The following is a 71,636-nucleotide window of genomic DNA, read 5'->3' on the forward strand; positions in this document are numbered from 1 at the left end:
AGCATGCCTCATCTGCTGCCCTGCCTTGTTCATGGTGGTCTTGGATTGGGTTGTCTAGAAGTAGAGCCCATGGTGGGATGCTTGCAAAAATGCTTTCCTGAAGGAGTGTTCCCAGGAGAGACTAGCGCAGGAGTGAGGAGGGAAGCAGGAAAGAACAGAGGAAGTAACCAAGCAGCGGTGGGTTTCAGGTGTGCTCCAGCCTCAGGGTGACCCCTGGGGTCCCTGGAATGAGTGACCCCTGGGGTGCCTGGAGTGAGTGACAGAAGTTGTGCCCCCTGGAGGAACAGGTTCCATATGCCAGTCACTGGCCAAGGTCCTCTAGTGAGTCAGTGAGCCCCCCCAAGCATGTCTGGGTGAAGCAGCTCCCCTTATCCAAGGAGTACCCCTTCAGAAAGGTCTAAGTGTGAACTCCTAGCAGCCAACATCACAAGAATAAAGAATAGGTGTGCCAGCCTCATGAGGGGCCTGGGCAGGGCACCAGCAGCATGTACTATCAAGCAGGAATCCTCTGCTTGATATAGAGAGGGGGCTGGCTGTAGCATTAAAGCCATGGCTCTGGAACCCATGTCCTTCGCTTTAACACGCACTCCCAGGCAGAGCCTGAAGGGAGTTAGTGTGGCTTCTAGGGTGAAGAGCATCATAAAGAAAATGCAAATGACAATCTCAAACAGAAGTAATGCCACAATAACACAAGTCCACTCTACCTGCAGATGCATTACTGAAGGCGTGCAGAGAAGGCACTATGCAAACCCATGTGGGATTCTCCCTGTGGCCTTCCCCTTGAGTTCAGACATGGGATCCACCCACCACAAAATACTTCGTTCCCCAAAAACCATGCAGTACACTCATTTCACAAGAAGAATCACTTCCCTCGGTGCTGAAGTGCAAGGACAATTTTGACTGTTTCTTGTCCATAATCTCTGTAGCCATCAACACAGAGTACAGGGAGCTCTGCCACCAGCACACACCCCCAGGAAACCACGGCTGCCTGAGGCTGGGCTGTCTCTACCCTTTTCTACAGATGACCTGAGCATTTAGGAGGGAATAAAAGGAAAAGGAAGGTGAGTTCCAGAAATGAAACACAGAAAAATAGTTTACTTTTGCTGCATGATTTCAAGAACCAGATTCAGTAACAGGGCTGTTGATGGGAAATGTTTAAAGTGCCCAGTTCAAACCACATTATACATAAGACAGGTCACACTTAGAAATGTAAATGAAATTGCAAACAAGAGACATGCGCACTCTTGACCTACACTTTTTGCTCTAGATTCCCAGTTTCCACTATTAGATTTTTCCCTCAATGATACTTTGCTGAGATGAAGAAAGAGGTGGGCCAGTGTCCATCATGTCCTGGCTCATCTGCCCACTCTTTTCATGACTGAGACACTCCCACATCCCAGCAAAATTGAAAGACCAGAGTTTTTTCAACCTCCTACCTCCCACCTCTACTTTTGCGCCTGGTGCTGTGTTCTTAACTCACCAAGGGGCTAAGCCACTCCTGGGGTCGGATTGGATGACAGGAATGAGGTAGTTCAGGGTTCAGGTGAATTCTCCGAGGCAGCAGGCTACACTGACCCAGAATTACAAGACCTTGTGACATCCATCCATCCAGCTCTTATTAGAGAAAAATCTCAAAACTTCCCTCATTTTCCTAAGCCCTACGTCATTCAGTTTCTTCACTCAGACGAACCAAGCTTGTCTAGGATGTCTGGAGCAATGTAGCAGATGGTGCCATGATGGCCCAAGCCTCAGATTCATGTTTCCATGCAGCACAGGTGGGAAGCCAGATGCCTGGGAGGCAAAGTGGACAGGCCATGTGGGAGAAGCCAGGTAAAATCCATACCTCCTGAATGAGTGACATACCTCCATGTCCTATACCGAGAAAGCCTAGCCATGCCAGCCTGTTATGAGAGGGTGTGTGTATGTGTGAGCGCGCACATGGGTGTGCATGTGTGTAACTTCTTGTAAATTTCATTCAGTGCCCAATCAGCATTTCCTAAACTACTCATTGAACCAGGGGTTTGGTAAGTTTCAGAAATTCCTTCAATTATCTTATCAAACATTGAGGAATTCAGTGTTGGATTCTGGCATTTAAAGGTGTTAGCTTCTTAATTTTTATTTTCACACAAGTAAGTTCCACTTAATAGTGATTAACTGTTCACCTTCATCAGTGGAGAAGTAACATGACACCCGTGATTCCATAGTTCTGATTTGAGGTGACCTTGTCTTGGATTTCTGCCTAAAATGTTGAAAGAGAGTGCATTTCTCATTGCCCTTGGAGGCACTATAGAGTAAACATGGAGGGTCCAAGCTTTAAAATGAAAGGTCTTCCCATTCTGGCCTCAGTTGCTGGTACTATTAATGCAACACTTGTATCAAGGTGAGGAGCTGGACATCGAAAACGTACAGTAAGTGCCAACATAATCTCTTCTCTCCTTTTGTCTGCAACCCTAAAACCCAGGGGCATTTGCATGGCATCTATTTGAGAATGTCAGTGAGCAGTGAAGTTTCGTCGAGGGTGATGGCTGATCACACATCAGAGAACATCATGATGATTTGATTTAACGTCACTGTGCCTGATACTGTCTGGCAATGGAATCCTGAGGAATGCCCAACAGCTTACTTGGGGAGATGTCTCACCTTCAATCAGTTGGTTAGGAAGTAGTCCAATGGAGGGAAATATCACTGTCACTGAAGATGCTGGTCTTTTCACTGCCACTGTCTTCAACTTAGTGCATCTGGGTCTCAAGCAGTTGGAGTAATGCCCTGCTGGAAGCACATCCTCCAGCAAATTAGCACATGGTAGTTGGACAAGATACTTATTAAATTATTTAACACACACAAATCATGCTCTAGGAATTACAACCAAATAGTTTGTAGTTGTGTTCTAATTATAGCTTATAATGGCTGTACTATCATTTTACTGAAAATTATCAGAAATCCCAGAAGTTCCTGAATCAGCAGTTAATGGTACAAAAAGTGAGGAAACTAATCAGTGTTCTCTTTTTTACCTATAGTGGGATTTTCTAACAGAAAGGAGCAGAGAGCCCCACAAGTAATTGAAACTAAGTCTAAATGGCTTAAGAGAAAAGGGATTTATTTGAAAGGAAATGAGGTGGTTCCTAAACTTAAGGGAAGCCTGGATAGACAGACTCAGAACATGAGCACAGACAGAGGGCATCAGGCAACCAGAACACAGCCAAGGTCACACCTCATGAAGCACCTGGTTAAGGCTGCAGCTCCTGCCACCTCTAGGACATGGACACACCCTTAGCATCATGATGCAATGGGTGGCAAGCAGGCCCACCAACACTGCACAACAGCTCCGGACACTGTGTCACCCCACTTCCTCTTAAAACATTCTTGTCCCTTTGTCTACCTGTTCCCAACTTAAAATCCATAATCAAAATGTCTGATTGGCCTATCCAAAGGCAGGTGTCTGTGTCCTACCTTCCAGGAGACAAGAAGAGGTGTCTGACTTGCTCAGCTTGCATAGCAGGGGATAGAACCCTGACTTCCTCCAGAACACACACAAGGGGGAACCCCAAAGAGGGAGCAGGTTCAGATGCTAGATAGCCTGAAAAAGTAAACACTAAGAATTCAAATATGCAGTATAGAACCATAATAAAATTTTAAGTTTGGCTAAGGATCTAAATAACTAAGATCGTTTCAGTAGTATAAGTTAGCAAAAAATTCACTAGGCTACTCTGGAAGAGTTTTTTGTTTGTTTTCCCTCAATGCGTTTCTGAGAAATAACTAGCATTGCTAGATTTACAGTAATTGGAGCTTTCAGATAATAATGACTAATTTAAAGTCATTGTTTTTATGATATTATATAAAATGTATGCACGCATTTTGTGTTGCATGGTGGTTGAACGAATTTCACTTGTGCTTGTTAAGGGCACTAACAACAATGCTAGTCCCTGCTCCTTTGATGCACTGGCACTTAGCCCTAGCCACACGGTCCTACTTACATGTACCTCTAAGTGCCAGGTTAGCCAAACAGGGAAACTAGCAAATCATCCAACAAGAAGCAGAGCACACCTCCCAGACCGAAGCCAAGGATCAACTCAACATCACTAATATTGTGCTTGCTGTTCATGCCCTGTGTCGGCAGGATGCCACATTCACAGTCTGGCAGCATTGACTTCACCTGGGAACATGTCAGAAATGCAGATTCTTAGGTCCCCCACCCCAGAACTGCATTTTGACAAGCTCCACAGGCACTTCTTGTGCACATGCAAGTTTGAGAAGCCCCCTCTACAGCACTCAATTCCTGGACAGGGATAGACTTCAAGGGTACCCACTGTCCTGTCTGGGGTACTGCTCACCAGCTCTGTCCACCTTGTCACCAGAGTCCCATCACCATTTGTTAGCAGGGATGGACCCAGTGCTGAGATTGTTTTCTCACTGGGTTCCCTGTCTTGGCCTCATACCCCTGTGCTGTGGGCAGCCTCTGTGTTATGACATCTTTTTATCTGTCATCTTGTGATATGCAAGCCAATTTTCCCCAGTGAGATTATATCAGGGACTCTACACGGGGCTTGCTTTGTATCACACCATTTCCCCTCTTCCTCTCTTGGACCCCTCTCCAAAGAGGCACACGCAGGGAAGGATGGCCCAAAGGTAAGGGAAGTTCCAGCTTGGTTTCTGGACAGCTCCCAGCACCTCCCAGGGTAGGTCTTTCTGGTCAGTTGCAGACCCCACACTGCTGCCCTCCCTCTCCATCTGGAATGCAGGTCCACGAGGGGGAGAGTGGCCAACCCACCCTCAGGGTAGTCCTCAACCGGCGCTCAAGGCTGGGGAGTGGGAAGTGAAAGGGGAAAGAAGAAGGCTCCGACATCCTCTTAGTGCGACATTCTCCTAGTGCAGGGCCAGGCTTATTCTAGTCCCTAGGTGAGGAAGTGAAAGAGGAAGTGCCTGGTGCAGGAAGTGCTGGAGCTAAGGAAATCCCCATTCCTCAGTGAAGACCCTGCTCATGAGTGGACTTCCCTGGATCCTCTACAGGGTGGCCGTCAGGGCTCTCTGTTGAACGTGTGTGCAATGTGAAGCAGAGGAGAACGAAAACCTGTGTCTGGACACCACTTTACTGGAGGGATGTGTATTTAGTGGAATCTGCATGGATTCCCAGAACGAGAGCCATCTTCCGGCTTCTGCAATGCAGGGAAGGCCTTTTCCTGTACGTTCCAGACACTGCTTCTTCCCCATGCAGTAGAGTCAAGTAGCAATGCCAGCAAGCCTGGCATCATCTGGCAGAGATTTCTGCCACTCAGCCTTAAGTATAAGAGAGTTGGCTGACAATAAAATCCTTTATTCTACTCTCTTCTGTTCTCAAGAAGAGAAATTTAAATTCTGGAAGGGACAAAGCTTGCATTTATCCAGGCCAGTTAATAAGAATGCCTGACTAAATGTTGAGAATTCAGACTGCTTAATAACTCAGCTTTAGAATCCCCAAAGGATTCCACAACTGAAAAAGGCAAGAAGAGCCTTTTTCCCATCAGTTATTTGTGTTGTGTTAATAAATTCCTTCAGGTCAGGATCACTAAGCCCACCAATAATCGTATCATTTAAAAAATGTATTATCTACACTCCTTTTTTTTTTCTTGAAGAATCAACACCGAAAGCTTGGATGTATTTTCTAATTGATTTAGTCCTTCTAAATTTAGATCTTTGGGACTGGAATCACTGTTACTGAGAAGCCAGTGTAAGCTGAAGGTTACACGAGCAATTGTAAGACTAGCTGGGTGTTAACAGATAGTGATAAGCCCGATGATTTTCGTGCTATCTGAGCTGTGGCTGGCAGAGCAAACACTGATGCCCCTTCCCAGCCCCCGCCCTGGCTGGATGTGCTCATGGCGTCCCCAGCTTCATACCCATCACTCCCTTCTCTGTCCCCTGTTGGGCCTCACCCACCGCTTTCTACTGCCTACTGCAGTCTCCACACTCAGCTCACTTCCCACTTCCACAGAAAAGGAACAGACTTGGTTTGCATCCCCTGACTGAACTCAACATCTACAAAAGAGGGGTAATGCCTCCCGGGATTGTCTGAGAATTAAATAAAGAAGCACATATAAAAGAACTTGGTACAAAGATTGGTAAGCAGTGGTTATCTTAGAAGTATTCACTTCCCTGTCTCATTCTCCATTCCTGCCTCCTGCCCTTTGTTCGCACCCTTGTCCTGTCAGGTCATCCCATATCCTTGTCCTGCTGCATCACCCTCTTCCCACTCATTCTCACAGCCTCAGGGTCAGATGTGTTAAATAACAAAAATTCAACTGAGTAAATTTTAAAGATCTAATTAGCTTTATTAATCAATTCATGAATCAGGAAGCATCCCATCTAGCAAGTAGAAGGGAGCCCAAAGGGCTACAGATAAGGAAAGACTTTTAAAAGGTAGAGACAGAGAGGAAAAAAAGAACTAGCAGCAAAGAACTGTTAGCAAAGAATACATTGTTTTAGGCAAGTTTGCCCTCCTATTTTTTTTTTTTTTAAGATTTTATTTATTTGTCAGAGAGAGAGAGAGAGCACAAGCCAGGGGAGTGGCAGGCAGAGGGAGAAGCAGACTCCCCGCTGAGCAAGGAGCCCTATGTGGGGCTCTATCCCAGGACCCTGGGATCATGACCTGATGACCTGAACTGAAGGCAGACGCTTAACCGACTGAGCCACCCAGGTGTCCGGAAAGCTTGTGCTCCTAAGGGGAGTGGAGGGGCCTATCAGTTACATTTCCTAGTGCTGACTAGGAAACTTGCCTGTGGACTGGTTAAAGGCTACATTTTGGGGGGTTGAAACTGAGGTTAGGTTAGGTATTAAGTTGTGGTTTACTGACATGGGCCCTTACTTAACCAAAGTGACATGTTGGGCCTGTGGTTTTTTGTTTTGGTTTTTTGCTTTTGTTTGTTTGTTTGTTTGTTAACACTCCCTCCCTTTGATCAGACTCTCAGCTTAGCTGAGAGATATGATCAACATTTAAGGCATTAACACAACTCCCAGCTACCGTTCTGTGGTTCTCAGAGCTTCTGTGGTTCTTTTGTGTGGCATCATGACATTTTTGCTTAATCTCTATGACTTTCACGGATTATGACTTGGTAATTTTTTGTTCCTCTCTTCATGTGCCCATCATAGGAGATCGTTTGATGATGGTTAGAGGCCGCAAGCACACACACTGAGAGGTTTTACGAGAATACAACACACCAGGGGGATTATTATGATTGCTATAAGCAGGATAATGCCCATCGTTTGGACTTCACTTCAGAGCCATGGTCCCTAAGACCAAAACCAATCAAAATCAAATAAATCAAAGTAAGACCCTGTGGAAGGAGTCACTCTTTTAAGCCAAGTGGCTTGCTCAGCAATCTTATGTAACTTCCCCAGAGGTGTTAATCCAGGTATAGCAGGTGCTGTTGGCTCCAGCAGACACCTGCTTGTTTAGCTAACAGATAATCAAAGTCCATTCTATTATCAAGAAGACTTTGGCCAGAGAGTCTAAGGATTTTTATTGGGCAGCTATTGTTTTTGCACTGGGTTTTGCAATAAGTTTAAGAATTAAGGAAAAGTTTCTTGGGGCGCCTGGGTGGCTCAGTCGTTAAGTGTCTGCCTTCAGCTCAGGTCATGATCCCAGGGTCCTGGGATCGAGCCCCGCATCGGGCTCCCTGCTCGGCGGGAAGCCTGCTTCTCCCTCTCCCACTCCCCCTGCTTGTGTTCCCTCTCTCGCTGTCTCTCTCTCTGTCAAATAAGTAAATAAAATCTTTAAAAAAAAAAAGAATTAAGGAAAAGTTTCTGAATATAGCCTCATTTACCTTATCCCTAACTGGGAAAGTAGAGACCTGCCAAAAGGAGGGAATCCTGAATCATGAAAGCCTCCTGGTGGGTCTTTCCTAACTTGATGATGTAAATTTAAGGGAGTTGGTCAAGAAGATGTCTTATTTTACTTGTGGAAAGTTAGGGCCACCATTAAATTTTCTCCTAGCCTGAAATAAAATGTTCTCTAAATTCCAGAGGTAGCCCCCTTAGTAACGGCTTGGGAGATACAGATGAGGCCATTATCTTTCCAAGGAAATGGCAGAGTAAAGAAACAGAGAAGGACAAAGGGTTTCATGCATAGTTAAAGTATGAAGTTTGATCCATCGTCTTGGGTGGAAACAATCTCCCTCAATGTCAGTTACTTTTCTTCCTCCTCAATTTGATTTGGAAGCCTCCATATCTGTACAGGACCAGGTGTCAGGTGATGTGTACCCAAGGGTCAATGCCTTCTAGTTTTGCAGCAGTGTTAGTCATCAAAAGCACTTGGTAAGGTCCTTTCCAATGGGGCTCGAGGGCTGTCTTCCTTTGATAACGTGTCCAGAATACGTAATCACTAGGCTCTAAGCTGTGACTCTAAGCTTATTTAACCTATGGATGACAGGCTTCAGCATAAACATCAGAGACTTACAGTAGCTGTCCATATAAGCATGAGATAGCACCCTTGCTATCTCATTGGGATTGGCAGAAGGTTATATACTGAGAGGGTTCCAAGAAGTCTGCAAGATTTTCATTAAGGCTCATGTGATTTGCCCGGTGAAGTGGGTGCCTCAATCACCAGAGATTATAGAAGGTATAACCCAAGTGGGAAACACATTTATTAACTTTTTTTTTTTCCACTCTGAGGGTATCAGCCTTACAGAAGGGAAAGGCTTTAACCCACCTGGGAAAACATACAAGCAACAACAAGAACATATTGATAAGCATACTAGCTGGCAGCTGAATGAAGTCCAGTTGCGGGTGTCCAGCATCCGGAGGGAGGAGGTCTGAGGCCTATGGAGACAATTTTTCTAGGATTATGGACCTGATGAGTCAGACGTTGCTGGTGGACTGTTGGTGCGATATTCTAGAAGTCTCTGCACCAATGTGTATTTATAATTTGAGTCATCTTAAATGCCCTATGGTGGGCAACGGAATGTAAAAACCAAAAAGTGGGTTTTGTCAGGTAGCCAGGAAAACAAGCCTCCATCTTGGTTTTCTCATAGGCCTGACTTTTTAAATTTACTGCCATCGTTTGACCACCTTACTTTCTCTGAGCCGGGAGAAGACTGTTGCCATGTTGCAAGGACATCAGGATGGAGAGTGTGGCAACGAGGGGCCATTTTTTGTAGAGGCAGAATGGACTTTAGGCATGTGTGCCACAATCTTACAACACAAAGAAAACTTAGATTTACCTCTTATTTGACTATGCTTTCCGTGCAATTGATTATGTCAAATAAGCCTAATTAGTTTAGCAAGTCTTTGGAATGTTCCAGGTCAAAAAGATTTAAGCAGACCAAAACTTTGTCCTTTTTACAGAGAGACAACCAAATTCTAATTTTGCACCAGCTTACTTTTGATATTAATACTTATTTATTTTAACTTTGGTCAGTCCTGACCATAAATAGATTTCTTTTCCCGAACATTCTTTTTCTAGAAACCTTCAACTTTTTTTTAACATTCAGATTTTGTCCTGAGTTTTCCGTCTTTAAATAACCAGCCTCACTTTAGAACAAAATTACTTTTTTTCCCCAACAAAAATGTGTTTCTATTTTTTATACTTTTTTTAACCAAAAATACACATCTTACTTTCCTTACATAGTGAATTGTGTTCCTTATTCATATTGTTAACTTTTAGAAACCTAATTTCTAGTGGGAGCTAAGAAGTAAGCAATTGTGAACTGTATGTTATACTGGCATTCTTGAGATTGGCAAACTGATGAATAAATTTCATAATTTTTGGAAATGTACTTTTTCATAGTGTAATCTTTTAATAAAGCACAAAAGATGTTTACTAGCAGACCCAAATTTATCTTTAGTTTCTCTGTAATAAGACAAAAGTAGATAAACCTCTGTCCCGTAATTAGTGTTTTAGTATTCTGTCTTATTTGGAAATGATCTAGATATTTAATGAATTTAACTTAATTTATTATTAAACCTAACTCAGCAGAGTGCCTGGCTGGCTCAGTTGGAGGAGTGTGCACTCTTGATTTCCAGGGCCATGAGTTTGAGGCTCCTGTTGGGGATAGAGTTTACTTTAAAAAAATAATAAAATGTAAATAAACCTAACTCAGCAAAACTTTAAGGTTTAGGTTAGGAAAAAGATCTGGGAGACTATTTAAAATTTTACCTCATCTTTTTTATTGTAATTGGGCCTATTTAATTTACTTGTTCTTAACAATTATGTGTAGATTACTCAAAATCTTCAAGAGACATTGAAGTCAGTCATTCTCCCAAGCTGTTTTTTTTTAAATATTTTGTAACAAAGATCACATCAACACATTCTACTTTTAGTAAACTCAAGCAGAATAAAAGTTTTAATGCTGATTATTCTAAAGACTTGTCTATTTTGATTAAATCAACAAATGGAATATTTTTCTATATCACATGAACTTGGAAAAAGAATTGGGTTTGTTCTATATTTTTGAGCATTTTAGAACACCCAGCCATTACAAGTGCTTGCCTTTAAACAACTAAATACAGCTCTTTGACAAATTAATTTTAGCAATACCATCAGAGCTAGAAAAATATCTCAAATTCACAACATATATATATATATATGGACACAGAGACAGATGTGAAGACTCTATAGTTACTAATATTTGTGGAGAAGACTTTTAAGATTTGTATTTGTCCCTAGAATTGATCTTAAGGTTGGAGGTGCTAGAGTTTGAGTACAAGAGAAGTTTTAGAAGTTTCTATTTTTTTAAAAAGGCTTCTTTCTTTCTTTCTTTCTTTCTTTCTTTCTTTCTTTCTTTCTTTCTTTTTCTTTCTTTCTTTCTTTCTTTTTCTTTCTTTCTTTCTTTCTTTCTTTCTTTCTTTCTTTCTTTCTTTCTTTCTTCTTCTTTCTTTTTCTTCTTCAGTCTCAGGTGTTTGTGGGCTATGTTCACATTTTAAAAACATAAGATGTATAACTTAGATGTATAAGGGACAGAGAAAAAAGGCAAGTCCTTCCAAGAAGGACTTTGGTTTTTCCTAAAGCCAGTAATTTACAAGCCATTTATTGGAATTGGTAAAGAATAGGTGACCTTTGAAGTGGATTTAGAAGTGCATTTCTAGTTTTGTGAAGATCTGTAAGATAAGAACAGTTGTTTTCAATTCCTCAAAGAACTGGGTTGTAACTTAAATGACATCATGATTTACCTATTCAACTGTATTATCTTTAATTTGATTTTTTTCCTTTGTGTACATAGTTCTAATTGTAAATATTCCTTGTAGTATTGAATAACCCCCCTTTGGTATAAGAGGGGACCCCAAAGAGGGGGCAAAGAATATTACCTGTTCAAAACCCAGAGTCACTCTCAACGAGAGCCAAAAGAAAGCCGACAACCTGTACAGCCCAGGCAGTTCGAAAGCCAAGCCCAGTTACAGAAACGAGACCAGCAAGAAGGCAGTAGGTATCTCTGGGACAGAGAGGATCAATAACCAATGCGTCTGGATTTGGAAAGGAAGAGATGATGAGAAATTTTATTTTCTTCTCTCAGCTGGGCACTACAAGCAGAGATTCAGAAGAGCCGATTGTGATGAGAATTTTCACCCTTCGCTGGCTTCTGCCAGTTTTTCCAGGATCCCCTCTGTGGGCTCTGCTGTTTAAAGGAAAGATGTAGCAGGTTACCAGAACATCCCTCAGTGTTATCAACTCTGGGAGGGATCCATCTGGGGGCTCTCCTTTGAAGGTAGATAAGGGGGGAGGTAAGGACATTGACTTTGTTTGCAGTTGTGTAGTCTCTTTCAGTGGAAAAAAACATTCAGGCGGAGGATTAGTAGAATGAGCACTCAGAGGAGGGCAGAGGGGAGCAGTAGGAGTTACGTAGGTACCTCTTGCATCTTCAATTCATTAGCCTTTTGCAATGAATCTTTCAATGAAACTATTTGGAATTTTGAAACCTTTTGGAGACTTCCACTTGTCTAAAAAATAATGTATGTACTTTAGTTAAAAAATACTTTGTTGCGAAAATCATTAATTGTCTTCTGAGCTTTCCATGAGTCTATCTTTTTGCTGGTGGAAGGTCTTGCCTCCATGTTGGTGGCTGCTGGCTGATGAGGATGATGGTGGCTGGAGGCTGGGGTGGCTCTGGCAATTTCATAAGGTAAGACAGCAATGAAGTTTGCTGCATCAATGTCAATCCTACTTTCACAGATGATTTCTCTGTAGCAGGCGATGCTGTTTGATTGCATTTTACCCACAGCAGAACTTTCAGAAGTGGAGTCAATTCTCTCAAACCCTGCCATTGCTTTATCAACTAAGTTGATGTCATATTCTAAGTCCTTTGTTGTCATTTCGGCAATCTTCACAGCATCTTCACCAGGAATAGATCCCATCTCAAGAAACCACTCTCCTGGCTCATCCGTAAGAAGCAACCCCTCATCTGTGAAAGTTTTATCATGGATTGCAGCAATTCAGCCACATATTCAGGTTCCAACAATAACATCAAAGATCACTGATTGAAGGTCATCATGATGAGTCTGATAATAATGAAAAAGTTTGAACTATTGCGAGAATCACCAAAATGTGACACAGAGACATAAGGGGAGCAAATGCTATGGGAAAATGGCTCCAACAGACTTGCTCCATGCAGAGCTGCCACAGACTTCCAGTGTGAAGAATGCAGTGACTGGAAAACTCAATAAAACAAGGTCTGCCTGATTTCCACAGGGAGCCTCCTCCAGAAGTCTTAGGAGGGTCCCAGGCATGGGATTGAGGCATGCCTGCCACACTGAGGAGGGCAGCCCCTGATTACTTGAAATGGCTGCTTCTGCTTCTCCTCCTTCTTCCTTTTTAACTTGGAGCAGCTTCCTCCCCTCCCTTCTCTCCCCTCCCCTGCCTTCCTCCTTTCCTCCCTGCCTCCTTCTCCTTCCTCCCCCCACTCCCCAAGCTATTTTTAATTTTTGGAAAAAAGTCAGCACCACGAGTAGAGGAAAAACCTGATTTTAAAAGACAAAGAGCAGATTTATCCAACTCTTCCCCATATTTGAAAATAAAAGCTCTTTATTTTTTAATCCAATGAGTACAACGTATTTAGTATAAAAACAAATGAGAAAATAAAGAAAAGTATAAAGAATACGAATTCTGTGCATGCGTGTCACTGGACCTGTGCGCACTGAATGCACGGATGACCGCACTGATCTCATGTGATGATTGCAATTCAATGCTGCTTTTCTGCATTGTCATCATGTCATGAACATTTTCATGTGTTAAATCATCTCTGAAAGCTCTGCTCTATCAACTAAGTTGCTAAAGTTAGCTATTAATAAATAAGTTATAAATAAATCAATAAATCATATCAATTAGTAACTATTCAACTAGTTATTCCATAGCTTAAATTTCTTTCTAATGCCAGACCTTTAGGCTGTTCACAGCTTTTTTTTTTTTTTTTTTTTTCCTAAAATGAGTAATAATGGGATACACACTATTATAGGAAAAAACAGCCTTGGTGCATATTTTGGATTATTTTCTTCCTAGAATTGAAATTACCATGTCAGGGTACAAGAATTCCCTGTCCCCTTCTAGATCTTTCTAGCTGAACTAAGAATCAAATTGACAAGACAGATTAACAGGAGAAAATCAAATTTAATTTTATATGAATGGGGAGTCCACACAGATAAGGAAATTCCAAAGACAGACAGGCATCCTGAGGTATCTATGTCATCTTGAACTAAGGAGAATGGTTAGGGTCTAGGACTTCAAAGGGAAGGAATATTATCCTCTGAAAGAATGAGAAAGAACAAAAGTTTGGTAACAAATGTTAGCTGGGCCCACAGAAACAATGGGACACAGAACACGTAAATCAAACAGACCTTGCTAGGTACCTCCCTGTCATACCTAGTTTATATCAAAATCTAGTTATTTATGGTGGTAGCTCTCTTCCTGCAGCAGGCCTTCTATCTAAATTCTTTTTAGGTAGTTGTAGGGGAGGTGAAGAGCTTTCCTCAATATGCTAGGTTTTGATTGCTTTTTAACTCAAAATAATCTTAATTGCAAAGTGGTGCATCTTGCAGTGGCCTGCCCTTGGCCCCTACAAAGGCTACAAAGACTTTTGGTTACAGGCTGTCAAAGTTCCTTAGAAAGTTATGTCTGACTTACGCAGGTTCAAGTACTGAAGAGAAAGTTCTTGGTCAACAGTGGCATTTTGTGCTTTGTTTTACCTGAGACCATCTACAGGTGCAGTTGTCCTCAGTGGTTGGATGCTGGGCCTGAGCCCCGGCTGGTGCCCCTGATGGCCGCTTCCCCCTATTACTACAGTCTTGTACCTGAGTCCATGGCAGATCTGCCGTGCACTCATTTATCCTCCCTGAAAAATGGTATCAATTCCCTGACTACATGATTTATCAATCACTGATCCAGTTAAGTACTCATAGCACACAGGATATCAGGTACTGACTTTAGGGATATAAAAGCTCAGGTCCTGCCCTCGCAAAGTCCTGGGCCTGATGAGGAGAAACGCATATCAACAGGTACTTCAACACAACACATTGTCCCAGATTGCAGGGAGATAGAGACCAGGGATCCAGATTTTGCCTGGGGTGTCTCTCCAGGCCTCTCTGCAGGTAGATTAGAAAGGGCAGTATGATCTTGATTCTTTTCTTAATTCCAAGACACCAGAAATGTTGCTTATCTTTGCTGGTCTACATGTGAAGAATTTTAGGTCTGGACTCCTCCTTGAGAACCTCAACCAGGCCTGTCCTAAGGGGTTTGCCAGGCTCAGGCCTTGGACCTCTTTTTACCTCTAGGTGCACCCCCTTCCCTCAGAGTCTGGTTCAAGTCTCATGGCTTTAATACCAGCTCTGCACCCACAGTGGCACCAGGTATCTCCAGCTCAAAACTGCCACCTCACCTCCTGTGATGGTGTGATTTATAGTAAGAGATGTGTACTTGGTTTTAGTCCTGGATTCTGGCACAGAGCTCCTAAAACCTTCCAAATTTCCTAAGTGATGAGAGCATGCAGGTGTCTCTTGTGATGTTAATGAGGTGGCTTTTGGACCCCCCCCCCCCCCACACACACACCTAAGGAGGCCAGGGGACCCATCCATGTGATTAGAGGGTTGGAATTTTCAGTCCCAACTTCCCTGAATTCCAGGGAGGGAAGACACTGGGAGCTGAATGAGTTGCCACTGGCCAATGTTTGAATCATTGATGACTATGCAGTTAAGCCTCCATAAAAACCCAAAAGGATGAGGTTTGGAGAGCTTCCAGATTGGTGAACACCTAAAGATTCAGGGAGAGGGTGCACCTGGAGACGGCAGAGGGCTCCATACCCTTTCCCCATTCCTTGCCCTGTGCATTTTTCCATCTGGCTGTTCCTGAGTTGTCTTTTTATAAAAAACCATTGAATGATAATGTTTCCCTGAATTTTGTGAGCCATTTTAGCAAGTTAATAGAATCCAAGGAGGAGGTTGTTGAAACCTCGAATTTCTAGCAGGTTGGTCAGAAGCACAGGACGTGTGACAGGCATCTGAAGTGGGGGGTGATGTCTTGTAGGACTGAGCCCTGAACAGTCACCAGGTAGATAGTGTCAGAATTGAGTTAAATTATAAGACACTGGTGTCAGAACTCGGCTTGGTGGTGTAGAGAAAAAAACCCCACACATCTAAATTGGTGACCAGAATTATTAATTGGTACCAGAACCTACCTCCAAGTCTATCTGATGGCCTTTCCACTTGGGTGGCCCAAGACACCCCAAACTACACTGTGAATTGAGTACCTCCCTCCAACACTTGGGTGTTCCCCACTTCAAGTAAGGGCAGTTACTTAAAGATCAGGGAAACCTTTCCTGACCTCACTCTTTAAAATTGTAACCCTCCCCTGCCCCTGCCCCCCCCTTCTCCACCTTCCCATTCTCCTTTCCTGGTTTATTTATTTTTTTCCATTGCACCTTCTGATTGGCTGTTTCTTCTTTTCTGTCTCTACAACTAGAACGTAAACTTGATATTTTGTCTGTTTTGTTCACTGTGATTCACAGTGCCTGGCACATAAGAGGGATCAGTAAGTGTTAGCTGAATTAATGAATTAACTGGAATAGTGCTCTTGTTACTGACTGGTCTATCATAGCCACTAACTCAGGAAATGAACAGGCGAGCCCTGGTGCACTACCATGGCCATTGTTCCATCCTGGGGAGTCCTGAAAGGGCTGGACAAATTGAAAGTGCATCTCCTGGCTAGGTTTGCCAACACTGTTGTGCAATAAACTCGGATATACTCATTGCAAGAGAAGCCAATAGCTCAAGAGACAGGGGTTTGGAAAGAGAAAAGGAGAGATTTATTTCGGGTGTTGTCAGCCAGGGGAGGTGGCAGGCTCAAGCCTTAACATCAGATCTCCCCGCCAGCAAGATGGACACCTAGAGTTTTGTAGAGAGAGATTCAGAGAGGTACTTGCAGGAGAGTGGGCAGAGAGCACGTGATCATGCATGGGGTCGTAAGTGCTCAGACCAAGATCGTGGACAGAGAAGGGGACCTGTGGGGCGTGGTCTTCTAGGCATTTCCTTGCTATCAGGGCTTTTCTGGTCTGGAGGTTGTTGGAACATTCTGGTCATTGCAAAACATCTTTGACAGTGCCTCAAGAAAGTGCGATAAGAAAGAAGCACAATGGGTTTTAATTAGAGCATGAGTTAAGCAGTCTTGACTATTTCTGTTTTTTTAACTATCGGGGCCTAGAGTTGAGCAAGAGGGCTTGCTGACACTCTTAAGCTTGTTTTTGTTGTTTTTGAGAAAATATGTCAACATTTCCTCCCATTATAGCTTTAGTCTTATGGAATCAGAGTTAATTATTTCAGTGAGACAAGGAAGGGTGAATCCCCAAGGGACATGGAAACAAAGAAGCAGAATTGAAAACAGTCATTATATAACACTTGTTTTTAATGTCTCAGAAATTGTAGGAAATGAAACCTGCATGGAGAACTAAGTTTATAGTAATGGGATTAAAAAGAGGGCTGACACAACTGCCATAGGGAAGTCAAGGTCTGAATGTACTTGTTTGACGATAGCTGGTTATTAAGGTACCAACAGTTAAGGGGTAATTCCATTCTCCTCTGGTTCTCGCCCCTCATCCACAGAAGCATGTTTTCTGCACCAGAGGGACGTCACCAGAATAAAACTGCTTCATGTTGAGCTATTCTTGATATACCCCAAGTTGAAGGTTACTGATGAAATTTGGAAGTTTTTGGATTCATGAGCAAATGGCTAAGAAATAATTCTTGAAATGTTTTTGGTGCAAAAAGGTGATTTTATTATAGCACGGGACAGGACCCGCAGGCTGCGCTAGGACTGTGAGGAGTGACGGGTTATATGCTTTTTCTTTTCTTTTTTTTTTTTTTAAATTTATTTATTTGACAGAGAAAGATACAGCGAGAGGAGGAACACAGGCAGGGGGAGCAGGAGAGGGAGAGCAGGCTTCCCGCAGAGCAAGGAGCCCGATGCGGGGCTCGATCCCAGGACCCTGGGACCATGACCTGAGCCGAAGGCAGACGCTTAACGACTGAGCCACCCAGGCGCCCTTATATGCTTTTTCATTAGTGGGGGTTATGGATCCTGTAAGTCTCTAAGGAATTTGGAAGCAAGGCCTTCAGGACCTTGAGGAACTAGCTGCCATTAAGATAAGGTTACTTCTAGTCTTTAATAAAACATAAGCATGAAGGCACTGAGGCAGCCACGAGTTCCTTGAGGAAGGTCACGCTCTGCACGTTTCAGGTATCTGCAGTGGGCTGCAAGCTGTAAGGAGATTTAACTTAAGCTACATTCTCTTGCCTTTGCTTCCCTCATCAGTTATGTCACCGGCTAGACCCTAAGACCTGACCTTTACCACCACCTGCTTGTGCTTACCGACCTTTCTCCCACATTTTTCTTTAAGCTCTTCTTTCCAGCTGATCCCGTGGAGAAACTGAAAGTACCTCTCGAGAGCTAACGACTGGCCAGCCAGCCCAGACCACCCAGGCCAGTCTGAACTCAGCCACCCACTCGCACCTGTGCAGATGGACCATGGAGTGAGTGACGGTTACCTTTATCTCATCAGAATACTAACGCTTTTAAGTACAGCAACTGTGTTCATGTGCCTGTGCATGAAACACTCATGTCAGTCTGCAAGGTGGAGAAGAAAGAAGTGAGCTATTTGGGAAGGCTGGATATGCACCCCCCCCCCCAAAAAAAAAGCCAGGATAAAAGTAAAGCACAGAGAGGATTTTGGGGAGAAGCCTATATCATACTAACATGTAAATTCAATGCATTCCTCTGGTTCAGGTTAGCTTGTGGGGATTGAGAGAAAAATAAAATAAGAAAATTAATATATCCTATTTTGTTTTCAGTTATTCATTCTCTCCATTTCTTTCTGTAGATGTGATTGTTTTCCTTCTTTGTGAGGAACAAGTGAGTCACACTGAAGTTTGAGAAGGACTGCCTCATGTGACCGAGGCATAACACCCCATCACACGCTGCAAACTCATTTCATCAGGGTGTTAAAGAAACAGGTCTGGTCCTTAAATCACCGCTGTACTTGCCACAGAGTCAGAATTGTGGGTCGGTGAGGTGGGAGGGTTGGGAGTCCTCAGACTCTTCTACTCCACCCCGGTTTGAGAAAGGAATTGGGTAGCACAGTGTTTGACACCTTCTATTTAGAAAGATTTCAAAATTATAGACACATTGCAAAAATAGATGGTCAGTTTTGTCTTGGGCAGTCCTTTGTCCTCAGTTATTCAATCAGATGCTAATTTGGTCATGAAGGCATTTTGTAGATGTGATCAAAGTTCATGGCCAGTTTGCTTTAAGGAAGGGAGATGATCCTAGGTGACAGGTGGGCTTGATCCAATCTGTCCAGGGGACTTCAGAGCAGAACTGAGTTTCCCTGAGAAAGGAGAAACTCTGCCTGTACCTGCGAGTTCCAGCCTGCCTTTCTCAAGCGATTTCTCTCGTCTGCCGACCCGGTCATCAATCCTGCAGGCCAGTGCCTTGCTGCAAACCTCTGAATATGAATTTCTTTTTGGTTCTGTTTCTCTGGTTTAAACTGGACGGATAGACAGCCATAACCTTTGCTTTATTTCTCTCTTCTACATATATGCACACATATATACATATGGCAAAAACACATACAATTACAAGTTCAAGTTTGCCCACATTGGCAAATGTCCTTAGTTCCAAACAGCATTAGGGCACCACATAACTTTCAGAGATCTTGTTTTCCCTTTGATCTGGACTTTATTTCCTTACTCTCTTGCCAGATCTTTGATGCTTTTAAGAAGTAAAACAAAACAAAATTTTAAAAAAGCCACATTTCTTTTAGTAAACAGTTTTGACTGTTTCCGGTAGGAGGTTAGTCTGATCCCTCCCCTGCCTTATTCCTGGAAATGCAAGTCCTTCTGTGATCTTCCTAAGCTTGGTTGATGTGCACACTTAGAAGCTAAAAGCCCAAGATGACCTGCTCTAAGCAAGTTAATTTATGGAAGAAAAAGCATACAGTTTCAAATTCTTTTATACTTCAGAGAAAGAACCATTGCAAGGTCCCCTTAAATAGACTACAAAAATTGTGCTGCATAGAACTTTTCAGGAACATATCTGAAATTTTCTAAGAAATTTTTTTTAATAAATTAACTTTCTAACCACTACTAAATTATTTTAAAATTGCTACACTTGATCCAAAAATTATTTTTCCAGGAAATCAACCCACCAAAAATCCAAAAACAAGTATAAAATGACCCTATGTAGCCCAAGTAGATGACAAAAGGTCCACTGCTTTATTTAATGTACTTTATTCATCAGGAAGTTCCCAAGGCTTCACTCAGAATTGATTGACTCTTACTTTGTACACAATTCAAAGAAATCTTATTCTCTGGCTTTCTAGTACATAAACCCTTAAAAACAATAATTTGAAAGAAAACACACATTCTGAAAGGCGGACTCATTATAAGAGTCAGGAAGGACATCTGAAATACAGAATTATATATACACATATATATTTTTTAATTGTAATTTCTTGCTAACCCTTTTGAGATATGTGGGTTTTATGGCCCTTTACACCTAAATACTTCTACTAAGAAAGAAGTACTCCTAAGAAAAGGATTTTCTTTCTTTCTTTTTCTCTATGAATATATAATCACAACATAATGATCAAATTCAGGAAATTTAACACTGATCCACTATCATTATCTAATAGTTCTTTTCAAAAATTCCAATTGTCCCCAAAATGTCCATGACAGCAATTTTTTTTCCATCTTGTCCAGGATCTGGGGCAGGATTACACTTTGCATTTAGCTATTATGTTTCCTTAATCTCCTTTAATCTCGAACAACTGCTCTCTGCTTTTGTCTTCAATGCCATTCACATTTTTTAAGAGTACAGAGCACATTTTTATTGTTTATAATAATAGTTTATAGGGGCATCTGGCTGGCCCAGTTGGTGGAGCATATGACTCTTGATCTTGGGGTCATGAGCGCTACACGTTGGGTGTAGAGATCACTTAGAAAATAAATAAATAAAGTTTTTAAAAATAGATTATATATGTTACTATATTTGGATTATTAATTTGGGTCTGCCCACTGGTTTCTTGACAATTGGATTCAAGTACACATTTTTGGCAGAAGCACCATATGGGCAATGCTTTGTGCTTCTCAGGGCATCATATCGCAATGTGGGTTTGTCCCATTCCTAGTGGCATTGATTCTGATCATTTGTGTAAGGTAATGGGTGACAGGTTTCTCCATATATCTTGCTCCCATTGTAATTTGTAAGTCATCGGTACAGAGATTCTTTAAAACTCTGTAAGTACCCTGTTTTCCAGTCACTTTCTCCAGTGGTTTTAGCAGCTATGGGGATTCTTATCTGAACCTACTAGTATTATTAGCATGTGATTGCCTTTAGGCTCCTGCTTGCAGTGGGCTTTCTGGTGGGGCTCCCCTTCTGGGGTTAGTGCAGAGCCCAGAACACTGGGCTGCGAGGGGGCTGGCGGTGTGTCCACGTCAGCCAGAATATCCCTTCCCTCTGAGCAGTATGTGAGGCTCTTTGGGTGAGTTTTGTTAGGAAGCCCCTTTCCAAGACTTAGGATCCCCTGGTAAATGTTACTTATAAAGGCATATTTTTGCTTTAATCATCAAAGTATATAGGCCTTAAATATGCCCACTGGTGGCTGGAAGTGGGTCAAGACAGTAGTTTAAATTTAGAAGCCAGTGTTGTGCCTGAAATACACCAGAGTAATTAATGAGAAAATATGTATTTAAGAGGGACTGGTGATTGTTTGTGTCTGGGCAGACTGGCCCTGAAGAGGAGTCAGGATGAATCTCAGGGGGCTCCAAAGGAGGAGGCCTAATGACTGAGTCTCTGGGACAGCCCAAGGCACCCCCACACCAACCAGGCCCAGTCTGGTCCCACCTGTTCCCTCCTGTTTCTGAGCCACACCAAGGATCACTGCTCCTGCAGCACCAGGGGAAGGAGGTCCTGGTCTTAGGGAGAGATCTCAGGCTGTTCCTCCTTCCTTCTGTTGCTGGGTTACCAGGTTCTTACCTCATGCACCGGAACACCAAAAGGCGAAGCGAAGTGAAAGTTTGTTGAATGAAGGTGAGAACAGAAAGGAAAGAAAAAAGCCCTCTAGACTGAGAGGGGTCCCGAATGGGTTGCCACTGAGGGTTTTACTGGCAGTCTTCTATTGAGAATTGACGGATAAGCTTGTGGCCTTGAGATTCTCGTGCCGTCTTGGTTTGTTGCCCTATCTCTGGTTCCGCTCTGTCTCAGTGTCTCCACCTGCCAGGAAGAGTTCCCAAGCCCAGTCAGGGGAGTCAGGGGCCTCCTGTCTCTGCTGCCCACACCTTCACGCCTCCCCTGTTCATGGGACAGGACCTGCGGGCAGAAAGAGCTGCACTGGGACTGTGAGGAGTGACTGACTGTGTACTTTTTCATTAGTGGGGTTAGGGATGGCACAAATCTCCAAGGAATCTGGAAGCAAGGCTCTCAGGACCTTGAGGGGCCAGCTGCTGCCAAGATAAGGTTCCTTTTAAACATGAAGACACTAAGGCACCTTGAGGAAGGTCAGACTCTGCACGTTTCAGGTATCTGTCAGTGGGCTGTAAGCTGTAGGGGGATTTTAACTGAAGCTACATTTCTTTTGCCTTTGTTTCCCTCATCACTTTACCCCTTCCCACCCCACCCCATTCTCTGCCACCTGTGATCTGTGTCCTGTATAAGTGGACAGAACTGCCCCTTGATCCCACTCTGTGGCACAGGGACTCTCTCCTTTGTCCCCTGTGGGGGCAGAACAAGGCACAACACCTGCCTGAGGCTGACAGCTCTGAGAGCTGTGTCTCTGAGAGCCAGGTTCATGGCCAGCCAGTGGCTCTCTCCCTAGTCACCGGGCAGGATCCTCTGGCTGCCATTCAAGGCCAGACACCACCCAAGAGTTTCCGGTCACTGCTCGAAGGTGGGGGTCAGGCATCCATGGTTTTCACTGCGCACAGGTGATTCTAGAACACGGCAATGAGCAGCTAGGGCCATGGGCTAAAGTTTAAAGCACATGAGTCAGGGAGTTAATCCTGCCTGGGTGTGAAAATTACACAAGGTGTCTGCAGTGGAGGATGCCAGGGACTTCGGCTGCAAAGTTTCTTTTAAGCTCATGCCTGGAGGACTCAGACGTTCTGTTTGGGATGCCACCAAGCCCGTGAGTTGTGGTGGGAAGAGAGTGGCAGAGGCAGGTGAACTCAGGGTCCATGGAGCAGGGATGAAGTGGTGGCTACAGGTCACTGCTTGGACCCAAATGCCACATAGAGCTTGGCTGAAGTTCCCGAACAAGATAATTCTTGCTGATAGAACAATGTACACCCACATGCTACCACATATTTTTATTTGTACAAAAGCACCATTCACTGAGTCGCTGCAGGTCTTATGAAAATCACAGTTTGGCTCCAAGTGCAAGCTTCTCAGGGCACGTGGTGGTTGGAGGGGGGAGTGGGGAGCAGCGTCTGAAATTTCAGCTGTGAGGCAAACGTTGTCTCAGAGTGTTGCTCCTCTCTGTTGACAAGCTGAATGCTCAGCAAATATTACCCACAATTTACCAGTCAGAAGTGCTCACTCTGGCCCCATGGCTGTGCTGACCCAAATTCCCTTGGCAGGTGAGTGTCCGAGGGCTGCATGGGGAAGTGAGTTCAAGGGATCTTTGGCAGGAAGGGCCATCCTGTGAATATGTGGGTTTCTTCCTAAAATTACTACCATGGTGCTTAGGAGATTTAATTCCCTGTGTTAAAAAAACAAAAACACAGGCCTACAACGGTGTGACTCAAGGCCCCATGTCAACAAACTATGGCTTAATACCTAACCTAAACCTGCAGTTTCAGCCCCCTAGAAATGTAGCCTTTCACCAGTCCACAGGGGAATTTCCTGGTCAGCGTGAGGAAATGTACTGATAGACCCCTGGGCCCCCCTTAGGATGGTGACCTTGCCTAAAATAACCGATTCTTTGCTAATAATTCCCGTTTTTCCTCTCCCTCTCTACCTTTAAAAACCTTTCCTCATCTATAGCCCTTTGGAGTTCCCCTCTACTTGCCAGATGGGATGCTGCCTGATTCGTGAGCTGATTAATAAAGCCAATTAGATCTTTAAAATTTATTAGGATGAGTTTTTGTTATATAACAGATTTGGTGACAGTGACAGGATGGAAGTGAACTTCTGGCGGCATTTGGGGACAATGAGAAACACAGGCCTGGTACCACAAACCTTTGGAGTGGGTAAGTTTCCCTTGGTTCTGAGCTCTGCATGTTTTGCCTTAGCGCTCCTGATCTAATTGGCTTTCCTTCACAGGTCGGGTCAGCGTGCACCAGCCAAAGGTTATGACCGGAGACTATTGAACTGGCATGTTTGCCTCCAGTCCAGTTGGGCTGGCAGAAGGGTGGGCCCAGAGCCCAGGCCTTAGGTTTACAGACCACAATTCCCTGGGTCGAAAATTTCCTCACATTTCCATGGGATTTGGTGGTGGTGCACACAGGGCCTTCTTGTGACCATGATACAGTAACATATCTTGATTACCACGGATACAATAAAATGCATGTGTTTTTTGTTTTGTGCAAATAGAGGCTACTGCTAATGAGGGTTTCAGAAGCCAAATGCCATCAAATTGGTGGGCATGGGTGGAGCATTTAAAGGCTGCTAGAGCACTCACCCCCTCAGGAGGACTCCCAGGATAGGATAAGCTGATTCTCAGAACGGCTTAGATTGACACCAGGTCACCCTGTTCAAGAAAACTTCTGTGCAGTGAGGGAACGGGAAGATATGCACAATCCCAACCCTGTAGCCCATCACTTCAGTATTAGTTTGGCTCCGAGGGACCCCAAAGCTTAGCTAATGGCACCCTTAAATTCTGAAGAGTCAAATGAGCCACGTTTTAGCACACTTGCTTGTTTTCTATCTAAGAAGGATAATCCCAAAGTTACAGGCATCTAGCAAAATGGCAACATCTTACTAAGCTTGTTTTGTGTCTCGAGGAACTTGGCTTGGTGGCCATCAGGCTAAGGCCCCAAAATAAGGCCAGGCAGAAATGTGAGTGATATCCCATTTGGGGCCAGGGTCCTACCAAACTGCTGCCAGCCCTCAGGAGAATTCCCACCTAGAAATGCGATGGCCATTATGGGGGATGTGCCAATTAGATAAGATCATTTAAGAAGTACTTTTAAAGGCAAGTTTCCCCAAATTAAACAGAATAGGATATCTATTTTAATTGACAAGTGGACATAATCCTGTTGCACACTTAATAGACTACAGTATAGTGCAAACATAACTTTTATATGCACTGGGAAACCAAAAAAAAGAAAAAATCATTTGACTTATCTTATTTTGGTATTTGCTTTATTGTGATGGTCTGGAACTAAACCTGAAGTATCTCAGAGGTGTGCCTGTGTACAACTTAAACAATAGAGATGACTATCAAAAACATCAAGATGAATGAAAAAAAAAAAAGCCGGAGAAGTCTAAATACACAGAATTCCATTTATATGAACTTTGAAAATAGACAAAACTAATCTATAGTGAAAAAAATAAAATAAAATCACTGCAGGCATTGTCTCTGGGGATAAGGGCCCAAAATAATTGGGAAGGGGAATGAGGGAAATTTCTGGGTGATGGTCATGTTCTGTACCTGATAGGGGATGAGTCACACAGGGCTACGCATTTATCAAAATTAAGTAAATGTACACTTAAGATTTGTGCATTTTACTATAGGTAAATTTTATAACAAATGAAAAATCCATAATTAAATGTTGACCTCTAGTTCATGTTATGCATGCTTAAGTGTTTAGAGGTAAGATATACTGATATCTTTAACTTATTTTGAAATGCATGAAAACAAGATGCGTTGATAGATGAATAGAGAATGGACCGGTGGATAGACATGTGATAAATAAGTAAAGTACAATATTAATGCTAGAATCCAGGTGGTGGGAATATCGATGTTTGTTATAAAATTCTTCCAACTTTGCTGCACATTTGAACATGTTCACAATACAATGTATCCCCCCTCTGGACATCCCAACCTCACCTTGGGCCCCTCCCTCCCCGTCTACCATCCCCATCTGCCCATCCCCAACTCCCCTTCCTTTTCTTACTCCCCTCCAGGCCCCCTGGATCCTACTTGGCAACAGTATTCACTACATTCCAGGCAAACCAGTGGTAGCACAGAGAACTGGCCTGGCTGGCTCCCAGTGTTAAAAATATATTATTCTGGCACTTGTTAAAATGTTAAGGGAGACTTTATTCAATACTATTGCAATAGGAGTCAAGATTATCCAAACAGGAGAGAAAGACCGAGCTCTGCAGACAGCGAGGACAAATGGGGATTTACAGCCAAGGTGGGGGGGGGGGGGGACATGTAATTCTTGCTACACTGATCTAACAAGACTCTCGCAAAGTACTAGACATCAAAGGTGGGGGCGATGAACTTGAACAGATGTCAAGGTTGGGGTGTTCTCAGTAAGACAGGGTTAGCCGGCCAGCTGGGCTGGAACAAGACTGGGCAAGGCCCAGACTGAGTGGAGAGACAGCTTGGAGGAGCATCACTAAAGTTCGGTCAGTCCTTATCACTAGGTCCAGTTCCTCTGTGAGTGGCAGGAAGGGGAACCAAGGGATACCATGGAGAGGGCAGGGCTGCCCTCAGTGGCCCCGGAGGTCAAGAACCAACACCCAGTGCACCAGTTCCAATGCTATCCCAGGCAGGAACAGGAATCCCTCTGCTGCCCTGTGCAGATTACTAAACGAACTGGAATTCAAGTTTGCACAAACACTGAGAGGGAAGGCAGAGCAACAACCACACCAGGGATTAGAAAAGGAAACTGACCACACCACAGAAACGCCAAGGGGATTGCTCAACCTGACTCAGATCCATCTTAATTTCCTCGCCTCCAGGGCTGAAGCCCAGAGAGACTTGAGAGCACCCAGCTGCACAAGCCACCAGCCTGTGCCCCTGGACGCCCTCTCCCAGCCCCCGCCTCCTTGGCTGAGGTGCTGCAGACACCAAAGCTAATCTGGTCAGTGTGCTGCTGTGAAATTAAAAGGTAACTTGTAATGTAAGGCAATGGGGACTGTTTACATGGTGGACCCTGGGCAAAAGCTTCCAAAAGATTCCCTTATGCAAATGCAAAACAGATACTGGCCCCTGTACACTCTCTTGCCTCTTTCTACACGTGCTGCCAACAGGCTAACCTGTGAGTATCACATTTTCATAATGACAGGGCATCAATCCCTATCAGAGCCCTAAATGCTTAACACCAAGCTTTAACTGCAAGTTTTAGAAGCCCAAATGTTCAGAAGCTCCATTCTTGGTCAACTTGATATGACCACTTGCTACTTGAGGCAATGTTTTATGCACTTGGTCACTTATTTATTATAGCATTATTGAATATTCACTTATTATTTATTACAGAGAACCTCTGTCACTCTCTCAATTTCTTTCTCTACTAGTTCGGCTCATGGGATCAACAGCCACATGAGCAGCCTTGTGGAAACAGGGTTTTTCTCTTCATCTGGCAGAAGGGAAACATGCTCGCCTCTTGGACACATGTGCTCTTTCCTCCATGGTGCACGGGTGCTGGAAGCCCCGTGCCTCAGTCTTGAGTTCATTATTTCTCTCAAGGCCTCTGCTTATCCTTGAAGCTGGAGGCTACAGATGAGGGCTGCTCCATCATTTTAAACCAGGTTGAAGCATCACCACTGCAGCCTGCTCACCTCCATGGGTTCTGAGCCCCAGACACTACTGTTTGGTTTTTGTTTTGTTTTTGTTTTTAAAGATTTTATTTATTTATTTGACAGAGAGAGAGATAGCGAGAGAGGGAACACAAGCAGGGGGAGTGGGAGAGGGAGAAGCAGGCTTCCCACTGAGCAGGGAGTCCGATTCGGGGCTCCATCCCAGGACCCTGGGATCATGACCTGAGCCGAAGGCAGACGCTTAACAACCGAGCCACCCAGGCGCCCCCCAGACACTACTGTTAACAAAGAAGCCCACCTCTCCAAATTTGTTACGTTTGCCCGAGGTCATTCAAACAGCTGGGACAGATGGGCAGCCTTCCACTTCTTATCTGATATTCTGCAGGTTGCACTGGTAGCTTCTGTAAGCACTCTCTGTTAGGATTAGAGATGTGGTACATGCCAGAGTCCTAACAGAGAATTACAAATAGGCAGTGTAACAGACATACAGCAGCACGTGTCAAGTCACAACCCTCCACCACACTCACATCTGCCAACATGCTCTGGCTATTTGCGTGCCCTGCACTTCCTTCCCCATGACTAAAGATAAGAGGATCCCTTACATTTCAGCCTACCCTGTGTGTGACATACCCTTCTAAGAATGAGCTCCAGCTGTCCCGAATGGGTGGGGAAACCACAGTGAGAACCAATCCCCACCCTCCGGAGATAGCCACTCCTGCTCAGAAGTACCTGGCCAGGGGGTGCCTGAGTGGCTCAGTTGGTTAAGCGTCTGCCTTCGGCTCTGGTCATGATCTCAGGGTCCTGGAATCCAGCCCCGTGTTGAGTTCCCTGCTTGGCAGGGAGTCTGCTTCTCCCTCTCACTCTCCCTCTGTGCTCTCTCTCTCAAATAAATAAATAAAATCTTTTAAGAAAGAAGAAGGAGAAGAAGGAGGAGGAGGAGGAGAAGAAGAAAGGAGAAGTAGGAGTAGGAGTAGGAGTAGGAGTACCTGGCCAGGGGCAGTCCTCTCTTGCCCTGCTCTGTGTATCTCCTTCTTTCTGTATAACTAAGAAAGTCGTTGCCCACTCCCTTCTGTGGCCATATTGGAGCACAGACCTACACAGTCCTGAGCTGGGGGCTCTGTTAGCCCACCCTGTACCCAGCTACCATGGCTTCTCAGTGTCTCTCCCTGGTCTCAGCAGACCTCTTGTCCTGTAGGTTTTGGCTGAAATGCCTCTCTTCTCCAGGAGGTCTCCCTGAGCATGTTCCGTAGCACCTTTCTCTATCAACCCCCTCTATTTCACTTCCAACAGAGCCTATAAGTAATTACCTATCACTCCCTGATGGTAATTACTTATCACTGATTCCCACCCCCCCACACACCCTAAACCTGGGCTGTGCAACATCACAGCCACCAGCTACACTTGGCCATGGGGTGCTTGAAATGGGACCGGTCTGAATTGACATCTGCTCTGTGTGTAAAACATACACACAGGATTCCAAGTACTTAGCACACATAGGAAAGATGTAAAAATATCTCATTAAACAATTGCTTGTGTATGTTGAAATAATATTTTGGATATACCGGCTTAAATAAAAAATGTTAAACTTACTCTCACCCATGTCTTTTTACTTTAATGTACTGGAAAATGCAAAGTCACAGATGGTTCACATTGCATCTCTATTGGGCAGTTGCCCTGTGACAAGTCCAAGGCTCACTAACCCATGCTTCATGTACAGGCTGGAGACCTCGTGGCCAGGTAGAAGTCCCAGAAAGGTTTGTTGGTTGAATAAATAAATGAGTTGTGAAAAAGAGAACCCGATGACCTTTTCCAAAATAAAGGTTAATTCATTTATCTTTTGCGAAAGAGCTCCCCAAAACAAAGCGCAGAGTCTTCCTTAGCCTCTGAAATCGACCTCTGGGGATTCCTAGACTTAGACCCAATGCTCAACCCCCAGGAAGCCCAGAGCGCTATTGCCCCTTTCACAGAAGGCAGGGTTGGGGGTTACAGGCACTGCAGGCCCTGGGAGGAGTGACACCTTCTGCAAGACCACAGGGTGCTAAACTTGGGAACCCTCCACCCAGCGCCTGAGCAGGACTAGAGAGGAGGAGCCAGACTCGGGGAAAGGCCAGGGGATTTGGCGGGGTGGACTGGACAGCATCCACCGGAGCGGCGGGACTTAGATGGAGGAGAGACACCGAGAAGAGGGGAGCAGCTTAGGGGAGGGGAAAAGAGCCTGACCTGGGGAAATAAGGCCAGGAGAGGGGGGATGGGGCCCCGACTCAGGATAGAGGGCTGGGACCGGGCGGGAGGAGCTCGGTTGGGGAGTACAAAGAGCGGAGGCAGGACCCGGGAGGAGGGGCAGGATTCCCGCGGGGGACGGACACCGGGCCCGGGGAAGGGCAGGCGGGGGCGGAAGAGGCGGAGCCGGGGTGGGCTGGGCGGCCCGGGGGCGGGGCTGGGGGAATAAAAGCGCGCCGGCGGCGCTCGGTGCTGTTCGCCGCGGCTGGATCACTCTTTTTTGAGCTGTACAATGGCCGGGCCGCTACGCACCCCGCTGCTCCTGCTGGCCGCCCTGGCCCTGACCCTGGCCCTGGCCGTGGCCGTGAGTCCCGAGACAAACAGGAGAAACCCCAAGTCTGCATTGGTGGGCGGCGCGTCGGACGCCGACGTCAACGAGGAGGGCGTGCAGCAGGCGCTGAACTTCGCCCTCAGCGAGTACAACAAGGCGAGCAACGACGCGTACCATAGCCGCGCAATGCGAGTGGTGCGCGCCCGCAAGCAGGTGCGTCCCCCCGGGGGCCGCGAGCCGGGCTGTGGGTGCGGGGCGGCCCTGAGCTCTGGGCGTAGCCGCCTGACGTCCCCAGCCCGGCCCCTACCGGTCAGCCCAGCATCTTGGAGGGATCAGTCTCCGAGCCCCTAGAGGTTGGGTGGGGCCTGCCGACGCTTCCCTGCTTCTCAGCGGGCGGTGTCCCTGGTCTCTCTGGTCGCCCACAGCCTGCCCTATGCATGCCTGTCGCCGGGAGTGCCTGGGACCCAGCCGGCACACTGGGTCACCCCCATGGCCTTCATTTGTGTTTTCAAACGCCAGCCTGGCCAGAGACTGCGGTGTGGAGGTCAGGGCCCCATCCAGTTCCCTTACCTCCGTGCCTCAGCCTCATGGGACACGGAGGCTCAGTGTGAACTGTCAACTAAATGACCACGCGCGAGGGAAAAACAGACCCCACACCTGACTGCCCTCCTGGCCCTGCCACTAAATGACTTTTTAAAGCACTTTTGTAACTTTTTAAATTTCAGACTTACAAAGCAGTAACAAAAATAGTGCATAAAATCCTTGTAGATTCTACACCTAGATTCCTTATATGTTAAAGTTTTGCCATTTTGCTTTCCACTGGGCACATACGTGTGTGTACGGGGATATATGCATTTGTTTTCTGAGTCTTTTGAGAGTTAACACCTCAGTGTGTATTCCCTAGAAACAAGGGTGTTTTGTGACATACCCACAATAACACTTTGGCAGTCAGAACCAACACTGACACAGTTATCTAATCCACAGACCTTATTCAGATGTCACTCACTGATTGTCCCACTCATGTCCTTTATGGCCCAGGACTGCCAGCCCATGTGCCGCAGCCACTGTCCTGCAGCCTCCTTTACTCTGGAGCAGCCTCTCCATCTATGAACTTGACATTTCTGAAGGATCCAGCCACTCCTGGTGCACACTGGGGCACAGTTTGGGGTTTCCCCATGTTTCCTCGAGATGATTGGGGTCATGCAGAAGAGGCCCGTTCTCCTCCAAGCCTCCTCTCAACAGGTGCCACTAAACTAACCCAGCCTCCATGTCCTCATCCTGCAATGGGGTTTGAGGCCCACACGAAACATCCTCCCTGAGGTGGGGCCCTGGCTGCTCCCTGAGCACCGAGAGGCTGTCAGCAAACACAGATGGGTCGATGGGCTGGCCTGTGGTACTCCGTGCGTCTCAGAGCAGAGGGTCTGGCATAGGAATTCAAACCTGTCCAGGCATGCTGGTGGAAAGGCCCCTGGAGTGTTACTTCCGTCCACAGGGCATGTCCATGGGAATAGCCTCTCATGTGGGCCATCATACTGTTCACCCCGATAAGGCCCCACCATCACCACCACCCAGGGGGCTGTTGAGTGGACTGCTCCTGACCCCTGCTTCTGCCAGCCCTGTCCTGGAGTTCTGGTCAGATAAGGAGCAGAGTCAGCAGAGTCCAGAAGAGGGCTTGGAGGGAGTGTCAGGAAAGGCCACTGGGCTTTGGGCTTATCCTCTAAGGGTGGCTAGGATTTAGGCCAGCTGACCTGGAGCCCAGTGGAGAACAGAACAACCTCACAGCAACAAAAACCTTGTAATGCATGCCAGCATTTAGGGCTCATCCGCCTTCTCTTGAAACTTCAGAAGGTGGCCCAGAACAGACCGTTTCGCCCCCTGCAGCAGTGACTGGCACTGTGTCCTTTGGATGGGACATGTATGCTCACTTGGTTCCCCCCAGCCTGCTACTCTCCACTGTGACACTGGTTGGCATCACAACTCATTGGGGAAAGTGACAGCAGAGGGATCCTGGGACCTGCTTGTGGTTCCACCAGGTAAGATGTGGAGCCTGGTACCCGGTCCTCATCCCAAGTTTCTTTCTAAGGATGCCCTCTGTGAGGACAAGGTATGCTCCTATCCTATAATCTCAAATGTAAAAGACAAGCAGGTGTGTGACACACTTCAGAAATACTCCCATCAGCGGCGCCTGGGTGGCTCAGTCGTTAAGGGTCTGCCTTCGGCTCAGGTCATGGTCCCAGGGTCCTGGGATCGAGCCCCGCATTGGGTTCCCTGCTCAGCGGGAACCCTGCTTCTCCCTCTCCCACTCCCCCTGCTTGTGTTCTCTCTCTGGCTGTGTCTCTCTCTGTCAAATAAATAAAAAATCTTAAAAAAAAAAAAAGAAATACTCCCATCAGTCAGTTAAGCATCTGCCTTCAGCTCAGGTCCTGATCCCAGGGTCCTGGGATCAAGCCCCACGTCAGGCTCCCTGCTTGGTGGGGAGCCTGCTTCTCCCTCTCCCTCTGCTTCTGCCTCCAGCTTGTGCGCACTCTCTCTCTCTTTTTCAAATAAATAAATAATCTTTAAAAAAACATGATACTTAAAAGGTAGGCATTCCAGGGGCAGTGTTTTATTGGCCTAAAATGTGTGTGTGTGTGCGCACGCACATGAGAAAGAGAGGCCTCTCATTTCCTACTGTGAAATGAGGGAATAAATAAACCTTTGTTACACTGTGGAAATGTAATGATTTATAGGGTTGACCCTATTAATTGGAATTTAGCTTAAGTGTACCCATCTCATGACTGTCTTCCTGAACCAGACCCACTCTGTTTGCTCCAGCACAGAGCCCCTGCTGTGTGCTCAGACCCTGCCCTGCCTCCTGGCACTGAAGGAGTTTATTAGCCGACAACCATGCTGGCTTCCCTCCTAAACCCAGTTAACAGGATTTTGGTCCCTGGCTTCCACCTTCTGTCTTCCTGCTTCTCCTCCTGCCAGGCTGCCTGAGACCTTCGAGCCCCTCAGTGAACAAGTTACAAGGAGAGTCTGGGCACAGCTGCTGGACCAGCCCTCAGAAGGTGGCTTTGGTTTTCTGGGGTACCTGCTTTGGCAGCAGCGAATGCTGGCGTGAGGACCCAATAGCAGGAAGGTACCTATGTGTGTGAGATTGGCAGGTGTTGTAAACAAATCCTGTTCTTGACACGTGCAGGTCGTGTCTGGGATGAACTACTTCTTGGAGGTGGAGATCGGACGAACCAGATGTACCAAGTCCCAGCCCAACTTGGACAGCTGTCCCTTTCATGACCAGCCACACCTGATGAGGGTATGTGCCTGTGGGGTGCATCGTGTGTGGGTGTGCACGTGTCAGGGTGCTTGTGGGGGGAGGACGTGTGTGTGTGCACATGACTAGTTTGAGTTTATAAGTGGGTTTTAGCTGGTGAATTGGGGCACCTTGTGCTGTTGGGTTGTTGCCTGTGGAATAAGGTGTTTGCTGGGGAGAGAGATGACCCCTTAATCCCAGCCTCAGCCACCTGAACAGATTAGAGGGAATTAGAGGCCTGTAAGCAGCCAGAATCCTCTGGTCCTGTCCTGCTCACCAAATACTAGTCTTCTCTCTCATCGGGGAGGCCTCTGGGGGGGGGGGCACACTCCCCCCATAGCTACCCCATTCCCTGTGTCTTTGGGTGTTTCTCAAACTCTGATCCCAGCCCCTCGATCCTTCGCTCTGCACCTGTCTTAGTGCTGGCCCATTGGAGGTGCAGGGGACTTGGGGGCAGCACCCTGTCCCTCAGGGGCTCTGTGATCTTGCACAGGCTGCACAAGGATGTGCAGGGGGCATGAGCTTGTGGAATCATGTCTTGGACTTAAGGGGTGGGTGGGGTCACTGAGAGGTCACTGCCAACCCCTGCTTAGTGTTCTAGGCTTCAGCAGAATGGGGGTTGAGAATCCCATCACCACCCTTCCTCACCCACATTTCTGACATCTTGAGGCTGGGCATGTTCCTTTTTCACTGTAACCCTAACTCTCCCTCTCTTCCCTTTCACAGAAAACGCTCTGCTCTTTCCAGATATACACTGTCCCCTGGCTGGGCAAGACCTCCTTGATAAAGTCCAGCTGCCAGGATGCATAGAGGACGCTGTGACAGGCTGGGCCACTCTACCCCCTTTCTCCTACCCCCACACCCCGTTGTAGAGCTCCTAAGCTTTAGAAGGTTGGCTTTGCCCAAGTGATGCCCCCTCAGTATGCTAGTCCCAAGAGACAAATGGAGAAGGGTTCTGGGACTTTTTTTGAACAGCTAAGTAACTGTAACTCATTTCTTTCAATTGCTTTCCAAATGCACCAGTATGTAGTACATGTGTTCTGCTCTATCTTAATCAATAAAAAGTAACCTCAGCTACCTCTTGAGTTATTTACTGTCTTGGGAATATATACAGAAGGGTTTGGGCAGCTCCTGGTCCCACTGGCTTTAGAGGGCAGACAAGGAGCAGAGAGCTGACAGGTTCCTCGTGGGGAAGTCAGGGGTGCATGCTGCCACTTTTGTGATGATTGAGTTAGGAGCAGGCTGGGAACCGAGGCCTCCAGCCTTGGTGGCTCCTGGTGGTCACACAGGGGAGAGGAGGGGACCTAGGCTGCTGGTCCTAAAGACTTGACTGCTGTGTTTGAAAAGAAGTCAGATGGTGAGCAGGCTGGACAGGAGGGAGGGGTCAGATGGAACCCATAGCCCAGGGCCACCCTAAGCAGGGCTCTGCCAGGTCAGATTTCAGCCATGTGTGCTGAGATCACACTCCTGGGCTGATTTTCACTGGTCAAGTTCTTTAGAGACTAAATAAATAATGATTTATGTCTACTTCTTTCCACAAGAGACTGCAGGTGCCTGCAGGTGACAAAGACAAAGTGTATGGGTGTATATGTAACTATTGGAGAAATACCCATCAGAACCAAGGTCAAGCCAGTCAGAATCAGAAGTGAAATAAGACTGAAAACAACACCTTCAGATTGGTGGTTTCTAAAGGGTTTTACGGGTTTGCACCCTGCCTGTTTTCCAGGGTCCCATTTTAAAATCAGTCCTTGCGTAGAGCTTCCCGTAAGGGATGTAGAATTGAAACCATAAACAGTGGGCTTGCATCTTATTCTGAAGATTTTGGAATTAATAAGGAATGTTACCCTTCGTTCACCATCATTCTGTAGACGAGTGGATACCTCAGAACCCCAATAGGAAAGATCGAGTCCTAAACAAAAGAGAACTGAACACACACCCTGCCCCCTGTGCTGCCCTTATATTAGCCATTCACTGCAGGGGGGTGAGGCCCTCTCACGGCGCTGGTAGTGCTGGGGCCATGTACCCTCTGCCACATGCAGAGCAGCATGGATGAAGTCCTGTGACCTGCTGCCCTGAACGCAGAAGGTGAAATGACAAAGGGAACAATTCCAGATGGCCCCGAGTCCCGGCACTCCAGGAACCGCTGCTGCGCCCAGCAAAGGTGGAGCCCAGCACAATGCTGGGAAGGGGTGGGATGGGGGCCCATCCTGCGTGCCTCCTCCAGGTGACTAGCTGGGCCCCAACAAGATTGTGTGCCTTGTCTCATCTCGTGTTCACCATTATGAAAGAAGATGCACAATTGCTAAGAAAGTCATTCAAAATAGTCCACAGGACATGGAGGAAGTAGGGCCTCTTCACCACTGTCTTCTATTTCAATTCTCTGAACACTTGTCAATTGCAATTGGACCACCTGGAACACAGCCTTCCACTTCGGACCTAAGTAGAGATACTGTAACACCTATTTGCCAAATAGCCAATCATGTATGAGACAGTAAGTGTAAACTCTGCCAGCACCAATCATTCTTTCAAAACAAGTTATGAAACCTTGTGGGGTTTGCCTCCAAAAACCCTTACTCGCAGCTCCAAGTTTGGAGCACACTTTGGATTTCAGTGGCCTCTGTGTCTCCTCGATTACAATCTTTAAGACCCCAAATAAGCACTGTGGTTGCTAGACAGTCTCTTCCTGATGGACACCATACTTAGCAAAAGGGGTTGGGGTCAGAGAGGCAAAGCACTGCCTCCAGGCCTTGAGAGGCGCGGTATGAGCCTGGGGCTCATCCCTGCAAGGGTGCACGGGCTTGGGGATGTGTTGGTGGGGGGCAGTGGGTCCCTGGCAGAGCAGACCGTGCACAGAAGTGGTATCCTGGGGCTAAGGCCTCCCTGCAGGGTCTTTCCTACCTCAGTGAAAAATCTTGGGTTTACACAAACAACCCGCATGCAGGCATCACAACGAAATGCTGATTTCCTGTAAAGCCATCCCTTTGTGGACACACTTCCAATTCTCTTTTCCTTGTGGAAGTGGGGGGGGGGGGAGAGCTGTACACACAGCTTGGCTCATCTGAAGCTCTCCACACCTCCCACCACTGGGCCTTGTGTCCCACAGCCCACACCACAGGCGTTCAGGTTGGTGCCACCCTGGGTGCTCCAAGGCAATGGCGGGCCTACGGATGTCATAACCCTGAGGCTCTGTGTGAAGTGGGGGGATGAAGAAGGCCCTGTGACCTGAAGTCATGTAGACCAGTGTGTGTAGGGGTGGAATCACAGCTCCTGCAACTTTTATCTGCATGATTTTATTTTTATGTTTATTTATTTTAAATATAAGTATAATTTATGTAAAATTACATAAATAGCTTTAGTATTGTGCTTAGCTCTGAGTAAACACTCACTAGGTTTTGATATTTTTTCATTTGATTACATATTGTGGTGCTTTAAACATGGCCCCCATAATCTTTGACACTCCTTGCATTTAGAGGTAGGGTCCGTGAGCTGCATCTTGACTCCGTGTTGGGGAACATCATCGAAAAGGTGTGCCAGGATTAACCTGTGGGCTGGACCTGGGCACTTGGAGGCTCCTCACCCCCTCCCCTGCCCTGGGAATGTGGGTTCCGCTGGCCTTTTCTGCTCCCTGAGACTGCTCCAAGGACGTAGCCTGGAGATAGTGATGTGGTGCGGAGACCATCTGGATGGTGTATGTGACCGACCTAAGTTAGGGCCTCTTCTATAAACTCTTAAGATTTGGCAGATGGGTGAGGGGTCCATTCAACTTGCAGCCACCTAAGAGAAGCCTCATATGTGAGTTCCCTTTGCTTATGAAAACTGCCATCTCTCAACCTGGAGGGAGCTGTTCTTTCTCAGCTTCTCCCTGCCCTCTGAGTGCAGGGGCTGTCTCAGATTACACCAGGGAAGCTCCCAAGAGGGTTGTGAGCCACCACTCTAGGTGTGTTTGTGCAGGCTTCAAGTGAAGAGGACAGAGGAAGTGAACTTGTACCTCCAAGGCAGGGTCACAGAAGATCCCAGGGCTTCTGCCAGCATTCCTGGACACTTGCCCTGTGGGACGCCAGCATCCCTGTAAGGAGCCTGACTCCCCAGTACCTTCGTGCTGGAGATGCCCCCTGCAGCTACCTGCTTGCACGCCCCAGCTGAGCTGCTGGCCAAGTGAATGGGTCGCCAGGGACATCCAGCCCGACTGAGCTCTCAGGTGACTGCAACCCTGCCTGTCATCTGACTGCTTGCACGCCCCAGCTGAGCTGCTGGCCAAGTGAATGGGTCGCCAGGGACATCCAGCCCGACTGAGCTCTCAGGTGACTGCAACCCTGCCTGTCATCTGACTGCAATCACAGGAGAGCCCCCGAGCAAGAACTGCTCACCTGTTTGCTTCCCAAATCCCGGGTCCACAAAGCCGTGAGCAGAGAAAATGGTTGTTGTACCACACCTCCCAGTGTTCAGGTGATTTATCACACAGCAGTAGTGTCTGGGAAATACCAATGCGTGTGTGTGCGTGCGCTCGTGCGTGCATTGTGTGTGTGCGTGTGTGTACACACGCATGTTGAATGGGGTGAAGCCCAGGCACCTGGAGCCAGATGCCCTGGGTGGGAAGAATGCCACTGGCTGTGTGACCTGCACGAGCTCCTTCCTCTCTCTGAGCCTCACTTGTTAGCAGCAAGGGGACGGTAGGAGTCCCCTCCTCATGGAGTTATGGAAATTAATGTGTTCATATCTGTAAAGCACTTTGAACAGTTCAGTTTGTCACATAAAAACATACTTTTATTCCAGTCAGAATATTGATAGCTTTTAATTTTATTTGGTATAAGAGTTCAATTTCATTTTTCAAATGATATTATTAGCTTTGCTTTTTTTTTTTTTTTTCTGTGAGGTTTCCAAGAACTTCAAAAGGCCACCGTCTGTATAGTGAATTCCTATAACATCCTGTCAGTGTCTATATTTCTGTCTTAAAACCAGCTGGGTTTATTTTTCTGTGCCAACTACTCCCTTTAAAATATAATGTTTTAATATCACTTAGGTAAGAACCACTCCCGTTATTCTTTTCTAAATTTCATTTCTGAATGTTGTATTTATTCTCCTTGATGAAATTATTTTTTTTCCAGCTCAAAAAGTAGAACTACTGTGTTTTGAACTAGAACTATATTGAATGTATATTCTGGTTAGGGGGGAAAAAAGACAACATTTAATACTTGAGCTTTTCATTTTAGTATGTCATATATTTTGCAATGTATTTATGCTTTTATTATGTCCTCCAGTAGTATAAAGTAATTGTATCTTGGTGGCTCATAATTTATAGATCCTTAGAGGTCTGGGTTTTTATGGTCCATCACTGCTACCAGATGCAGAAGGACAGGAGTGAACTTGGACAAGGTGACAAGACCCTTTAGAAGATGCAGGCAGAGAAGGCCAACCCTGTCCCAAGCCTACAGACCCAAGCCAGAGAGACAGGCACTGGGAGACAATAGTAAAATTACCCATTCCTTTTCATTATGCTCTATTGTGCTAACAAATACACATAAAACTGAGCAGCAGTGCCTCACCTGAGAGCCAAAATAAGGAGATTTTTCAGACCACCTTACATCTGCTCCCTCACCCTTGGCACTGGGGCTCCCAGTGGGTCCCCTCAGGATCACAGTACCTGAAGTTTATTTAGCCCAGGGTCAGATACACTCAGGGGTCATTTGGATGTCAGCCCGGGTGTCCAGCACCTTGAGACCAGATAAGGGGCATACATAGTCTCAGGTGTGACTGCACATGCAATCACCTGGGGAGCTTTAAAAAATACTGATGCCTGGTGCCACTCAGAGAAATTCTGAGTTAATTGATCCAGGCATATGGCCTGGGCACTAGGATTTTGTAATATTACCCAAGGAATCACTGAACTATATAACCCAATTTGATTGCCTGACAAAGTACAGTTGCTTCTAAAACACCTGCAAATGGCAGCAGGTAGAGGGTTCTCTGAGTCACACCTGCATCTAAATATGCTTTTGATGCCAAGTATCTCCCCAGATGTACAGCCCAGCCCCCTCCTCGATTCCCAGTAAATAAAACACAACCAAACAAAACTAAATGAAAATGCCCTTCACCCAAAGCATATGTTAGGTCAGTGAACTTTTGTGCAGATTTCAGGCAGCTCAGCAGGTTTCCTCTACCCCAGCACTGGCATCCCTGATTTGGCAATGCCCTTGGCCTCACTTCCAGAGGTGGTTGTCATTTGCCCTTCACCCCACTGAGTCACTGACCTTATTTGTCTCACTGGTTCCTCTTTCCCTTAGCATTTTCTATTTGTCCACCCATCCCTTGCCTCCAGATCCCTCAGCACGTTCAAGCCCTCCCTCTGTAGGGTAGAACAGTTCAGCTCTTTCCAGATTTTCCCACAGCCATGAAGGTATTCAGAAAATATAGGGCTTCCTGGTGAACAGGATCCAACATTTTGGTGAGGTACTTTTAATCATGAAGAGCAATATTTATTTTTCTTTTACCCAAATCCAGGCCCCTGAGGAATAAACTAAGAAAAATGTCCACCCTTCCTGAATGACTATTAGCTGATACATGGTGCTGAGGACTATTTACCCCACAGGCTGTGTACATTCCTCACTGGTCACACTGTCCACGTGAAGGCAACATCATCAAATAGTCCCTGAGGTTGGTGCTGACTCACAAACCAATGGCGGCCTGGCCTTCTTATGATAGTAAAGAGAAGGCCATCCAGGTGGTGATGCATCCTCCTTCCCTCTCCCTCCATCAGTTTCCAGGGAAGTTGACATTACCCTTTGGGCCATGACTTGGAGAATGTGATCTTGGCTAAAGCAGTCAGAGCAGCCTTAGTGACTGGCTTAAAGATGGCATGTGACCCAAGTCTGGCCACCTGTGGATCATGAGACTTCATGGTGGAATTTTCTTTCAACTATTTGAATAGCAGACTCTCTCTTTTTGCTGGGCATGAAGATGAGAAGACAGGAGGTCCAGAGCAGCTGTTTGAAAATAAAGTCAAATTACAGGTGGCATCAGAACTGAGTCAAGAGACAGAAAACATGAGTCCCTGCCTCTAGCAGTGCCAGATGTCAGCCCTTCCTCTAGACATCTTAGTTATGTGAAACAGTCGTCCCCCTTCTTTGGGCCTGTCAGGTTGGGTTTTCCAGCTGCAGCAGCTCAAAGGCCAGAAACCAAAAAAAAAAAAAAAAAATACCTGGGCCTCCCCCGTGACACCCTCCTAGGTGTCCATCATCAAAACTTTGGCCAAGAAATCAGTGTCTCATTTGCAATTAACTGAAAAACTATCCTCAAAGGAGGGCCCTCCAAATGGACCACTCCCAGGGTTGATGGGACTCTAGTTAAAGAGATTCTCCAGTGAAGCCTTACAAGTTATTTCTTTAAATGGCCAAAGGGGAACTAATGTTAAAATTAAGGGAAAACCTTGCCAAATTCTGGTAGATAGCAGGGCTACACTCCTTACTTTAAACCCACTTGCTCCAGAGCCTACAGATGGCCTTCTGGGAAAACTGGCAGAAGCCAGCCAAGGGTAAGAATTCCTACCAGAGTCAACTCTCCTGGATGTCTGCCTCGAGTATCTAGTCCAGAGAGGAAAGCAAAATTTCATGTTGTCCTTTTATTTCCAAGTTCAGATTCTTGTGAATATGGTTTGTATGTGTCCATTGGTTATTAATTGTTTTCTTTCTCAGGGACAGCTATTACCTTCTTGTTTGTTTTGTTTTGTGTCCTGAGAATTTGGCTTGTCCACCATCAGGTTGGAGGCCCCCAAAATATGGCCAGACAGAAATGTGAGCTGCACTCCATTTGCAGCTAGGGTCCTGCCAACTGTTGCCAACTCTCAGGGAAATTACGTAAGTCTTTCTTCCTTTTGGCTATACTTGGGCTCTAAATCTTGGGAAGGTGGTATCTTTTGCACCCTGTTGGGGGACATCTCTTATAACCATGGGGTTGTTCAATACTGGCAGGAATATTTACTGTTTGTCCCAGATGAAACCTGGCAAGATATTTGAAAGGATTTTTTTGAAGTAGTTCTGTGGTCAGAAGTTGGCCAGATTGGAAGCTAAGATAGAAAATTTCTTTTCAGCCCTCTTCCCTAGGCTAAATGAAACTAGGTACCCAGAGGGAAAGACAAGCATTCCAAAGACAAATGGCTCTAAATATAGAACACAGGAATTTTTTGATCCTCATTTTTGTTGAAGACTGTCTCCCTGATATAAAAAAGCAAATTGATATAAAAAAGCCAGTGGATGACTGGCTCAGCCCCTGATAGCATTCAGGTTGCAAACCAAGTGTCTGAGGAATTAAAATAATTATCCTATATTACAAATTGAGTTTTTACAAGAGCAGAAATGAGGAAAGGGCCCATTCACCTAAGCAATTCAAAGTCCACCCATCCTTTTTAAGAATCACAAAGCTCCCTATTCATCTCAAAAGGCTTGTAGGCGTTGTAAAATATCTGGACTTAGGAAACAAAAATCCTCCTGTAGGAACTTGCATTATTTTCCTGTGCCTTTCAGATGTAAATTTTCTACCCAGTCTTCTCTACGAATGTTCTACATTTTTGAAATGCTTACTTCAGGTAGGTAAGTTTTATCAGAGGGGAAATAAAGGCTAGTATAGGCAACTATATTTTTAAATCTTTGGCACAAATATTACTGAAAAGCTTAAGCTATCTGAGCAGGTAGCCTTAAATTATTCCATCTGCCAGAAACATAGTTTGGATCCAACTGTACTTGTATAAACTAGTGAGATTTGCACTATGGTACCTGTTCCATGGCTAAAATTTTAAAACAAAAGTTCTAAGATCTCTGTATCTGTCTATATGTTTATGTATACATGTTATAGATGTGTGGGGTTTTTTGTACCTCCAGATGGCATTGTCAAATTTAATTTGTAAAGAGTTCTATTTAATTGGCTTAGAGAAAAGTAAGTGCTCTCTAAATTAAGTATACTCTCTCTATAGAAATATATTCTCAGAAATACAGAAACTAACAAAAATGTTTTTCAAGTTCATGTGGTCTAGGATAATCTTCAGTAAATAGAAGTTAGTTTAAGTTCATTGGTTTAATTAAAACAGCTATGTCTTCAGAATTACCAGCATTAAATATAATGTGGACATATAACTTTTGTCCTACCTAGGTTTCCAGAAGTCAAATAAGCTCATGTTGTGTCTGCTAACAAAATTTGTTAGCAAGAAAGATAGCTTAAGATGATGGTTAACTGTTTAGTATCTCATGAATTTTTTTTTATAAAAAAAGCTATGCATGATTTAGAACAGGTAAATTAGATATAAGTAAGATATAAGTTTGTAAATGAATTTTTCAACTATGTTTATGCTATGTCTACTTAAAAATAGTTTATAAAATATTTTTGATACCTTGAAATCTTAAAGTTTTATTAAGTGAAGTTAAATGGTGGATATTCATCAAATATCTAGATATCTTCCAAGTCAGATAAAATCCTAAAACTTTAAATATTAAACACAAGTTTATACTACTTTTGGCTTCTTACTACGAAAGGAAGTAAAGATATGTGGGTCTTCCAGTAAACATGTCTGGTGTCACACTGAAAAATGTACTATGGGTAAAAATACACTTTCAGAAATCATGAAGTGTATTTATAAATACTGATATAATGGACAGTTCACAATTGCTTACATATTTGTTTTCATTAGGAATTAAGAACTATAAGGATTAAGAATTCTAATCAATTAGAACTTTTTGGAAATAATAAGAGTGAAAAGAAGCAACTGTAGAGGTTGCTTTTAGGTAACAGGCTTGAGCAGTGGAAACCTGAGCAAGATAGAAGGGCCCACAGTGCCCCTGAGCTGACGCCAACAAGCTTAGTAAGCCATAGACCCCAACCAACCAATGAGCTACTTACAGCCAGGCACAGTTCCTAAGATTACCAAAAGGGAAGATTCCATATATCGCCCTCCCTCACTCTGACCTTTAACTATAGCCCCTCGCCACCACCTCCTGGCAGATGGTCTCTCCTTTGCTGCCATGCCCACTGCTCCCTGGCTCCCTGACAGTGTATTCAATAAATTTACACCTCTTTTGTTCTTCCTTGGGTGAATTCTTTCACTGCCCACGCTGCCAACCCCCACCCGCTCTGGACACCCCATAACAACTGTGTGTGAAAAGCAAATAAGTATGACTGTTTCTTCTAGAATAAGAAAAAGAGGGAAAAACATAAATGGATATAAAAGATGTGGCAGAAGGTTTGTGGAAAAGAAATCTTGGAAAAAGAAATTTATGTGTGGGCAAGATGGCTAAGATTGGAATGGATTTATTTTTTAAGGAATGTATCATAAGTACACCAAAGCATAATTGAAATTTTATTATCTCTATGTTAAAAGGACAGGGTTTATTTGGTGTTTTTTTTTTTTTTTTAAATATTATCAGTCTGTTCTTAATAAGAAATTGTAAAAAACAATTTTTTTCTTTATCCTTTAAGTAATCTGCCTAGAAAACAAAAAAATTTGTACCTTACCAAAATAATGTACTGTGCTTCATGTCTTTATCAGGTCCTTGATTACTTAAGAAAATCTAGTCTTCTCAATATTAAAAGACCTAAGCTTTTGTTGTTTTTATAGCTATGTAAATTTCTGTATTTGCCTTCAAAGTCTTTAATGTCACTTTGATTAAATGGATAACTAAGTATTGTTTCATAGTGACCTATGATCCTATCTGATCAAGTGTTGTTTTTTTTTTTTTTTTAGAGAGAATCTTTTTTTTTTTTTTTAAATATTTTATTTATTTATTTGAGAGAGACAGAGATAGTGAGAGAGAGCTCGAGCAGGAAGGAGGGGGAGAAGCAGGCTTCCCGCGGAGCAGAGAGCCCGATGCGGGGCTCAATCCCAGGACCCCGGGATCATGACCTGAGCCGAAGGCAGAGGCTTAACCATCTGAGCCACCCAGGCGCCCCTGATCAAGTGTTTTAAAACATTTTGATATTCTTGACAAACTTCTCAAAAACAAATTCTCTTGGGGGAGGTTCTTTTTTTAATTTAAATTCAATTAATTAAACATATAGTGTATTATTAGTTTCAGAGGTAGAGTTCAGTGATTCATCAATGATAACATCACATGCTCTCCTTAATGCCCATCACCTAATTACCCTATCCCCCCACCCCTCCCCTCCAGCAGCCCTCAGTTTGTTCCCTATGATTAAGAGTCTCTTATGTTCAACAATTCATCAGTTGCACTTAACACCCAGTGCTCATCGCATCTCATGCCCTCCTTAATGCCCATCACCCAGTTACCCCATCCCCCATCCACCTCCCCTCCAGCAACCCTCAGTTTGTTTCCTATGATTAAGAGTCTCTTATGGTTTGTCTCCCTCTCTGATTTCATCTTGTTTTATTTTTCCCAGGTTTGTTTCTTTTAGTAACCAGAATCATGCTGTATGTATTTTTCTTTGTTGTGCTTGTTGGAGATGTTCTCAGCCTAGCTCACTCCTTTAATCCATTATATATTCCACAGAATTAGTGTCACTGTTGCTTCATTCTGCTATGAGGCACAAACTTGAGCACAGGGGCTGGAATTTGAGGGGAAGAGTGTCAGTTTGAGTCCTTGTTGATCTGAGGTGAAGGTGTGTTGAGTTGGCATTGAGCAGGTAGCAGGCAGTGCATGATGACTTGGGCAGGAGGGTGGCTGGACTGTGAATTTGGGACCCAAAACAAAAACTTCTGTTTTTTCTGGGAAACTCTATCTCTCCTTCTATTCTGAATGAAAGCCTTGCTGAGTAGAGTATTCTTGGCTACAGATTTTTTTCCTTTTAGCACTTTGAATATATCATGCCACTCTCTTCTGGCCAGTAAAGTTTCTACTGAAAAATCCACTGATAGCCTTACTGGGTTTCCCTTGTATGTAACTGCTTTCCTTTCTCTTGCTGCTTTTAAAATTCTCTCTTTATCACTACTTTTGGCTATCTTGTATACTTTGTGATCTGGTGCAGACCTCTCTGGGTTGGTTTTGTTGGAAGCTCTCTTTGCCTCCTGGATCTGGATTTCTCTTTCCTTCCCCAGATTCAGGAAGTTTTCAGCTACTATTTTTTCAAATAAATCTTCTGCCCCCTTTTCTCGCTCTTCTCCTTCTGGGATCCCTATCATGTGAGTGTTATGCTTGACAGTGTCACTGAGTTCCCTGGGTCTATTCTCATTTTACATATTTTTTTCCCTGTCATGTGCTCAGCTTGATTATTTTCCATTACTCTGTCCTGATCAGGTTGCTGATCCATTCTTCTATTTTATTATATATTTGCTATTTATTCCAGGTGGTCTATTTTTATTTTCATTTAGTGAGTTCATTATCTCTAATTGGTTCTTTTTTGGGTCTCCTATCTCTTTGTGGAGGGTCTCTTAGAGGTCCTGCCCTCCTTTCTCAATTCTAGTGAGTATCTCTATAAGCATTACTTTAAATTTGCTATCAGACGTATTACTTATCTCCATTTTGTTTAGGTCCCTTGCTATGATTTTGTTCCGCTGTTTCATTTGGGACATATTCCTCTGTCTCCTCATTTTGTCTATTGCTGTGTCTGTTTCTATGTGTTAGGAAAGTCAGCTGTGTCTACCACACTTGAAAGTAGTGGCTTTATGAAGAAGAGGTCCTGTAGTGCCCCACAGTGCAATGTCTCCTTTTCATCAGAAAATGGTGCTCAGGGGTGTTCCCTATGTGTGTTGCTACAGGGGTGTCCTACCATTGTGGTAGAGCTGTGTTTGCCTTCAGTCCAGCCTACTATGGCTCTTTGCCTATTATGGGCAGAGTCCGGTGCCTGTGGTGTTAGTGGGCCAGTGTGGGGCTGCCTTGGGCTTTAGTTGACTAAGACCAGGTGTTTGCCAGAGATAAAGTAGCACCAGACTGCAGGGCACTTTCCCTGTGTTGTCCTCTGAGAAGTTTTTATTGGTGGGTGGGGCCTGCAGTCAGACCAGGTGCCTGCCCCCAGCCCACTGTCCCCAGCCCACTGACCCCCCAGGGGTCACAGTCAGACTGGTGTGTGGTTATCTTCCCTCTCCCTGGAGCAGGACTCACTTTGGAGTGGTGTTGGCCCTTGTCTGGACTGCTTGCATACTGTCAGGCTTGTGGCACTGCTTTGATGGGATCTTGCCAAGAATGCATCGGAGTGGGTGGATCCACTTTGCTGTGGCCTCTTGTCTATGTCGGGCTGCAGAGAGTCTGTTCTGCCAGTCTTCGGGTCATTTCCTGGGGTTATTTATGCCAATGTGGGTGTTCTCTAGGTGGCCATGTGGCAAGAGGTGAGCCCATGGTCCTCCTAATCTGTCATCTTCCAGGCAGCCTTTTTTATTTTAGAAAAAATAAATTCTAAATGAAGACTTTTTGGCCTCAAACTAACTATGGGATTTTCTAGAGAGGGTGCCTTGGAACATCTCAAAAGATTTGTTCTCTCTCCTTGTAAAAAGAGATTAAATCAATTAGACTTATTTCATATGTTAAATTGTCATTGAAAGTATTGTCAAATGAGAAGTGATGTTTAACCTTCTTAGGTTATATTTGTATATGTTTTAATATAAATGTTCCAGAAATTGTATAGAATTCCTAAAAATCTGTCATGGTATAATGTTATCAGTCATAATTCCAGTTATCATCTTAAAATGTTAAAAAAAATTTCCGTGTCAATTGCATTATAATTAACTCTCATGAGATCTTTAACCATAGCCATTTTAAAATCTTTTACAATTTACAGACAATTACTGTTTTACATTGATGTGTTTGCAAAAGTGAGATTCATTGAAATAGTCCTACCAAGTACTCTTGACTACTAACACTGCTGCCAAATTACAAGGTATCCAACATCCAGTCCATATTTCAAAACTGAAGAAGGATCCACCTCACATCTGGTCCTGCACAGATGCTGGAGAGCTCAAAATCAAATTGATGAGGAAGAGAAGTAGCCAGTATTGATGAAGGCTGCTTCAACCCAGAATGTTGGATCAAGGACAATTTTTTCCTTTCTTTTTCCCTCTCTGACCATCCTTTTCCTAATTCTTACACCATGAAGATCTTTTTCCACCTTTTCTTCTTGCTCTGGCCTGGAAAGATAATGCCATTATTTACATATCCCAGGCTATTACAAGGGTTGGCAGGGAAGGGTAATCCAACTACCAAATGATTGTTGGAAATGCCATGGTGGTTCTGTAGTTCTGCTTGTCACACACTTCTGATTCCCAATGCCTCAGCTTCACTGGGGCACTCAGCTCCCTCTCTATCATGTTAGCCTCCGTAACCCTGGGGGTCCATTTCTTACTCTAAGGGAAAGATCAGGGTCCATGACCAAAGCTATAGCTGCCTGGCTGTGGATTACCTCCTTGGAGAACAAGAAGGAATTTGTGCAATAATTAACAACACCTGCTGTATCTGGACAAACACTTCTGGGAAAGAGGAGACAAAGTTACATGAAATACATAAAGAGGACAACTAACTTAAAGAAGTATCCCCTTCTTTGGGATCATTTATTGACTTACTTAATTCTAGCTGATTTGGTTCATGGAGACCCTGGCTCAGGAGTGATCTCCAAAACAAGGGTATCATTTTATTGGTAATAATTACTATTTTCTCCCTAATACACTGCATTCCCTCAAAAGTTTTAAATGTATGTGGGCAGCCACTGACTGGGTAATAGATGGTCTCTGACCAACTGAAACAAAAGAAAACAGAACAATGTAACCAGCTTCAATAATACAAGCTTGACATCATCTCTTGTGAATATTACACCGAGACCCCAGAGGCAATGATAACTGAGAGTCACACTAAGGCCAATATTTTTCTAAGATTTTATTTATTTATTTATTTAAGAGAGAGAGAGAGAGAGAGCACCAGCAGGGGGAGGGGCAGAGGGAGAGAGAGAATCTCAAGCAGACTACCCACTGAGCACAGAGCCTGACATAGGGCTCTATCTCACAACCATGAGATCATAACCTGAGCCAAAATCAAGAGCTGGATGCTTAACCAGCTGAGCCACCCAAACACCCCTAAGGCCAATATTTTTTTATCAAAACTCTTGAATGGTCAAGAGGATGATTAAAAGTGGAGGGGAGCTGTTGAAATAAATTATTAGGTTCAAGATGGAGCCATTCCTGCTCAGGATGCCACACCAGCAAACCTAGTTTTCATGTTCCTGTAAAGTCTCCACCTGACAAGAAACACAAAGTATCCAGTCAACCAAACCCCAAACACCAATCCAGCTCTGGGCTTTATACTTATTTTCTTGTTCCTTGATCTTTCCAGATAAGGTCAGATATGCAACCACAGCCAATCATGCCCTATCTCCACGTTGCTGCTTCTAATGCTATACTAAATTTTCTCTTAACCAAATTTCCCCAAGAAGAGTGTGTTGTCACTTGGGTAGCACTGTATTCTCACAACCCATGGATTGTTTTTCCTTATATAAAGGACATCATACTTTTACAAAGTTGTTTTAGTTTTGTCATTTGACAATCCCATGAATAAAGAGAAAAGACAACTACAGAATGGGAGAGTACATTTGCAAATCATATAGCTAATATGGAATTTGTATCCAGAATATATGAAGAATTATTACAACTCAATAAGAAGACAACTAACCCATTTTTAAATGATTAAATAAAACTCAATTTTAAAAATTAAAAAGTAACCCAATTAAATTTTTAAAAAGTCAACCCAGTTTTAAAAATCCCAAAGGATTTGAATGGACATTTCTCCAAAAAAGATATGCAAATGACAAAGAAGTACTTGGAAAAAGTGCTCATCATTAGCCATTAGGGAAATGCAAGTCAAAATGAGATACTACTTCACACCCATTATATGGCTATAGTAAAAAAAAAAAAAAAAAAAAAATTAAAAACAAACAAACAAACACAAAAACAGACAAGAACAAATTAGAGCCTGGTATTGCTGGTAGAGATGTAAAATGGTGCAGCTGTTTTGGTAAATAATTTAGCAGTTCTTCAAAAGGTTAGGCATACAGTTACCACATCACCCAACAATTCTGCTCCGATATAGATACCCAATATAGGTGAAAACATGGCCATACAAAAACTTACATATGAATGTTTGTAGCAGTATTATTCATAATCTCAAAAAAAGAGAGAAAAAAACACATATGTTTGTCAACTGATGAATGAGTAAAGAAAATGAAATATATCTATATAATGGATAATGGTTGGGAAATACAAAAATTGAAGTACTGATACATGCTACAACATGGAAGAATCTTGAAAACATGGTATTCAATAAAGCCAGCAACAAAATACCACATATTGTGTGATTTCATTCATGTTAAATGGCTAGAAGGGGCAAATTTATAAAGACAAAATGTAGACTAGTGATTGCCTAGGGCTGGGGCAGCAGTTGGGGGGGGTGGGCAGCAAAGAGGTGGAAAGGGAGTAATGAAAATGTTCTCAAGTTAGATTGTGGAGATATTTGCACAATTTTGTGAATATACTAAAAACCACTGAATTATACACATTAAATGGTTGAATAGTGTGGTATGTGAATTATATCTGAATAAAGCTATTTAACAAAATCCATCCCAAAGCTCCATTTATCCAAGCCAAAAGTTTACCCTGTGTTCTCTTTCCCATTTCAAATAATTTCCGGCCACATTGTCCAATCAAGCCTCAACAAAATTAAGCAAGTACAATTAAACAATTGTACTCTAATTACAAGCCAACATAGAAATTTCCCACCACATCCCCACCGTCATTATCTCAGTCCCAGGAAAAATTAAAGTTCAAGACTAATCCCCCTTGCAAGTTGAACTCCTAAACTGTTAAAATCCAAAGGAATTAAAGCCCCAGGCAGAATTCTCTTGTTCTTGCGTGAGTTGAAAAATCTAAAAATTTTAAGTTAAGGTTTATAAACTGTCCTCCCCAAATTCTTATTCAGCTCAGACTCAGCCAGAATCTGAGCCACTGAGATTCCCAGGCTCAGTGCCTGGGTGAAGTCCAACTTCCTGCAGCAGCTGAAGCCTGATTCTCAGTATGATTGGGTGTAGGATTTTCAAAGCAGCAATTCCCAAAGTGTGGTTCTTGGATCAGCTGCAGCAGCAGTAACTGCAGCCAGATATTTGTTAGCAATGCAAATTCTTAGGGCCCACCCCAGCCCTGCTGAATCAGAAACTCTGGGGGAGGGTCCAATAATCTATGTATTAATAAACTGTGTTAGGCAGCTTCCTGGATGGCTCCTATGATCTCCTTCTCCCGGTCTTCAGGCCGTTTAATCAGTCCTCTTCCCCTTAGCATGGGCTGGTCTTCGTGACTAGTTTGTAATGAAAAGGCTTCAGAAGAAGTGAAGAGATGTCACTGGCAAACCTAGTCTGTACAGTCTAGGAAAACTGTGGCTTCCACCTTGGGCACTCCCTGGCTCTCTATCTCTCAGATCACTAGCTGCTGTGATGTAAGGACACTCAGGGAGCCTGTGGAGACACTCACATGATGAGGAACCAAGGTGAGGGAGCTTGGCTGCAGTCCCGCCCCGCCCCCCCACCCCCACCAGACAGGCCTCCACCAGACACTGCATCTCTGGCCAACAGCTTGGCTGTAACCTCATAGAGACCCTAAGCTAGGGGCACCCAATTAAGTAGTATATGCATTCTTGACCCATATAAACTTAGATAATAAATGCTTATTGTCTTAAGCTTAGAAGTTTTGCAGTAATTTGTTACACAGAAATATGTAACCAATTTATATATTATGTAATTAGGTGATTCTGACGCAGGCTGAAGTTTGAGAACCACTGCTTTCACTTCAGGAATGGTCAGTCACCAACTGAAGCAGAATTTCTCACTCTTGCCTTTGTCTTTTAGTAAGGATCAGGTAAATTTTTGATTGCTTCACCTGCTTCTCAGGGTGGTCACTAAACTTTCCTAACTCTGGTGGGGCTTGTTATTTGCCAGATTGAGTGCCTCCCTTTCTTGCCTTTATTCTTCTCCTTGCTTTCAAACCCCACTCAATTCCTGTTCTTACACCACATTTTGCCTGAGGGGTACCCTATGGAAGGATATAGATCTGTAACTGCTAGTTTGTCAAAGTCGTCTGCTATTGAAACAAGTCTTGTCCATTCTCCCTTCCTGAGATGGAGAACTTGCATCTAAGGAGACATTTCCCATCACAGTGTCCACCAACCCCAGCTGCCTGTGGTGAGTGTATCCCGTCTCTGCCACACCCTCCCTTAGTTTCCTGCAGTTCATCAAGCACACTCCCCTGGAGCTGAAGCAAACCTGTATTTCCACCTGTTGTGTCCGCATCAACCTGGAAATCCAGCAAGGGAGCTCTGATGGGTTTAGGTTGGTGAAATTGATGGGCAAATCTGACCTAGCTGTCATCCTTACTCCTGGTTGTACATAGAATCACCCAAGAACTTTGGACACAAGCTGATCCCCATGCCCTACCCAGACTGCTAAAGTCATAGTCCTCAGGTGACTCTCACAATTTTAGGGGGCAGTCTCTCAATTATTCTCAATTATGGGTATTCTTTGTGCACCACCCCTAGCCCCAGTAGTTTTGAATCTTCCCCCTCCTCTAAAGGTGTCATTCTAGTCTGTCCTGAGACCTCTCTTCTCTTCATCTGTGGGATGCCTTTGGCTCCAGCCACTGTTTCTAATTCAATAATAGCATGTTTCCCTCACCTTTCAAGAGCAATTGGATCCACATTATTCCCCATCTCCTTATCTTGGCCTTCAAATCCACTTTGTGCTTCATGTCCATCTCATTGGTCCAGGTACTTAAATTCCCAGGAAAGACTCTTCCTTTAGCTAAATTAGTAGGTGTATCAGTTACTATTCTCCAGAGAAGCAGAGTCAATAAGATCTATGTATATATATTAAGAGATTTATTTTAAGTAATTGACTTTTGTGATTATAAGGGCTAGTAAGTCTGAAATTTGTCAGGCAGGCCAGCAGCCTGGAAACTCAGGAAGAATTTACATTATTATCTTAAGGCAGAATTCCTTCTTCTCCTGGAAACCTCAGATTTTGCTCTTAAGGCACTAAACTAGTTGGATGAGGCTCATCTGACATTGTTAAAGGTGATCTCCTTTACTTAAAGTCGGCTAACTGCAGATGTTAATCATATTTATAAAAATACCTTTACAGCAACATTTAGACTAGGGTTTGACTAAACAACTGGGCACCATAACCTTAGTCAAGTAGATACATAAAATTTAACATTACTGTTGACTTTCTTCCTTTTTGTTCTCATTCTTTCTCTGTTTTTGGTTTGAAAGCTAATCTGAAGAAAGTTTTCCAAAACAGTTCTGTTCTTGCTTACGTTTCTAAAGAAATCTCATTCTAGGAACAGAATGTTCCACACACAGGCCTTCCAGTGGCATTCCTGACCTTTAGTTTTACAGTGATATCACTGAGAAGATAAAAAAAAAAAATTATAATTAGAGCAAGGAGTGCAGTGACATCTGCAAGATGGCTGTTTTGTGCAATAATATGGGCTAAAAATTATGTGAAGACATTCACCTGGGCCCAAGTTTGCTTTTCAAAACCAATGTTATGGTTGTACTGGTTCTCATGGTTCTTATAATGATGGCAAGATGTCAGTAATAAATATCAGAAATATGTAGAAACCATATAGACTCAACAACAACTATTAGAACAAATAAATAAACTCAGCAAGGTCACAAAATACAAAATCAACACACAAAAGTCTGTTGCATTTCTATACATCAATACTGAACTATCCAAAAAAGAAATTTAAAAAATCCCATTGACAAGAGTACCAAAAAGAATAAAATAGAAATAAACCTAACCAAGGAGGTGAGAGACATGTACACTGAAAACTATAAAATACTAATGAAAGAAATGAAAGCAGAAACAAATAAATGAAAAACCTTCCATGTTCATGGATTGGAAGAATTAGTATTGTTCAAATGTCCATATTACCCAAGCAGTTTACAGGTCCAATGTAATCCCTATCAAAATCCCAAATACATTTTTACAGAAATAGAAAAAACAATCCTAAAATTCCTAAGGAACCGCAAAAGATCCCTAACAGGCAAAGTAATTTTGAATAAGAAGAACAAAGCTGAAGGTATCACTTTCTGGTTTCAAAACCTTGCAAAGCTATATTAATTAAAACAGCATGGTATTGGTATAAAATAAACATTTATTTTATAAATGGAACAATAAAAAGCTCACAAATAAACCCACATGTATGCATTCTACTGGTTTTTGACAAGGATACTAAGAATAAACAATTGGAAAAGAAATTCTCTTCAATAAATGGTGCTGAGAAAACCAGATGTCCACATCCAAAAGAATGAAATCAGACCCTTATCTTTCACCATAACAAAAATTAACTAAAAATGGATTAAATGTTTGAACATAGATTTGCAATCCTAAACTCCTAGAAGAAAACATTACAGAAAGTTACTTGACATTGGTCTTTGGCAATAGTATTTTGAATGTGACACCAAAAGCACAAGCAACAAAAACAAAAACAAAAAAAGAAGTGAGACAAACTGAAAAGCTTCTGCACAACAAATGAAACAATCAACAGAGTGAAAAGGCAATCTACAGAATGGGAGAAACCAACTGCAAACCATATATCTGATATTGTGGTTAATTTCCACAATGTATGAGGAACACATACAGTTCAATAGCATAAATAAATAAATAATCCAATTTAAAAATGATCAAAGAACTTGAATATACATACAAATAGTCAACAGTTATATAAAAAGATACCCACCATCACTAAGCATCAGGGAAAGTCAAATAAAAATCACGAGATATCTCTTCACATCCCTTAGGATAGCTATTATCAAAAAAAAAAAAAAAAAACGCAAAAGACAATTGTTGGGGAGGTTATAGTGAAATTGGAACTTATACAGTGTTGGTAGTAATGTAAAATGATACGACCGCTGTGGGAAACAGTATGTAGGTTCCTCAAAAAATTAAAAATAGAACTGTCGTATGGTCCAGAAATCTTACTTCTAGGTATATATACAAAATAATTGAAATCAGGATCTCAAAGACATATCTGCACTCCTGGGTTCATGGCAGCATTATTCACAGTAGCCAAGATATGGAAACAACCTAAATATCCATCAACAGATAAATAGATAAAGAAAATACGGTACACACACACGCACACACACAGTAGACTATTATTCATCTTTTAAAAAGAAGTAAATCTTACCATTTGTGACACCATGGATGGATCTAGACGACATTATACAAGATGAAATAAGTTACTCACAGAAGGACAAATACTGCATGATTCCTCTTATCTGAGGCATCTAACATAGTCAAAGGTATAGAGGTAGACAATAGAATGATGGTTTCTGGGAGATGGTATGTGGGGGGTGGGTATAAGTTGCTGTTCAAACGGTAGAAAGCTAGTTTTACAAGGCAAGTGAGTTCCAGAAATCTGCTGCACAACATACTGCCTATAGTTAACAATAAGGTATTGTGTTCTTAAAAATTTGTTAAGAGAGTAGATCTCATTTTAAGTGTTCTTACCACAAAAGAAGGGGGGCACAGAAAATTTTGGGAGGTGGCAGATAGGTTTATTACCTGGATTGTAGTGATGGTAACACAAATGTAAGAATATGTCCAAAGTCACCAAGGTATATATATTAATTATGTGCATTTTTGTATACCAATCGTATTTCAATAAAGCTGGAAAAAATAAAATAAATGCAATGGGTGATTCTAGATTGCATCTTGGACTGGTAAAATAATTTCTATGATGGACATGACTTGAACAAAATTTGTACATGGGCTGTAGATTGGCAATTAATGCTGTATCAAAGTTAAGTGTCCTGATATTTATAATTGTCTTGTGTTTATGAAAAGAGTGTCCATGTTTTTAGAAAACACAACTAAAGTATTTAGGGATATATACATCATTATAAAATACATATGCAAAGAAAAAATAAAAGTATAGCAAAAAATGTTAATAATTGGTGAATCTGGATATACGGGAGTTTTTGTACTATGTTTATAGCTTCCTTGTAAGTTTGAAAATATATCAAATAAAAGGTAAAGGGGAATAAAGATCAGTGAGAGTTTATGATCCTCAGGGGTCCACACCCTCAGCCAGTCAGGACTCACTGGGTCACACCCAGCTGCAAGGGGACTGGGAGCTGGTGTCCAGGCAGATCGTCATGTGCCAAGTCACAGCTGAAGACTTCTATTGTTAAAGAGAATAGACATAATATAGGAAGAGTGAGCAAATAGACACAATTGTTATTCACATAAATAAAATATATATGAGTGTCTCTGCTTCCTATATTCTATAAATTATACTTCGCTGTACATGAAATTAAACTGAACTGACCTTATATGAATGCAAAATGTACCATCACCCTTATATCGGAATTAGAATCAAGGGCGGAATCTCCACCTCCATGAAATATCTTCCTGCTCTTGTCTGTCTTAGATCTAGTTCCTTGGGATATGCAGAGCCTTCTGAGACCAATCTCTTTTCAGATGTCTTTCCTCCTGCCTCCTCCCACCTGGCAGTCTCCTGCTGGTGCCACCCTGCCCTCCACCCCAACCCAGCAGCTGGCAGAAAAGTGCTACAGAGGCTCCGTGCCTGCATCACAGCACACTTGAAGGGGACCTTTGAGGCCAAGAGGTAGAAGTCGCTGACAACTGGAGAATGCAGTGCAGCCCCTTGTTCAAGATACATTTAAAAATTTTATTTTTCCCCTTTCCACATGTTCTTCTGTTTTGTTTCTTAAATTCCACATAGGATTGAGATCACATGGTATTTGTCTTTCTCTGACTGACTTATTTCACTTAGCATAATACACTCTAGCTCATCCATGTCATTGCAAATGGCAAGATTTCATTCTTTTTGATGGCTGAGCAATATTTGACTGTGTATATATACCACATCTTCTTTATCCACTCATCCACCAGTGGACATTTGGACTCTTTTCATATGTTGGCTATTGTAGACATGGCTGCTATAAATATTAGGGTGTGTGTGGTCCTTCAAATCACTATGTCTGTATCTTTTCGATAAATACCTGGTAGTGCAATTGCTGAGTCATACGGTAGTTCTATTTTTAACTTTTTGAGGAACCGCCATACCGTTTTCCAGAGTGGCTGTACCAGTTTGCATTCCCACCAACAGTGTTAGAGGGTTTCCCTTTCTCCACAACCTCTCCAACATCTCTTGTTTCTTGTGTTGTTAATTTTAGCCATTCTGAGAGGTATGAGGTGGTATCTCATCATGGTTTTGATTTGTATTTCTCTGATGATGAGTGATGTTAAACGTCTTTTCATGTCTGTTAGCCATCTAGATGTCTTCCTTGGAAAAGTGTCTATTCATGTCTTCCGCCCATTTCTTAACTAGATTTTTTGTTTTTTGGGTACTGGGCTTGATAAGTTCTTTATAAATTTTGGATACTGACCCTTTATTAGGTAGGTCATTTGCAAATATCTTCTCCCATTCCCTAGGCTGCCTTTTAGTTTTGTTGATTGTTTCCTTCTCTGTGCAGAAGAGAGAGAGGGAGGGAAACAAACCATAAGAGACTCTTAACTATGGAGAACAAACTGAGGGTTGTTGGAGGGAGGTGGGTGGGGAATGAGCTAGATGGGTGATGGGTATTAAAGAGGGCACTTGTTATGATGAGCACTGGGTGTTTTATGTCAGTAATGAATCACTAGATTCTGCTCCTGAGACCAATATTGCACTCTATGTTCACTAACTAGAATTTAAATTTTAAAAATATAAATAAGTAAATAAATAAATTCAAACTCAGCTTGCATGTGTGCAAAATATTTTCCACCATTTGATAGTTTTGTTCCTTCTTTAAATATGTGTATATGAAGAAAGGAGAGGGAGAAAGGGGGATTGGCTCTCTGATGGGTTAGACCCTTCATTGGCTTGGGAAGGCAGGAGACATTACATCTCAAAGAAATTAGGGTATATAGTTCCAGGGTTTTATGATGTGTGAGTCAGCACCCCAAAGGAGGGTGAGTAGGAGTCAGACAAGTGAAAAATCCGTGGCAGAGCAGACCAGGTATGGTGCAACAGTCCTATCATTCCAGATACATCTATCTGCCCTTTGACTACATTTTCACATAAGGAATTCTCTTGTGGGCCACAGATTAACTAAAACTCCAAGTGATCATATCTGCTATTTTATCCACTGTTCCCTCCAGCTAGGACAAAGAAACTTAACAAAGGCAAGCACATTCTATTTCCATGGGAATAACCATATTTCCCCCTAATTCCCTAAGGTTCTTCTTCTTTACCTTTTACCTTAACATTCTTACCTGTGTTTGAAAATATGCAGGCAGGGCATTCCTCTGCCTATAAAATTAACCTCCTTCCCTAAGTGGAGCCCTTATTCTTTCCCTCTGATATTTTTCTCCTTTGACAATTCTTTCTTCCTTTTGTCCTGTTTCAAATGGCCTTGAAGCTCTGCTTTTCTTTTTTCCCTTCTCTCTCGGAGCTCTTATTTGGTTTTAAAAATGCAATAAGCCTGTCCTTTCAGATGAATGCTATTTCCACATCTCTAGTTCAAATACCATTCCCAACCTGTTCTTGGAGAATTTCATTTGGGTGTAGAGAAAAGAAAGTCATCCAACTCCACATGGAAACCTGGGCAACCCAAGGAGGTGATGAAAATATCCTAAGTCTGAGGTCCCCACTGAGAAACAGAGATTATATTGTCTTACCATCAACCTGTCTGTCCTGGGGCCATCTAACAGGTCCCTGTGATGATGGACATGTTTTCTATCCACTTGTGGCAATTGAGTACTTGAACTGTAGCATGTGTGACTGAGTAGTTGAATCTTTAATTTATTTAATTTTGTTTTAAATTTTAACACTGAGTAGAATAAAACTTTTTTCATTAAACACAACTTTGTTGTTTTGGTAGGACTGCATTCAAATTTAACTGCTGGAAATTTAGTGTCTGAATCAAGATAAACTTGATACTACAGAGCATCTAATTAAATAATTTTTATATTGTTACCTTTGAAATGACAATACTTTGGATACATTTGATTAAATAAAATATATTATTAAAATTAACTTCACCTGATTCTTTTTACTCTTGAAAATGCAGCTCCAAGATAATTTGAGATTACACACATGACTCACATATTTCTATTAGACAGTGTTGGTCAATGTGGTAATGCATTTCAAAATACTTCGGCATAAACAGTGGGAAGTGTATGCGTTCACAGAGATAAACTCTCCACAAACTAAAAACAGCTGTGAATGTTCAGTGCTCCATCAGAAATCTCCATCTCAAGGTGATTCTTTGGAATCAGAAGTCACTAATTAGCAAAACGACAGACAAGTTAACATCTGCCATTATTGAAACCTACACCAGAAGGTTTAATCAGCAAAAAAGCTGATAGAATTTACTTTTGTGTGTGTAGAAATCATAATAAGATTTGGCTGAAAAAAATTTGCACAGACTTGGCCACCCTTGGATAAACGAGGCAAGCCCAGGAACCCCCAGCATCTTGGGGCAATGCTCAAAGAGGATGGCTGTGCTGGCCGTGTGACACTCCACTTCCTGGTGACCCCCATGCTGAGTCAATCCCAGGGAAGGCCATTCTGATCCACAGAATGTCTTCATCCTGGAGTCACCCTCTCAAGCAAACACCAGCTAGAGGATGGAGAGTGAGCTACGGGGGAAACCACAGGACTGTCTGGTGCCTGCACATTAATGTGTGAATGTTTGGAAGAGTTGGATCTGAGGCTTGTTTCTATAACTGAGTGACAAGGTTGGGAGGAAGGGAAGATTGTGTAGCCCTCTCTTAGCTTTAATTGGGAAGTATTACTGATATAGACCAAAAGAATTGACTTTTACTGAATGACCAAATTTACTTACATTATTTCAGTACATTCCCTCTGAAGGCAACAAGGATAGGACAACTAAGTGGGTTATAGCATGCCACGTGCTGCTACAGCCATACATCTTTTTTCCCCTCTCTCCCTCCTGTCCTCTCAACCTACCTCTTTTTCTTTTTTAATTTACCTTCTTTCTCTTTTCCTTTCTTTGTCACAAATCACTTTCTTTCCCTAATTTCCTCATCTCTATTAATGGAACCATCCTTTTCCTTGCTACCCAAACTGAAACTACATTGACTCCTCTTTCTTTTCTTCCCTCGCCACCCCCCACCAACAACATTAAGACAATTTTCAAGATTGAATCAGTAATCAGAAACTTCCTAACAAAGAAAAGCCCAGGAACAAATGACATTCACCTTTCAGTAGGTGAATAGATAAATATGCTGGGTCCATCCACATAACAGAATATTATGTATTGCTAAAAGAAAATGAGCTATCAAGGCATATAAAGACATAGGGAAAACTTAAATGCCTATGAGTAAGTGAAAGAAACCAATCTGAAAGGGCTACATACACACTGGGATTCCAGCTAGATGACATTCTGGAAAAAGCAAAACTATAAAGGCAAGAAAAAGATCAGTGTTTCCAGGGATTAAGGAGGAAACAGGAATAAAAAGACAGAGCATAGAGGATTTTTAGGGCAGTGAAACCACTCCATGTGATACCATAATGGTGGATACATGTCATGCATTTGTCCAAACTCACAGAATGAAACTCTGGGCTTTGTGGGATAATGATGTGTCCATGTATGTTCATCAGTTGTAAAAAAAATGAACCACTCTGGTGGGGGTGTTGTTGATGTGGGAGGCACATGTGTGGGGGCAGAGCGTAAATGGGAAATCTCTGTATCTTCTGCTCAATTTTGCTGTGAACCTAAAACTACTCTAAATAACAAAATCTCTTTAAAAAATTCAGTACCTTTTTTTATGATAAAAAAATGCAAAACAGAGATAGAAGAAAACTACCTCAACATACTAAAGGTCTTACAGGAAAAGCCCACAGCTAACCTCATTCTCAATGGTGAAAGAATGAAAGCTTATTCTCTAAGATCAGAACAGCACAAGGATGTCTGCTTTTCCAACTTCTATTCAACACAGTACTAGAAGTTCTAGCCAGAACAATGAATCAAGAAAAAAAAAGACAAAAACCATTCATATTAGAAAGGAGGAAGTACAGTTATCTCTGTTTGTAGATGACATGTTATATGTACAATACCCTACAGATCACACACATATTTGAACTAATAAATTCAGCAGTTGCGGATACAAAATAAAAATAAAAAATCATTTGTATTCTATACACTAACAATGAACAATCTGAAAAAGAAAGAAAACCATTTTATTTTTAGAAATAGGAATGTAATGTAGACATCTACCCAATAAAATTGTTTTGGAGGAAAGTGAAAAAGAAGCATCAAAAATAATAAAACACTTTGAAATAAACTAAGAAGAGCAAAGACTTATATACTGATAGCTGCAGTGTGTTGATAAAAGAAATTAAAGCAGACACAGATAAATGAAAGACATCTTGTGCCCTAGAAGAGAGGACAATATCGTTAAGATGGCATTACTGTCCCAAACAATCTAAACATTCAGAGCAATCCCTAGCAAAATCCTAATGATGTTTTGCAGAAATAGAAAAAACCATCTTACAATGCATTTAATTTTAAGGGACCCTAAATAAACAAAACAAATTTGAAAAAGAAGAACAAAGTTGGAGTTCTCACACTTCCTAATTTCAAAACTGACTATAAACTTGCAATAATCAAAGCAGTGTGGTCCTGACATAAAGAAAGACCTATAGATCAATGGAATGGAAAGAAGAGCCTAGAAATAAACTTTTGCACATATGGTCAAATGATTTTTGACAAAGGTACCAATAGCCACTCAGTTGGAAAAAGACATTCTTTTCAATAAATGGCTAAAACAAGACAAGAATACCCAAAGAGTTGGGAAAACTAGATATCCACATGCAAAAGAATGAGGTTGGGCCTCACCAAACACCATATACAAAAATTTAACTCAAAATGGTTATAAGACCTAAATGTAAAAGCTAAAACTATACAACTCTCAGAAGGAAATATAGGGGAAAATCTTCAAGATATTGGATTTAGCAATGATTTCTTGGATACGACATCAAAAGCACAGGGGACCAAAGAAAGAAAGCAAATAAACTGGACAGTTTTGTGCATCAAAGGACACTATCAACAAAATGAAAAAGCAATCCATAGAACAAGAGAAAATATTTGCAAATCATATACCTGAGATTAATTTCCAGAATATATAAAGAATTCCTACAACTCAACAACAACAAAAAACTCTATTTAAAGATGGACAAAGACTTTAATAAGCATTTCTTCAAAAAAATATGCAAATGGCTAATAATCACATTAAAAAATGATCAGCATTCACTAATCATTAGGGAAATGCAAATGAAAACCACAAGACACACCATTTGACACCCATTAAGATGAGTATTAATTTAAAAAAAAGCAAAACAACAACAAAAAATGGAAAATAATCAGTGCTGGTGAGGATGTGGAGAAATTGGAAATTTTGTGCACTGCTGTGGGAATGTAAAATGGTATAGCCACTATGGAAAATGGTATGACATGTGTGGTAGTTCCTCAATAAGTTAAAAATAGAGTCATCAAATAATACAGCAATTCCACTTCTGGGTATATACCCCCAAAAATTGGAAGTAGAGACTCAAAGAAAATTTGTACTTCCATGTTCATAGCAACATTACTCACAATAGCCAAAAGGTAGAAGCTATCCAAGTGACCATGGGCGGATGAATGGATAAACAAAATATGGTGTATGTATACAATAGAATATTTTCAGCCTTAAAAAAGAAAGAAATTCTGACCTGCTACAGGGATGAAACTTGAGGATAATATGCTAAGTCACAATAAGACAAATACTCTATGATTCCACTTATATGAGGGGCCTGGAGTAGTCAAATTCATAGGGATGGAAAGCAGAGTGGTGGTTGTCAAGGGCTGCGGGGAGGGGAAAATAGGGAACTGTGTACGGATGGGGAAAATGAATAAGTTCTGAAGGTAATGATGGTGATGGTTTCACAGCAATGTGAATGTACTTACTGGCGCTGAACTGTACACTTAAAAATGGTTAGGATAGTAAATTTTATGTTATGTACATTTTACAACAATAAAAATGGCGTAGAAAAAAACCTCCAAATTGAGGCAAATTTATTTTTCCCCTAGAGTGTTTCTTGCATCAGTCACATCTTCATACTTGCAGACACTGAAGCCTTACCTCATGCCAAAAACAGTTTCCCAAAAGGACAAGGTCTTACACATCACCAAGACTGGGGTGGGCAGAGCAGGATTTGGAGTGTGGATTTCTGAAGAGGATTCTCACCTTCCACAAGAGGCCTTGCGCTCTTCCTGCAAGGACTTGCTGGCCTGGGACACAAAGGAGTCACAGTGAGGGGCAGGACCAGTGTGTGCTCTTCCCATAAGAGCTCCTTTCAGGTCCCAAAAGCAATCACAACTTGCAAGAGATATGGCATGGGCATGACACTCCCTATGGATGGGTGTGTTGCAGTAAGTGACATGCTGTGAGCTGTGGGCAACCCTGAAGATCCTTCAGATCCTCCTCCTACTGGCATGTTGCCCTGTGTTAGGGATGCATTCATTGACTCAAAAGATCATGAGAACTCAGAGGACCCTTGAGACTTTCTTCTCAGTGGTTTCCAAAGGCTGGCCTGTAGATGATGCCCTTGCTGCTGCATCAGAATCACCTGGAGGATTTGTTAAAAATGCAGGTTCCTAGGCTCCACTGCCAGAGGGTCTGACTCTATCAAATAAGGCCTCAGAATCTATATACATTTTAAAGCTCTCCAGGTGTTTCTGGCGGGGAGTCAGATTTCAGATTGTTGGCAATGCCGAAGAAAGATGAGCAGAGTACACCGAAAGTAACTTGCAATTTGAAGTTGTAGGGTCTGGTGGAGCTTGATGGTCTCTTTTTGGCATAGGGAGGATTGGACCAAATAGTCTCTGACCATCCCCTCCAGAACCCAAGTAGACTTTGAGATTGGTCACATCTCCAGGACTTTAATACCCATATAAGGACATAGTAGAACAGGCGAGTCTCTGTGGCCAGAGCACACCTGTGCTGGGGCTGAAATCAGTGCTCTGAGATTTCACTAAGGATTTCTTTGGTTTCTTGGGTTTTTTTGTTTTTTCAGTTGGTTGGGTTTTTTTGTTTTTTTTTTTTTTTTTTAGTGCTAGAGTGAGTAAATGTTGCTGTGAATTCAATTCCAAAACAATCTTGCAATCTCATGAGACAGGGTAATGTGCAACCTCTGAGGAAGAATGTCCAGAAACAGAGACAGGAGCAGAGAGATGGGTTTAGACTGGGAAGCAGGAAGGCAGACTCTACAACCTTAGAATTTTACTGTGAAGACCCAGGCTTTAGGCTCTTGAAACATGTGGTAGTGAATGAAGAACTCCCCATGGTTATCTTAGACCATTTAATTGGAAAATCTAAAGACAAGTGCCACAAATTACTCACCGAATGACTCACTGGGTTTTCCAGGAGCTATCCTGTCCTGTCCTGCTTCTCACCTGGGTACCCCTAAGGAGAACAGAACAACCCCTAAGGAGGATAGAACACCCTCTAAGGAAGAGGAAGCACCCCTAAGGAGGTCAGAGCATCCCTTAAGATACTCTCTCACCTTACCCTACCCTCTTGTCCCTGGCCCCCAACCTTCATCACTCTATTAAGTCTGACAGTTTTCCTTTACAGTCAGGAGGATGCAAAAAAAAAGCTGAGAACGACTATTTTATTTTTGTCAAAGTAATATCTGCACATAATAGGAAGTGCAGATGAGTTTAAGAGGAAAAACAACAGTCTCATCTGCTCCATGCTACTGTCCTGGCCCCCAGAGCAGGCTGCTATGTTCCAGTTCTTCTCGTGTCTTCCCTTATGACTTGTCTAGGCTATAGGCTTATACCACTCTAACTATATTTGTCAGCATTGGACAAGATTTGTCTGATCTCTGATATGAAAGGTGGCAATTGATCCAAACAGGCACAAACCCATCCCCCATATTTGATATTTCTATTTCAATTCTACTATATGCTATCCTTTAACTTGAACCACTGTGTGTGGACATTGGAGATATATATCCCAAACCTAATTCTTTAGCCTGAATTCACATGGATTGCAATGAGGCTTAAGAACGACATTCACTTAGTCAAAAGCAGCTGGTGTGTCTGGAAAAGCAAAAAGGTGGAAACTGGACTGAATTAGTGTTTGTTCCCCAAAAAGGGGTGTTATCTTTGCAGTGAGTTGTCTGTTTTATGTTTCCAAAATAAGTGCCAGTGTTGGACATTTGTGGTTGATCTCCAAATGCTATTTGAGGAAGTGGAAATTTGGCTGAGTCACTGGAAACTGTTGCAAGATACCCAAAAAGAACACTGAATGGAACCATTTCAAGGAGAAAGCAGCCGTTGTCCATGCCTGGAGAGCCATTAAGGAAGGCAAAAAGGACACGTTTGTCAAATTGGCCAGGTTTAAAGAGACTGTTTTGAAAGAAGCAGCAGTAAACATTGCCCAAAAACTGTCAAAATGAAAAGAATTGAGGACACTGTGCACAATGTGAGTAAAATGTCTAAGGCAGGACAACCCTGACAGGCTGTGCAGACAGGGCTTCTGTGACAAAAGGCCAGCATAAAATAAAACAGAGTGGTTGGCCAGAAGGTTTCAAGGGCCTCACCCAATGATTGCATCTGTTGCTTAGGCCTTATTTTATAATGCAATAAAACTTGCTCCCAGTAGAAAACAAGAAGAACCCAAGTCCTCTTGGACTTCAACACTGGGGCAGAGAACACAGGTACTATATGAGGCAGCAGTTAGCTGGTGTTGTGAGAGGCCACACAGCTTCATTGCACATGCCTTTCATGTAAACTTCACACAAGACAATGCCACAGAAGAGGGGAAGGGGCCTTGGGAAGCCTGGGTATGGGACAGGGGTTTCCCAGTTGCAAGGTCAGAACACAGGGACTTGAACCCAAGCTTCTCAACACTTTGAAGTTCAAGAGGGTGAGTTTGGTGGCCAGAACTTCTCAAAAAAAAAAAAAAAATCATATTTTATTCTCTAGAATAAGTTTTCTTAAGCTCTTATCTCAACATGAATCAGACCAGAAGTCTAAACTTAAAGCCAAACAACAGTGCCACATTCTGTGTCCACACCATCCCAGGGAACCTGATAGTAACAGAGCCATGGAAACCTCTGCTCCCCTCCTCCTCTACATGTTCCCTAGTCCCACAGCTCAGAATATGTAGTGCACACCTTAGCTCAGTTGCCTTCTGCTGGGGATGAGGATGGTTAGAAACAAGCTTGGCTCCTGAGGGATCCTTTTCCAATAAGGAGAAGATCAAACACCACAAATATAATTCGTTGAGCATCTAGTTCTGCCAGGCATTCTGTCATTGTCTTTTGTACATTGTCTCATTCACTTCATAACAACCACTTGGGTAAGATACCAGATAATTCTAATTTCATGGTTGTGGAAACAGAAGCTCATGTAAAGTAAAAATGTGTCCCAGTGCTGCAACCAGCAAGAGGTGCAAAATGGGACCCAAACTCAGGTGTGTCCAACTCCAAAGACCTCCTCAACTCTGCTTTGCCTCCTTCCAAGGTTTCTATAAACTACAACATATTGACCATACAAATCATCTAAAACCTTCAGCTTCTATAAATGGATACAATGATGATACAGCTTCTTTTCAATCAACCCATATTCTGAGTCTGCACCCCCAGTTTTTTCTCTTGCTCTTCTGGGCAAGTTCTTGCCTGCATCCAAGAGGAAATTAAAACTTCCCAGGAAAACAAACTCCTTGAAGAATAAAACCCACAAAAATTCAGAAAAAGATAAAAGAAGAAATCTAATATTTCCAAATGATAAAGGAATAAGGTGGAGCTTGTAGGATTGGGGGCTGGGGATACTAAATTATAATGGCTAATCCAGGAAGGGCTTCCTAAAACCTGAGCTCAAACCCCCTTCCCCAAAGCCAGGGTCTGAGTGGAGATCACAAAGGGCCACTGGCTCCCTCACCACAAGTTAGGAGCTGGCAGGGAGCAGCCCTAGGCAGCAGGCAAGACCTAGGTCTAGTAATGTGTCCTGACATTATACTCCCTTTCTGGCCAAGGTCAAATGATCACCTTCTTATATTAGGCCTATACCTTCTTCACCCACCAGTAGAGTAGAAAAAGAGACTCAAAAGCAACCAACATGTTTTAAAAAATGGCCATAGGACAGACAGGCTATTAGAATCTGGGAGTAAAGAAGGAACTGTTCCATGAACAGTGCTGGAAAAGCCAGCTGTGCATCCAGGGCTGGCGGGGGTGGGGAGGAGTGGATGTCAAGCCTTAGATCGCTACCTCACACCTAACACACACTCAGACTCCAGCTGGATCACACATATAAAGGAGAAAAGCAAAGAAAATAACACAGTTCAAAGAAAGTGTAGGAGAATATGGGAGAGGATTTTTAAAATAAACATAAAAAGAGCACAAACCCTCAACAAAAATGTTGATATACTGAGCTGTCTTCAATTTAATCTGTATAACAACAGAAATCATTAGCATGGTGATCCCTGATAAAACTGTAGGAGGGGCTATCCCATGTCCCAGCAATATTCCTTCCAGGCCCCACCCTAGAGTAACTCACACAGGTGCACATGGATACCAGGAAGAAGATGCCTGTTGCTGGCCCAACTTTAACAGGAAAAGAGTAGGTCAATCCAGTGCCACTCAGCAGAGAATGATTTCATTAACAGTGGTCAATTACAACAAGGTTCTAATGCATTAGATCAATAAGTGCCCACATGGGCGACCTCACCAATATGATTTGAATAAAAGCATCAAGTTGCAGAAATGCAGTATGATATTATTTATGCAAAATGCTAAAAGCCTGCCACTTAATAACATATATCATTTTGGCTGACTTTCTCCCTGTGAGGTTTCAATGGGACAATGCTTCTAGAGAGCCTGGGGCAGCACCTGGCAAGAGTGAGCCCACGTGAATATCAGCTACTGTCTGTATCGAGAAAAAAAAAACCTCTTGATTGTTGAAGGCACTGTTATTTGGAATTTCAGTTCTGCTGAGGCAAACCTACATTTTACCTAGTAAAAGTGGTTGTGTACCATTTCATACTTTTTAAATTTATGGAGAATATTTTGAAGTTAAAAAAAAAAAAACTAAAGTACACAGGAAAGAAAAATAATGGGCACTGTTAGGAGAAATTCTGTTCTGGGCACATAGCAGGCTTGTCAAAGGAGACGGTGGGTGCAGGCCCGCACTGAGCAAAAGTGAGAGAGCTCAGGGTCTCTTGGAAGCCAGAGAAAGATGCTTTAGGAGACAAGATCTCAACAACCACAAGCATGTTTATAACAGGATTGGGTGATTTTCTGTCTTCTTGTTTCAGTTTTCAAATCCACTTTGCCCATATACAGCTGACCCTGAACAACATACATTTGAGCTCCATGGGTCCATGTATAGGTGGGATTGCTCCAATTAACAACGCAGTATGGTGCTGTCAACATATTTTCTCGTCCTTATGATTTTCTTACTAATGTTTTCTTTTCTCTAGCTGACTTGATTGTAAGAATACAGTATTTAATATGTATAACACTCAAAATATATGTTAACTGACTATTAAATTATCAGTAAGACTTCCTGACAACCTTAGCTAAGTTTGAGGGGGGGTCGTCAAAAGTTATAGATGGATATTCAACTGCATGGGGGTCAGTGCCCCTAACCCCCATGTTGTTCAAAGGTCAAGCTGTATATAGCCCACAGTGCAAAGAAAGCCTCTGTTTTCATGTAGACAACAATGAAGGAGATGGGGCAGCCAGCTCTGGTCACAAGAAAGGCAAAGGATGGTTTGCAACAGTGAGCCATGGAGGGGTGTGGAGCAGCGCTCTGGCTTGGTGGGAGCCCAGCTGCCCAGGGACAAGGGGCCAGTGGGCCTGTTTCTCCTAAGTGGGTCTGTAAGACCACTGGCTCATAACCACACAGCAGGCTGGGTTGGTGGAAGGAGGAGAAAACCACCCCAGTGACTTTCCAACTGCACATGCTGCAAGTGATTTTCTGGTGAAGACATCACATATCTTGTGGTCATATTAATATTTTTATTCTTCCTTTTGCCATTTATACATTCAGTTTTTATTACTCCTCTTTATCAATTTAAATTAGCTGGAAGTCTAAATGAGATGCCTGCCTTAAATGATCAGGACTTAACGTCTCCTGAAGACTCAAGCAAGAAGAGCTCTCCAGATGGAAGCCCCAGGGATGGGAAGGACAGGTGTGGAGCAGCTCTGCTAGGCCTGGAGGTCTCCTGCCTCCTTGGTGCTTTCCCTTGACCTGACTGTGATCACTCCATTCTGTGCTGAGTCCTGGGGTTCTCTCTGCCCCTGTTTTCCTCTTCTGCTCACATGGACTCCGGGCACAATCTTATTTCCCAGCACAGGAACCCTAGCATCTCAGGTTATCTGGGTGGGGCCCCATGAGGCGGTGTCAAGCTGGAAGTGCAGGGCCCTTAGGAAGTGGTCTGGAAGCCAAAGGGGCAATCCTGGGCAAGATGGCGCAGGACAGTTGGAAGGTAGGGCAGAGTTAGGCTGGGCAGTGAGTCAGACCACCTGGAAGGTATTGAGCTGTGAGGTCAGAGAGAGGGAGCTGGGAGGAATGCCATGCCTGTGTCTGGGACAGAGATGGTGGTTTCGGCTTGCCTGCTGCATCACCTTTGTCTCCACAGGGAAGAGCTGGTGGTTTGGTCCTGGCCACTGCTGACATTTCCTGATTTCCAAAAGGAATGCTTCCAGAAATACAGGGTTTTGGTTGAAGGAATCAGGCCCATTTCAGTGAGCAGTCACTGAAACCTTCCTATGTGACCTATATGGGGCACTCTGTGCCAGTAACATAAAAGTGGGCCTAACAAAAGTCCTGCTTCTCCCAGGAGACAAGCACTTATTACTCAGATTAGTGAGACAAAGTTTTGCCATGGGACTTAAGACAGCCTTAGAGAAAAAGTACATTTGGCCTGGGCATTGAAGGATGAATAGGAGTCCCTAGAGAAAAGGCATCCCAGATCCCAGATGGAGGGGTGGCCAGACAGAAGGCTGTGACAGGATGCTGTATGCTCCCAGATGGGGATCATATACCTCTGGGTCTACTCAGGGCCTACAAAATGTCTGTGCCTATATCTTTCAGGTTTTGACAGGGTAAGATACATATTCACTCTTCTCATTCCTTGGCTTGATATGCTTCTAATTCCTTCTTGATATACTAGTAGCTCTCAGCCTGGAAAGGAAGACCACTCCAGACCAGTAAGGACTTGGCAAGTGTATAAACACACTTGTAAGAGTAGTGTGTCCATGCACCTGTGATCCCAGGTCTGGATGTGGCCAGACGCTGACTTCCTCTTAGCTGCACTGTGAGGACCCGTGTGATGCACAGAGGTCTAAATCATCCCTCCTGTAAGATCATGTGAGGACCTTCCCTTGGATGGGGAAGACATTGACATATGTAGGACAGATCTGTGTTCTTTGGGCCCTTTCTATGGCAAAGTGTGAGTGGCCTCAGTGGGCATTTGCTGGTTCTGTTGGGACGCTTGCACTCTACCCATGTGTGTCAGGATTCTACTTCACACAGGTCTCCACAGCCTCTCCCCACAGCTGAAAATCCACAGTGACATCCCTATGATTGCAAACACTCCTATCCTACCCCAAAACATGCACAATCATTCTCAGGCTAAAAAACCATATCACTTAAGCTTCAGTTTGTGTAAACTTAAAGCCATCTGAGAAATGATATGACCTCTTTCTTTCCTTTCCTTCCCTTTTTTTTAAATTGGTTTTGGTTAATGTGCTCTATTAAAGTGTGATTGACATACAAAAGCTATAACATTTGATGTCTACAACTGAGAGTTTGGAGATGAGTGTACACCAATCAAAGTATCACTATCATTATAAATAACACAATACAACCTGTCAGGATGGAGTATGGTGGGGGACAATAAAACAGTGACCATGAACTTTGCCAAAAGAGAAAAATCACAAACAACCATGGAGGATAAGACACAGGGATGCTCACATTCCCTGGAACAAGGAGACGAAGTTCTCAGGGGACAGCATTAGCTGAGGGCACCTTGCAGCATTTCCTAAATGTGGGCAACCCCAGAATTGCAAAACTTGGGTTGGAGAGACCCAAATCATGGGAAGGACACCAGCTCTGAGGACCTTTGTGCAGTGAGGACAGGCTGTCAGCTTCAAAGCAGTCTTCTCTCTGTCTGTAGGTTCATCTGGTCACTGATGCCTGGGAGGTCTACAAACCCTGCACTAGACATGGAGTTCTGACCCCTTCCCTGATCCAGTGTGGCCCCCACACACCATCCTCAGCCCCAGACCTTGCCTTACACTTGAGTGACTTCTCCTGGTGATTTAGCTGCATCTCCCACCCCCACCTTCAGGGACTCACTCTGAACTGTGCTCCTCAACATGTGGTCCAGAGACTAGGACCATCAGCATCCCCTGGGAGCAGGTGAAGTCCCTGGGAGGAGGTGAAGATGCAAACTTTCCAGGGCTGCCTGACTGACTGGGTCAGAATTCTGGCTGGGGAAAGGCCCAAGACTCTGGGTGTCCACAGGCCTTTCAGGGCATCCTGGTCCCCCTGAGTTCACAAGTAGTGGCAGACAAATGCTGAAGCCTTTCACAAGCACAGAGCTGAAGCCTCGTTTGGAAAGATGTGCTCTTTAGTCCTTCCAGAGCCCCATCTGCTGCTCCAGATGGAGGCTGTGAGGGTCCCTCTCTAGAACCCAGACTCTGCACACAGGAATTGTGTCCACTGAGCCTTGAGGACCTTCACCACGAGAGGGCACTGATGCTCACCTAATGGTCACAGCTCAGCCATCCCTGGGAGCTCACTGGCTTTGTTCTGTGTCTGTTTCTCCCTCACTCCACCCTCCCTCTTCTAGAGCAAACTCCTACAAAGGGATCTATAGGCCCAGTGTGTGTCAAGGCTCACCCCTGCTGCAACACCTTTGGAGAGCATGTGCTTGCATCATCCAGCCAGGCCCCAGGCTGAGCACATGGCAGCACATCCAGGGGCCAAGAAGTGCAAAGGGAGATGCAGTGAGCTCGGCTGGAAGCTTCTGGTTCCAGGACCCTGAATTCCCCTGGCCTGGCATCATCCCAGGAGCCAGTGAGCCTTCTCTGCTCTACTACTCAAGGGGGGCTGGGGAGCTGAGGAGGACACAGACACTTGTACTCATCAAGACCTCAGTGCTTCTTTCTTCCAAAGATACCCATTATCTCTGTGCAGGTTGCCTCTGTCTCCCCCAAATTTGGCTCTTGATCACTCGTCCTTTTTGGCTCTGTCCTTATCTCAGTGGCCCTCCCCCTACTGCTAAGTCCTGGGGTCACCTTCCACTTCCACCTCTTGCTCTTGTGTCCTTGTTTCAGCCTCTGATTCTGGGGCATCCAAATAATATCTCTGCCCAGCGAAGAGCTGAGAGGGATGTTGTGGCAGGGACTCAGCTACAGGGGACCCCTCCCTCCCATTGCTGGTTCTTTCCAACCCACCCCGCCTGGGCTTGTTCCTGTCTCTGGATAGGAGGCGATTATGCAGCTTGGAATGGGGAGGCAGGGTGACGTGTGGGAAGGGACAATGTGTGATAGCAGGGAGGATATACAGAGGAGGAGTTGTTCTGAAGCTATTATACTGGACCAATGCCCAGGGAGGTTTGGAGGGAGCTTGAACTAGAAGGGCAAAGCCCCT

General features: G+C 43.5%; 2 protein-coding genes and 2 long non-coding RNA genes across 5 annotated transcripts in view; all 4 read left to right on the top strand.

Annotated features, from left to right (window-relative positions):
* Nucleotides 1-22,882: 22,882 nt before the first annotated feature.
* LOC118534886 (uncharacterized) lies at nucleotides 22,883-28,743 on the top strand. The gene is made up of 4 exons (XR_004916938.2): nucleotides 22,883-23,073; nucleotides 23,594-23,685; nucleotides 26,351-26,499; nucleotides 26,906-28,743. It is a non-coding gene; the product is annotated as an uncharacterized LOC118534886 (long non-coding RNA).
* Nucleotides 28,744-29,596: 853 nt separating this feature from the next.
* On the top strand, nucleotides 29,597-34,068 carry LOC118534884 (cystatin-C). Of its 2 annotated transcripts, none has more exons than XM_036090963.2 (3): nucleotides 29,597-29,912; nucleotides 31,639-31,732; nucleotides 32,881-32,994. In XM_036090963.2, exons 1-3 carry the CDS (start codon nucleotides 29,661-29,663, stop codon nucleotides 32,973-32,975), a joined length of 441 nt encoding a protein of 146 aa, XP_035946856.1. In that variant the 5' UTR covers nucleotides 29,597-29,660; the 3' UTR covers nucleotides 32,976-32,994. The 2 variants fall into 2 exon arrangements, with proteins under 2 accessions (XP_035946856.1, XP_035946855.1); XM_036090962.2 differs by lacking the exon at nucleotides 31,639-31,732 and adding an exon at nucleotides 33,718-34,068 and having other exon boundaries at nucleotides 29,609-29,912.
* Nucleotides 34,069-40,617: 6,549 nt separating this feature from the next.
* On the top strand, nucleotides 40,618-48,423 carry LOC144379374 (uncharacterized). The gene is made up of 2 exons (XR_013442206.1): nucleotides 40,618-40,841; nucleotides 46,798-48,423. It is a non-coding gene; the product is annotated as an uncharacterized LOC144379374 (long non-coding RNA).
* Nucleotides 48,424-71,557: 23,134 nt separating this feature from the next.
* LOC118534881 (cystatin-9-like) overlaps nucleotides 71,558-71,636 on the top strand; it is a 3,332-nt gene continuing 3,253 nt past the window's right edge. The window contains exon 1 of the mRNA XM_036090958.2: nucleotides 71,558-71,636. This exon is cut by the window's right edge and continues 262 nt beyond it. The gene's annotated coding sequence lies outside the window, so the exon portion shown is untranslated.

Source organism: Halichoerus grypus, chromosome 10 (assembly GCF_964656455.1).
Source record: "Halichoerus grypus chromosome 10, mHalGry1.hap1.1, whole genome shotgun sequence".
Classification (NCBI taxonomy): domain Eukaryota; kingdom Metazoa; phylum Chordata; class Mammalia; order Carnivora; family Phocidae; genus Halichoerus; species Halichoerus grypus.

Excerpts from the sequence above, each read along its gene's own strand:
- LOC118534884 (XM_036090962.2), top strand. The coding sequence starts at position 29,661 with ATGGCCGGGCCGCTACGCACCCCGCTGCTCCTGCTGGCCGCCCTGGCC. Across the intron at positions 29,913-32,880 it reads TGGTGCGCGCCCGCAAGCAG|GTCGTGTCTGGGATGAACTA; the intron begins GTGCGTCCCCCC and ends TGACACGTGCAG. Across the intron at positions 32,995-33,717 it reads ACCAGCCACACCTGATGAGG|AAAACGCTCTGCTCTTTCCA; the intron begins GTATGTGCCTGT and ends TCCCTTTCACAG.